This window comes from Diplotaxodon limnothrissa, linkage group LG23 (genome assembly GCF_057381915.1).
Source record: "Diplotaxodon limnothrissa isolate DT_005_m linkage group LG23, D_limnothrissa_male_GT1.1, whole genome shotgun sequence".
Taxonomy (NCBI): domain Eukaryota; kingdom Metazoa; phylum Chordata; class Actinopteri; order Cichliformes; family Cichlidae; genus Diplotaxodon; species Diplotaxodon limnothrissa.
Genome location: NC_140617.1, coordinates 40,390,185 through 40,461,617, shown reverse-complemented (window position 1 = coordinate 40,461,617; position 71,433 = coordinate 40,390,185). Strand labels below are relative to the sequence as shown.

Sequence of the window (71,433 nt, the reverse complement as noted above, 5' to 3'; positions counted from 1 at the left end):
ATAGAGGTTTGTTGGTTGGTTTTTCTCTTCCACAGGAGTTTAAATCTGTAGCCAAAGAGGACACTGGCCGATACAGTTGCCTGGCATCCAACGGAGTGGGACTACCCAAGATGTGCGAGGCCAAGCATATGACGATAGGTGTGTGTGTGTGTGTGCGTTTCCACACTAAATCCCGCCTCATCCCCCACACCTTTCAGCACCAGACAAAATCAAGGATGCAGTGGAGAGGAAAAGCCCACTAAGTTCATTCCACCCTGCTTCTAAAGTCTGGACACATTTATAGCCTAGCCTACAGTTTGAAGAGATCCTGTGGCCAGTGTGGGCCAAATTACAAAATATAAAACGACGCTGTTGATGAAAATAAGTGCTGGGCTTGTTAATAAATCATGTAATGTGCTCTACGTTAATGCACACTACCATTTAAGCACTTTAAGTAGACCTGTTATGCTCATTTTCAGCTCCATATTTTTTATTCTTGGACTGTGCAGGAGCAGCTGTGCTTGATTTTAAAAAGTAGTTTATTTTACACTGAGCCTGGTGCAGTCCATCTGTCTGAAACTAGCTCCTCCCACTTGCTTCCCATTGGCTCATTAATGTTTTAACAGCAGGTGGGTGGAGCTTTTGCAATCACAGATGGCCATATTAGGGGTTGCTGCTCTCAGTGACATCACACAGAGCCACGAGAGGAGAAGCCTGTCTAAAACAGAGCATTTACAGCAGTGTGTGACCTGAGCTTGTGGCTCACAGGCATTACTTGTTTAAGATGAGCGTTCATCATTGTAACTGTATATATATGACAAAAAGAAAAGCATATTAAGTGGACTTTATTAAATTATAGGAACGCTGCAGTACAGCTTCCCACTTTAGGAGATTACTTTGCTTTATTTGCTGCTTCCTGATTTATCTTGTGTCTCGCTGCTTCAATAAATTAGCGAGTAAACAGCTCATAATTCAGTCTTCATTCACACTTCCAGAGGACGTCAACATCACAGCGATAGTGGCAACAGTGTTGGGGGTCTTCCTGGCCGTGCTCATCTGTGGATGCGGCGGTTTCCTGTTACAGAGGAACGGCTTCTTCAGCCGTGAGTTTGTGTGGCTGTCTTGGCAGTCCGATAACCACTCCACAGTGCACCAATTAATATAGAAACTGTTTTCAATTCCCGCCAAAAAAAGAATGACATTGACTCTGTTTTCTCTTCCACGGTCCCGGCTCATTCATCAACAGGACACAGAGGAAGGTAAGAGCTTTGTGATTAAATTAACATTGATGTGAACAAACACAAGCTAATATCTTACACGCTGAAGTCGAGGGGAGGCGGTGGGGAGGGGTGGATTGTTGTTGCACTTAGCCGGCCTGTCTGCATCTGTGTGCTGAGTCAGGACTGTATGGAGTGACAGCTGTGGCTGTGTGTGAGTGTGTGTTTTCATTTGAGATGCAGCAGTGCCTGCTTTTCAACTCACTGGGTCATTTGATTGGCGGCAACAGATGCAAAACCCTGGGAAAAAGTTTTTTTGCTATTATTTTGATTGATTTTTTTTTTTTTTTAGAATTGATTTCCACTTCCAAGCAGATGTACTAATGTTGAATTCATGTCAAAATACAGCCAGACAGATGACCACTCCACCCGCCTCCTCCCTCCTCAAAACAGGGCTGTGGGGGAAACAATCAGTGCTACATAATTATGGAATAATTACAGGCTGTTAATCAGCAAGAAGGAAAATATTGGCAGTAGAAGGAATTATAGGCAATTAAACTGATTGGACGGGTAATTTGAAAAGGATTATTTGGATATTGAAGAATGAGAGTGTGGCATAGCTGAAGGCGCTTACACCCGTCTTACAGACACTGCCCTCCAAACACACCAGAGTGGGTGTAAAGAGGTTCCAGAAGACACAGAGACATAAATGCATGGCCTCGTATCCCAGGTCTGACTCGCCTGACTTTATGTTATTTGATTACTGGCTTGTTACTGCTTGGAGTTTGATGGGGAGTCAGCGTAGAGCTCTCCTTAAAGCTGATGCGAAAGCTCTTTGTCTGGGTTAAAGTCTGATGCTTATCCTGCTGAGCTAACTGGAGTTGTCAGTGTCAACTTCCTATTTATAGAACAGGCTTCTTCACAAAGAATCAAAGACAATGCGACATGATTTCTGATGCACCGATAGTGGGTACAAATTTACTGAGCGGCGATGCAGATCTAGATTGTGGCATCTAAGAGAAAAATGGTCCCTCGGGCACCTGGTTAGATGGATGAATGTTATTTCATGCTGAGGACTGACAGCGGATGTGTTTTCAGTCGTCGTAGATGAATGTTGGTTGAATGAAGCACAGTTCGGACTGTTCTGGCTTTTTTTTTTAGGATACTAAAAAGCGTAGCTGCGGTCACATTTAGTTGCTCACTTAAGATCCTGTTGGAAAATATTAGCCAAAGAAGAAGGAAACAGTTTACTTCTTTTATTTCAAATGAGGCACTAGTGATTTCACAGTGTATGGTGAATACTTGAAATGATCGGTTGTAGTTAGAGCTGGGCGATAGAACGATAACGATATGTATCGCGATATAACTTTTTCTCGATAGAAAAATTAAACTATTGCGATAGACCTCGCCGCTCTCATCCTCTTAAAAAAAAAAAAAAAAAAAGAACAGCCAATCCAAATTAAGTAGCGCAGAGCCGAACCAATCACAGCCGCAGCGTCACGTCACGTGACTTGTTACGTACAGCACAAGTGCCAAGCCGCACATGTGTATTTGTTTGGGAAGCAGCCAGCCACCGTACCGCCCGGGTAATGAAGGAAATGAGTGTGCCGACTAGAAAAATCAACCGAGCGTGACCGAAGGTTACCGAAGAGAAAACAGATGATGGTTCCAATGCCGGAGAGATTGTCGAACGGAAGAGCCATAGAAGTTCCGTAGTGTGAAGGTATTTCGGCTATTTCAAGTCTGACAAAAAACAGAGTTGCGCGCACTGTAAATTGTGCCGAAAGCAAGTCTGGAAATACAATAAACTGGTGCATGCTCAATACCCACACGTACCTGGGTATTTTTGAAAACGCAGATTTTTTCTATGTGTTTGCACCTTTCGTCCACACGTAAGCGGCGTTTTTGGTCACTGAAAACGAAGATTTTTAAAAACTCCGGCCAGGGTGGATATTTTTGAAAACTCCGTTTTTGCATTTACGTGTGGACTAGAAAAACGGAGAAAACGCAGCGTCAAAGATGTGCGCATTTTTTGACGTCACACTGTGCGCCACGTTATTGTTTCTGTGAAATGAATTTCTACAATACTGTTACTGTTAATTCTACTCTCTGCAGTGTTTAAATGCTTACATATACACACAGTTACTGTCCGTCCACACATACGACTCGGTTCTGCTTCTATGCCCCAGCTTTGTTTACTTTTTCCCACCGAGGCTTCTAGACTTCTGATTGGCCAACATTTCTGCACGGTTAGGAATCTAGCTCCACCTGCTGCTTTGGCATGTTCATAGCAGCGTTTTCCTTCATTTCTGCCTTTACGTGTGGACGGGATTATTTTTTAAAACGAAAACGGAAAATCTCCGTTTTCAAAAATACCCGTGTACGTGTGGACGTAGCCTCAGTCTCTGACTGGAAGCGCTAATTCGTCATTCGGCTTTTGTCAGACTAAAGTAACTGTTAAAACTGTTTGAAAAGCTAAGCTATACAACAAGGAGAGATTGAGAATTTCCTTTTAGTTCTCAGTTTATTTGATATTGACAAAAGTTAGTCAGTTTTGTCTGTTCTTCTGTAAAACAAACTAAGATTTATTTTTAGAATTAATATTTTGTTTCTAAGTGGAATTGACAATTTAGTAGTCTGTTTCGTTTGTTCTATTTTGAAACTTAAACGCTTTAGCGGCTGCCTTTTGTGTAGTTTGCAATATTTGCCTTTATTTATCTGAAAAAGTCTCATGTTCCTTAAGTACATCTACCCTGTTGAACTTATTATGGGAAATAAATATTTAAATAAAAACAAGCTGCTGATTATTTCACATTTTACTTGTGAGCAACGGCGCATTTAAATCTTACAAATATAGTTATTTGGCTTATATCGTGATATATATCGTTATCGCCTGAAATGGAAAAAAACATATCGTGATATGAAAAAATCTTATATTGCCCAGCTCTAGTTGTAGTAAGGAACTAGATATAGTACAGGTCTTTAAAGGTACAGTCAGCTGTACACATAAATATGCATTCTTTGGTGTTTAGTTTGTGGAGTTAAGGAGGTAAAGCAGGAACTGATTGGAAGGTTGGTGCTTCGATCCTAAATATCCTTGATACTGAACCCCAAGTTGCTCTCAGCTGCAGTCGTCAGTGTTTCAGTGTTTGATAGAAAGCATAGAGCACAGTTAGTGGAAGCCACCATGTTCTCCTCCATCCTAATTACAGTGGCTGAAATGGACATTGCCTGACCACGTGTAGTCCACTAATGATGGAGAAGAGAACTCATGGCATTCACATGCCGCAAGCTTTGCTTATGTTTTTGATTCCTTGTGTTTTTAGTTAGTCTACCATTCTAGCAAGACAAGCTTTTTTCTGCATTTAGCAGTAGTTTGTTATTAAATCAGTTCAATCCAAATTTAAACTTGATTTGAATTTTAATTCATGTGTACAACTTCAGACTTAAATATGAATGATCATACCTATGTTTAATCATCTGAGAAGAGGTCTCCCACACCAAAGAAGTGAAAACGTGAAGGAAAGAGTTAACGTGACTGGCACTTCATGAACAGGCTTATTTATTCCCGATATTGTCACAATTACTTACTCTCAGCTTATTAGATATTAGCTAATGTTAGGAGGGTAAGAAAACAGAAATCAATTGCCTGTAATCTGCAGTCTACTGACACCTAGTGGTGAGATTTTACACACTGTGCCTTTAAAGGGGCCTAAACTGGAGCCTTGGGTAACTCCAGCTATTAAATGCATTGCTCAAACAAAAGGCAGTCACACAGTTTGAGCTTTTTAATACTGCGGTGTTGGATTGCTGCATGTGATTGGCTGCATGCTTGCTGGTTTATGAAATGTCATTCATAAAGTGTGCTCAAATAAGCTTGAACATCTTGGTTTACTTCTCTATGTAATTTAAAAGTGGGCTTGAACATATTAGTTCTGCCTATTTTGATTCTTACTTTTTCATTTGGGTTTCCAACGTCTGTTGGAATTCAGGTCATTGATCAAATATTAGATGGACTATTAGGACTTCTACTACTAGTAATATTATTCCAAAGATGAGAGTTTAGAGGTCTGGCATTGCTAAAAACTACACACAAATGACCATAAAACACTGGTCAGGGTCATTTCTTTGCTTGTTTTGTTGCAGAATGACAGAATCCACTATGATTCAACATGCCTGACTAAACCTAAGCATATGAGTGAATGTCATTGTTGTCCAACCAGCAGTTCCAGAGACATAATTGGTTGGGCGCCTGTGCATGTTAATTGTGGTATCTTTTGGCTTTCCAGGTATAAATCTGAATGCACAATCCTGTGGGGTAAATTTAACAGAGAGCTAAATGCATGGAATAGAAATCAAATGTGGAGGTTGACAGATTTAGGTTACAAATGTTCCAGATTTCCAAACCAACAGTTAAGCTGCACATCTTTACGGATGACTTCACACTAATACTCACACTCCAAAGCATGGTGTGCAGTACGAGTCCACGAGGGCATGCTTCTTGTTAAAGCCCATGCCCTGACCCCCCGCAGGTCATTTTGGATCTCCCAGTGTCATGGTGCAGCCCACATCAGCAGCCAAACCCTGCACAGAGCTGAGGACATGTGAGTGTGGCACATTAGGAAATAAAATAAACAGACGTAACTGCTTCGCAGACAGCGAGACTTTGGAGGAACCGCAGAACCTGACCCACCATTAAAACCATATGTTGTTTTGGCTGTTTGTGTTTATTACCCAGGTACGTGTTAATTACTGAGCTTTAGAGGTGCCGGTAAGAAGATTTCTTTTGCTCACAGAGAGCCAAGCTACTTGTTTCCTGTCTTCATTTAAAGCTGAACATCTTTTTGGCTACAACTTTAAATTTACTGGCTAAGTTATGGGTTATTGATATTTTTATTTTTTCCCTGTGAAATAGTTTTAATTTCTTAGAAGAGGATCACTTCCAAAAGACTTATTTTTGGAGGTGATTTCGAGACTATAATTAAAGCCATAGAGGTTGATGTGCCAGACACTCAGCAAGCCAAATGCATTACACAACAGTTCACAGCTCCGCTAACGCGATCACTTAGACTTTTAACACCGCGTGCCGCTGCAACACAATACTGTTGCTGAACAAAAGGACCTTTGCACATCTCTGCAGATGCAAACAGTTCACGATGAATGATTCCAGTGTTCATAAATGGCGTTTTACAGCATCTCTGATCAATTCCACATTATTTACAGTTAAAGAAAATGAGTATGTCAAACGTACTTACAAGTCAAAGTTGACTATGTGAACTTTTTTGTTTTGAATGGTGAAAACACACCTACAGTTGGATGTATGCACTAAAAGTTCCCTCATCTGGAAAAACACAGGTTCTTCGGCTTTTAGTTTCAGATTGAACACATAATTGTTACATTTAAATCACATTAAACTACATTAAAGTCTTCTCTGATTCAAGATGTTCGCAGATTCTGGTCGAAAACTGATTTTCCTGTGAACAAAAATTTGGTTTTCATTTGCCAGTGAGTTTGTGTAATGAACCATTTAGGGGAGGAAATGAGGTCAAACATCATAAACGGAAGCAAGAAGTAAAAATTTCAACAGTTTTGATGAGGTCTCAAATTGGCACCAATTTATCTCCATTCACAACCCAAAGAAACGTAAATATAGATATTTTTAATTTTCAACCTGATTTTTTGAAGCTGCAACTTTCACTGAGCGTTGAACTCGTGGCAGACAAAAGGGCAGCGCTCTGACCATCATTCAGCCTTGATTGCTTAATCCTGTAACACCGAGTGTGTCATATTTGATACACGAGTTTTTAAGATCTCTACATCTCCGAGGTGAGGTAAATTGCCCGATAGAATTTTAAGCATTAAATGTCAATGAAGCCAATATAAGTAAAACTCATACATGCAAGTTGTTTATTGTTTTTAATTGTCAGACATCTGGATAATCACTCTGTTAAAGCTCCACAGGATTAATTTTCATACATATATTATATATTTTAAAAAAAACAATTAAATTGCAACTTTTCAATGTGCAAATCCCTCTTTTGCACTATTTAAAATGACTGTAAATGTGGAAGAAAGAAATTCAGGGAGCTGTTTTTTAACATCGAGCTTGTCATGTTGAAAGGAGATCAATAGCACTCTCATAGCTGTTTATTCAAACAGGAGACGTTAGCTTGGTGTAAAGATCGGAAATGAGAAAAGCATTACCCCGACTCTCTCCGAATCGTATCTGCTTACAGGCACATTTAAAGCTCTGATCATCACCACGGTTTTCATAATCCCGCCCCTGTATACCACAGCAGTCTATAGAAATGGCTGTAACTCCTAAATAATTAACAAATTATTGTTAGAGCAATTAAAGTCTGCACATCTTGATTGATTAAAAAAGGTCTCTCATTCTCCAAATGCACATACACAAGCCCTCCTGCGACAAACTGCAGCACTTTCCTTACACTTTGCTCTCCACTTTGTTCCAGTGCTGCCTAATGACGAGCTCGCTCTGACTGTTCTTCCTACCTGTGTTTGCCACGTGCATTATTAATACAGGCGAGATATAACTCAGGTTAGAGCTGTCAGGTGTTCTTACCATGTTTCTGTCTTCCAGGTCCAATGTCAACTACATCCCTCCACCCCAAGAAGTAAGTGTTTGTTTTCAGGTTTGCTTCTTTCCCTCTCACTTTGCCTAAATGTAGCAGTTCGCACTTACCGGATGTTTGATGTGTGTGTGTGTGTGTGCTTTTTAATTTAAATCATCAGTTTATTTAGCAAACATTAATACTTGTTTTGTGTCCCTCTTCTCAGCCCCAGGATTTTAAACACACACAGTCGTTCATGCTCTGAGAAGCTGGTCTTCTTCTCCAAAAGCAAAACAAAAAGAAAAAAAAGGTGATAAGGTGCCAACACTGGATTCTGATTTTGTTTCGGACTCAGAACGAGCTCTTGATCTTCCAATACGTGCTAATTTCAATCTTTATTCCTCCGCCAATCCTTCCGGATGGTTGATGTCAAGAAAATCTGCAAGGCTTCTTTACTCTGGCTTTGCTGTGTATTCGCCTCTTACATTGATGTCTCCTGCTATTATGGGATTAAGTACAGTTTCATGGTACTCTGCTTCCCCCTGGTGGTCAGATGTTGAATTTGCAATTGATCTTTTTTTTCTCAGTATAAATTTCTAAGGCTAACTGCTTTAATTACTCAATTTTTATTTTTTACCAAAGACTGATGTTTAATTTGATAGATTTCTTGTCTTTAAAAAATTGAATCATGACAGGGAATTCTCCTTAAAGCCATAAGGGAAGCATCTCAGTTGTTTTCAATAAAACTACAGCTTACCTCAGTCAGTATTTCGTCTTCGACACTGGGACCACTCGTGATCTTAGTAAGAACAAGAAGCCACTTAACAATAACGCTGAGGACAACCCCATTCCATCCTGATGTGCCTGCATGGTCTTTTTTATAAATATACATATATACTATATACCTTGTGCCTTTTTAATTTGTCTGTCTGTCATATTTATCTATGGATCACAGTTCTTTTTTTGTAAAAAAAAATTTGCCTTACTTTTTTCTTTATATGTCTTTATATTTCTGTGCCACTGATTATCAAATGGAGTGTCTGTTTTTAGGCTGTGTGAATGACTTCAGAGTTTTATTTGAATAGTGTATCAGTAATAAAGTTTTTTCTACTCAAGCCCATGTTTGTTATTACCGTGTTTCCAATGGTGGAAAGAATGCAACACGAGAAGTAGCTGCCTATACACTAGAGGTGGCATGTTTTTCAAAACCACAAATTACGTCAAGTTATATCACATGTTGGGGGGGTTGGCAACAAAATGAGATTTTCAAGCATAACACTGTCACTAAAACCTGCCTGTAAGGCAGTCTGCTATCAGTCTGAGATTGAATGGGGTGAAGTTTGCAATTACATACAATCTGTTTCTGATGGTACAGCAACTTCCTGTGATAAATCACTGGAAATTACACATCTGGTGCCGTCTACATGGACAGAAATTCACCTTTAACTTTCACATTTGTGCTCAGTACACTTTCCGATCTCCACACTTTGCAATCACAAGTGGGCATGAGTAAACAACAAAAGCCACTGAGTTTTTCTTCTTTTGTAGATGTAAGGAGGTTGCTGTCCTGGCTTTATTCCTGTGACTGAGCTGCTAGCTAGCTCAGGTAGCTTTGTCGAGCTAAGTGCATCCAGTGTTGGATGGTTTAGCAGTTTGCTCAGCTAATGTTATAACTTTACGGTGGTGCTGATTGACTTAATAAAAGACCAATATTTGGTGTTCCTTTACCGATACGATATCATCAGGCAAAATATTGTGATACTACGCTGTATTGATTTTCTGCGCTGCCTATAAAATCCTGTAAACAACCATTAACTTGCACTTCCAAAGCCAGTTACTGATGCAAACCCCATGTTTGTACACTGTAGTAACCAGCTACCTACTAAAGCATCATCTCAAAGTCCTTAAGCATTTGCTGCCACTTTTTATATCCATGTTTGATCAGAACCAAACGTCACTCGCTTTTTCACCATTTTTACATTAGCTTGTGTTTTTATCATCCCTGCCTGCCTTTACCAGCCGCAACACTCAGGTGTTACATTAATATAGATATGGATGTGTTTGAGTAGTTTTCAGAGTAACAGCACTTCTCCCACCGCTGCAGTCAGCACAAGCATCAACCTGACAAGAGGAATTATTCATGACTTCTACTTAAAGTGACAAGAACGTGTAAATCTAATTAAGTGGACTGCAGATTTATCAATGTGGAAAACTGGTAGTTGCATTATTGCTTTATTCGTCAAACTAACTGCATCATCTCTTATAATGCTCACAGTCTCTGCTGTATTCCCATAGATGGCTACAGTGAAGTGCAGCGGCCTCGGTCGGCAAGACTTTACATTAATCTTTCAAGTGATAATCTCCCAGCAGACCTGTTCCCTCCCAGACAGGTTAACTAAATATTTCCAGAGTTGCTTTTCTCCCCCTCTAACAGAATAAACAGCAACATTTTTAACCCACAGCCATGACTACATGCACTTCTATTTCTTTTCAGTGTGTTTAATGAAGTCGTGCACTGCTTGAAATCACAGCGGTAGATGTTGGTACATTTTCTGAGCGCAGCTTTAAAGGCTGGCTGCACAGTCTAAAAAATTTAGGCACCAGGTCAGACAGAAACTTGCCCTTTCTGATGCTATTTTGGGGTTTCAAAACATTCATCACGGAAAGGCTTAAATGCATCGCTGACCTTGTCATAACGGGGAACGCTCAAGAACGGTGCAGATTGACAGCCAGTTTGCATCTAGGTCAGCCAACATTTGGCTTGCTGCTTTTTGGATATCTACATACAAATTAAAAAATTAAATTAACTGTGCCTCACCATATGTTCTGGGAGTGTCACTGCAGCTGGATGTCTTTCAGTATTTCTAATCAAACCTTCGAGTTCTGAGCTTGTTTGCATTTGTCCAATCCGACAAACGGTTATTTGAGGGAAACTGCTATTAAACATTTTTCAGCTCCAAAGGAAAAAGTAAATAATGTTGACATCTTTTGTCTTTTAATAGTAGCCCGGGGACAGATTTATAGACATGCAGAAAATGTGCAGGCCTAGTTATACAAGTTCCTAAGCAGCCCTCATTTCCTGGCACAAATTCATGGTTTGAGGGCGAGTGTCTGGAAATTAGTCATTCAGATTTTTAGGTCGAGATTTTACTACACAGCCTCAATCACAACATATTTATAGAGTCACAAAGATCTCGTAGTTCAGTCCACTATCTTTTTTATTAAATACAACATATTTTGTGACAGGTAGGAGATACACAACATGCACATCATTCACTTGGCGCCCTCGTCAAACTTCGGCTCTGCAAAAAAATAGACAAGATGGAAAAAAATGTGAATCACTTCCTCCTGCACTGCAATATTAGTGATTATTCTGACATCTAAAACAAAAATAAAAATAAAGGTATAGAAATATACAAAAAGTGGCTACTATTAGCTTCATCAAAAACACATTGAAGTTAAAAAATAAAATCTTTCTGACCCAATTTCAAGCAAGTCATCTGGCTGTGTTTGATGACAACATCTACGCTATTTATAGACCCAAGACTCAAATCACAGACTGCCTCCTCTGTAGCAAAGGCATAAATATTTATGAAGGGAACAACTGTGGCATAATAAGCACATGCCATTGTCACTGTAGTCCTGCGCCTTCTCGATAATCAGTAACAAAAGGCACAGTTTTAACCATAAAATAACACGTTTTAGGCATTTGCTTAAATAACACAAAACAAGAACGACCGCATTATGTCAGTAACCCAAAGATTCATTTAAACTGGAAAGAAACAAATCAAAACATTTTTACAGGCTTAGTGCCTCCAGTGCTGTAGTGGTAAGCGAAAGGTCGCTGGTTCAACTCCAGAGACACAAATCCCCTTTGAAATGAAGTGCTGTGGGACCTACCCACTGTGGCGACCCCTTGTGGCAAGGAAACCTTTAGTGATAAATATTTTTACCTAAACTGTAACTACAGTATTAAAGACTATTCAGCAAACTGCACTTGCTGAGCCCATGAGCCCAAACAGACCTGTGAATTTGAATTCAGGGAACTTGTTGAGGTCTCCTCCTCCATATAGTCTCTGCAGTTTGATTACTTCTTCACCCAGATTCTTCTGATAAGCTGGACCTGCATCCACAATGCCACCAGCAGTCCTGGGAGAGCAAAGGCATCAAAAAAAATGTTCAACATTCTGAGCACGATTGCAGCAAGAGGAGGAGATGCTGTTTGAACAGATGTTAGTGAAGTGCATGCCAGAGCGCACCCAAAGGACATTTAAAGTTAATGTTTTGCCAACGGCTGACCTCTGAGCTGGAAGTCTGTTTGCTAAACTTTATTCAAACTTGTCTGTCAGTGGCTGGAGGTATCACCAACTCACTTGGCCTTGCTGTTGTAGTCACGGATCTTGTCCAGGAACAGTTTCTGGACGGGGTCGAGCTCCTTGGCCCGCTGGAAGAGGACAGCAGAGATGCCGATGTTCCTGCGCAGGGTCAGGCTCACGGCAGAGCGCAGCACGGAGGACAGCTGGAATAACCGGTGCAGAGCCATCTGAAGGAGCCAAAGCGTCGAGTTTGGGTGACATTTAAACTGATTTTGGACGAAATGTGCTGGTACAAAGTACTCTGAGGGCTTGAAATTACACCCCTCAATAAGTGATAAACGCATTTTTTTTTCTGCGTGTTAAAGTCTTTAATTCCGCTTTCACATGGACATGTTTGCTATCTTTTACTAATTCCCTATCAATCAGTACCACTAGCTGCCTTTAGCATTAGCTAGTTCACGTCAAAGGCAGAGCATAGCTAACTAGCACACTCAGTTTGCTACTAACCCAAACACCCAGTCTATAGAAACAGAGTTACTATAACTACAAGATGTTAGATCGGCTTTACTGAGTTGCTGCTTGCTGGTCAACACTTGACGTTTCCTTCATTCAAATGACAAAACAGCGGCTTATGCTAACATGCTAAGCTAGCTTTAGCTGACACTAGGGAGCGTTCGGACATTTTTATACGGTTTGATGTACCGCGGTGTGTTACACCACCGCTCTCACCAAACGCACCACCGTGCACGTATCTGTGTACGCAGAGCGTCGTGACAGAAGAGGTGAAGTTAAATGTTTGATAGCTTTTCTTTTTAAGACACCGTACTCACCTTGGATTTGACACCCAGAGCAACAGAGCCAAATGTGAAGGACCGCGGTGAATTGTGGGAGTTCGTTGTTGACAGGAGGCGTTCGCGAACGTCACGCATTAACTCTATATGCGCAGGACTGCGCACGCTCAGTTTGATCTCAAATTACAGTCGAAAGAGGTCAACGAAGTTTGACTTAAAATGACTAACAGAAGCATTTTTTCTTGCTAAATTAAAGTGACATGGTTGTAAATGACTCTTTCTATTGAAAATCTCTACTATGGCCTTCTAATTGGCCGTGGAAAGATGTTCATTTTATCACATTAATGCATTTCTCTTGTTAGTTCTTGCCGAATTCCACCTTCACTGTAACTTAGCTATTGTGTTTATGGAGGAGTCTTGAGCCACCCCTATCTGTCTTCAAATCTTGCTGTAAAAACTGGAAATAGTTATAATCAGTTTTATTCTTCATCACAGTCTGAGCTCTCTCTGGCATCTTTCTTCTCATGTCTTTAAGTAGGCTTCAGGGATAGTTCTCCAGGCTTCATGGAGGACATTCAAAGCTTTTTTTTGGATATTCCTGCACTTTGTTCTGTTCGTGGTCAAGATGATCCCACACTGCTTCAATAATGTTGAGCTCTGACCATGACTGATAGTGTTCATTGTGCGTCTTGTCTTTTTAGGTCTGTTTTTATTGCATTGGCATTGTGTTTGGGATCACTGTCATGCATGTCATGTAAAATGAAGCCGCTGTCAGTCATACACTTTTCACATGGTAACATAATGGATGAAAATCTGTTCTGTCAGTATTGACAAGCTCTCCAATGCACTAGTTGAATTCAGCACCAAACCATGACAAAGCCTCCATGGTGGTTGGACACACTGACCTCCACTGTACACACGGACAACAATTTGAACAAAAAATACACATTTTGGATTAGTCACCCCATCAGACTTGTTGCCACTGTCCAGTTCTTTACTAATTTAGCATACCTAAGCATTTTCTTAAGAATAGCTTCCTGGCAGCCACCGTCCCAGTGAAAAAAATTCTAATAAAGCTTCAGTGAACATTAGGTGGACCAAATGAAGGGCCAAATGCATCTCTCAGATATTTATTCCAATTTTGGATATGGCTCACCTGCTGTAGATAATTTATTGAGGCCTACTGCTTCTTCTTTTGTCTTCCACTTGTCCAGTTTCCTCAGATTTTTTTAAGGATACATTGCACACCATGCTGACATAGCCAACATTTCTGGTTAATTGCTCTTTGGGAATCACATTGTTGGTCAAAAAATATAATTTTATGCCTGTTAGGCTGTTATCATGGATTTAACCAAAGAAATGGGAACAGGTGATTTGCTTTTGTAAGAGGCTGCTGGCAAAGTGTCTCAAGATCCAATTTAAAATAGTATTTTTGCAAAGTTGTCTTTTATGTGTCAACACAAAATTGGTTCATACCTTGAGTTAAATGCCTTCTTTATGCTTGAATGTTTCATAGAAGGTCATCAAAACAACAAAACAAAAGAAAGGTTGGCTCATTGTTTTGCTTCCAAAGAAACGAGGGGTGGCTCAAGACTTTGTAGTCTAGTTGGCAAAAGTATTAAGGTAAAAAGGGTGGGGGTAAACAGTCAAAATTGTTAGCCATCTTGACGTGTTTAAGCTAACTGAAATTATGAACTAGAAGCGGAAAATGATAGTGTGGTTTTAATTTAAATGCTTTGCTCAAAGTACGCAGTAACATTTGAAATAGCTCAACAAAAGCATGAAAGTGAAAAGTGAGTGAAGAGTTGAATTGAATGTGTTCACTAAACAAAGCGGAAAAAAATGGTGAAAGTGGTCAGTAAACAGTGAATTACTTTTAAATGGAGGAGTTAAAATTAGAACGTCTGCCTCCTTGGAAGCAAAATATAAAGAAATGATGGATGACTCAAGACTTTGGCCCAGTACGGTCTATCACTCACTGTGACATCTTGGCTTGTCCCATGGCCAACTTGGCAATTTTATTTTAAAAACTTGTTTTCCCTGACTTTTTAGTGTTTAGTTTTGACTCCGCTCATTTACAGAGTTACATTTGCCAGAAAGTCACAAAGTAGCCAAAATAAAACTCATAGATATGCAGTTTAATTGTTGCCTTCTCACAGTGAGGATCAGGTCCTGTTCAAACACTGCCTGTGTTCCAGTTAACCTTTAACAAGATGACCTGGGTTCAGCTGCGTCTGGAAGTTAAGACCCACGCCGGAGCAACACTCTGAATCCCTGTCAGCTCCACTCTGCTGTTTTCTGTCTGAGAATGACCTTTGGCCTCCTTACCCAAGATAAGAAAAAATGTCCTTGTAGTGGGGCCACTCTTTTGATATTTAAAAACAGACAAATGTGAATTATTAGAATTAAACTGGATGCTTATGCCTGTTTTTGAGCATTAATAGTAGAAACATCACAGAGACACAGCACTTATATGTACATTCAAAACTTTATTATGGAATACAGTGTAGAAAGCATTTTCCCAGTCAATGCAAATGGCCTGCACAATATTACACAGTGGAAAACAAAACCAATAAGATAACCCCCAGGAAAAAAAAAAAAAAAAAAGTAAAAGAAAGATAATCCTGCTTCCTCTTCTACTCTACTGCCCTCTGTTGGGCTTCTAATGAGCACCCTCCGAAAAGCACACACACTCATCCCTCTGCAGCCCCCATATCTACATGTTCTACTCGCCATTTCCTCACGGATCTCAGCGAGAGGCCACAGTGCGTCTCCTTCCACACAGTGTTAACACGGTGACCACCCGTCAAGCATGAGCTGACCTGATAATGCTGAACAGGGGCTTCTTGCCTACCTCTGACCAACATTGGATCGCTGCTTTGCCCCCCCACCCCAAGCCCCCGGATTTGCCGTCAGCTCTTGATGGTAAATCCCATCATCATCATCATCATCATCATCAACGCTGCCTTTCAGGAGTCAAGTGTGAGATGATGGCAGAGAGGTGAGCAGCATGCCTGAAGGAAAGGGAAGTCGAAAGAGGAGGGAGGTGCCGGGGTGGGGGGGTGAAAATCCATTATATATACACACACACACAGACTGCCTGCCTGGCTATCCAACCGGAACTGCAAGTCATTTCCTCTCTACCTCCACCACCTCCTCTTCTCAGAACTCCACCTGTTCTATCCGCAGAAGAAAAAACAAAACCAAACAAAAGAGACTGCGTCGGCTTACAACTGGATGAACCACCAGACTAAAAATGAAAACACGTACACGCCGAGATGATCTTAACCTCCATAACAGACTCCTCACGTGTTTCCCCGCCTTCACCCCCACCCCCCGCCTTCCCCAAACAACATACACTCTAACTGACATACGATGCCCTTATTAAAAAAAACCTAGCATGAAATGATCAAGAAACCAAGAGGAGTGATTTCCGAAGCATTTAACACAATATACTTCAGTGAACGAGAATAATATACAGAGATGAAGCCGGCTCCCTCTCCTGCAGCTTCTGGAAAGTAGCAGGATTAAAAAAAAATATATATATATATGTATGAGGATCACACTTAAACGGCAAAAGAAGGAGGAGGAAAAAAAACAAACAAAAAACAAAAACATATCTTTTAAATGTGTTTTTTTTCTTTACATGATATCAAAGCAGAGCCCGTTCATCTAGATTTATATATATTTTTCATCATTGTTTTTAAAGTCACGTGATCACGAGAACATACTAAATGTACAATCTTGCTAGAATGACAATCTATAAGTGAGAAATGATCTCGAGAGAGAGCAGCTGTAAGATCTCCATGTGGTGGTGTTTTGTTTTTTCCCCCCTTTTTATTTTCTTGAAACTTCCAAATCCTGTTGTCATTGTTGTCATGCACTACATAGGAACAGCTAAGACTTCAGCATTACTTCTGTAACATTACACGTAATTTAAAAAAAGGACTTTACATCTTCTTTTTTTTTCCCTCCGTTTTCGGTCTTTTTTGAAAAACAAAACTGGAAAACGATAAAGAGAGAAAAAAAACAACTTTAAAATAAAAACAGCTCATTCAGAATACATGATTACTACCGTCGTCATAATCATCAACATATTCACCATCATCATCAGAATCAGCATCTTCAGATATCCTTAAGAGCCTTGTGTGACTTAACACAGCCCAGCTGTTGTATGAATGCACAAAACAAAAAAAACAAAAAAATTAAGGGAGAGGATGAAGGGAGGGAGGAAGGGAAGGATCCAAGGAGTAGGGAGGGAGAGGAGGCTCATTTATACTCCAGTGTAGACTGTAGAGAGTGTGCAGTAGTGGTGCAGTAGGCGAGGAAAACACTGGGCCTCGTAAAAATCATGGTGCTGCTATATTTCCAAAATCATATAATCATTACGAATACGCAAAAACAAAAACGATTCAGAGGAAACTGCTCGATTCTGATGATTCTGCATGCAACAATTTTTTAAATTATTTTAATAACAAAGGCCGTGGCCAGCATGCGTCTAAACACCCTACTGATCAGCGGTCGGATCTGCTTACAAAGTCCACACCTAAAAGCGACCCGAGCCTAAAAATAAACATAATAAACCCAACTACACACTGGCCCTGAATCAGTGTTGAGAGAGAGCGAACGTGTGCTCGTCTTCCTCAAGAGAACGGGTTTGTTTCCATGCACCGGGCAGGGGCTTTGCTTGTTTTAAGGTTTTTCTTTCCCCTCCATACATCAGCAGGCCCTGACGGAGCAACGTATAAAAACTCCTTCCTTTAATTAAAAAGGCGTCTTGCTCCAGTAAAGTGAACAAACTTGGTGCAGAGTGGCTTGGCCGCAGTGTAAGAAAAAAAGAGAGAGAGAAGAGAAAGAAAAAAAAAAAAGACCCATGCTACAGTCGCTCCTTGTGCTCGTAACTGACTATTTCAGTCACTTAAAGATCCGTCTTTTGGTTGAAGGGAGGGCTGGGGAAGGGAAGAGGAGGGAAGGTAAGGGGAGGTGACGATGTGTGGGATGAGAATGGTTTGTGTGCATTTGTTGTTGTTTTTTTGTGTGTGTTTACGTATGTGTACATGTGATATCCTCCTCAGTTCTGCATCTGCTCGAAGAACTTGTAGGTTGGGTTCTCGTAACCATTCTGCTGCATCTTTGACAGGTGGCGCTCCTCGGGGGTGACGGCAGCATCCACCTGGAGGAGAGCCAAGGGGTGGGGGAGACAGAAGGGGAGGGAGGTTACAAGCAAAATAGGTCCTGTGGCGTAATGTAAACACAATTTACATTTTAAGACCTTTTTACTGCTTCTGGGAAAACATTAAGAGTAACCAGGCTGCGCTGGCTATCGTATTTTTTTAATTAAACATCTAATGAAAGTTCTGAAATGATAAACACAGATAATTAAAAAAAGAAAAGCAGGAAATTAATCGGTAACAGGCTTTAATCCAATTATATTTACCAAGCAGATATAATTAAAACTAATTTTTTTGCACAGCTTAGCATTCGTGCAGCACATTTTAAAGCCTTTATCAGCGACACAAAAATCTGGATACTTTGTTTCTACGTGGTGCTGCACAAATGGCTTAAAAGCGCCAGTGCATGCACAGCATCCTCCTCACACGCCACACCGACGAACGCGCGGGTCAGCTGTTTCTCACCTCGATGACTCCGTGGTGGATGGAGGTGTACTGTTTCTTTCTCAGCATCACCAGGGTGATGACGATCACGGTTGCTATGACGACGCCTCCGACCATCAGGCCGATGATGGCGCCCTTGTTGGAGCCCACATCCTCTGCGAAGAAGACCTGTGGGTGCCGAGCGGTCAGGTGATCAGTCAGTGGCACAACACACAACAGATTGTGTGAATTTAAGCGATATTCTCGAGGTCAGCACTCGCTTCGTTTCCTCACATCTTTTGCTGTGCTTGCTGGGTTTAATTACATCTCCTACCTCTTCTTGTCATTTTTGTCATTACGGAGTCAAATTTAGCTTGAGAATAGCTGCTCGGGACCAAAGACAATACACACACACACACAAAAAAAAAAAAGTGAAGACGACTTGATGTGGGCAGCTTTTTTTGGATGGAAATATTTTCTTACTGCGGATGTCGAGTGATTTACAGAAAGAATAGCACAGCATAAAAAAAAAAAAAAAAAAAAAAAAAAAGCATCAATGCAATGACGCAGTACCAACAGAACACTTAAAAACACACACACACACACACACACACACACACACGAAAACTAACTTCTGTCAGAGTGTGACAAAGTGGCTAGGACAGAATTAATTTGCCATTTGTCACTTGCATATATTGTTATTTTGTGTTCTGTTATTTTTACAGTCAGCCATAATGCTTTAATTTAGACATTGCTGGTGTAACTTCTCTTAACACACACTATCCTGGGTTTTGTTTGTGGTAGCAGTAGTTACATTCTTTACATCCATGCATGTGTTTTAAAGCAAACACTACTAACCATCAGATCATCTGAATTTTCTTCTGTTTACAGGCACATGTCTGTTAAATTATGTTTCTTTGGTTATACTTACCATGGTGTCCATGTTGTGCATTCAGGTCCTATATGTGAGACAGGTGTATGGGAAGGGCCGCCCACTACTTCCTGTTTATATAGGGTCATGAGGTCAATGATTGCATCACTGGGTGTAACCAAATGGAGGGTTTTTCATTTTGTATAGTACTGTTTGTTTTCTTTAAAGTAGCCTTTTGAGTTATATTGTATGCAGTGTTTTACTTTAAAAACCATTTAGTTGAGTAAATGAGTTTGTCAGTTTCATGCATGACTTTATTCCTGTTCTTTGTTTAGAATTGTATTATTTGGTTTGACCTATTTTGTTTCAATGGTAGGGACTAACGAGGTCAGGTGTGGGCAAAGTCTTGCCAGTGGGATTTTTGTATGCCTGATTGATTGTTTTATGGTAAAAGGGAGATGCTAGCAATAAAGTATGCTTAAAAAGAACTTCAATTGTCTGCTAATGCTATTTACTTATCACCTTCCTTGCTGCTTAAGTTATGCTACATCACACAGAATTTGCAGATTTATGGATACATGCAATTCTTTGAATGGTCACTTGAGGCTGATTCCAAGAGTGAGTATATCACTGTAAACTACTGTGTTAAAATGATTGGTAGCGACAGAGCCAATCTATTATAGGACCAATGCTGATGCCTGGTGATTAAAAAATCTGATATACTGGTCGATATTTCTTTGCTTTAAGCCACAAAAAACATGATGTGTTGTGTGTAGTTATTTATGGTTTCTTACTGAGATAGCACGTCAGTCCATTTTAAATGTAATCTTATTCTACTGTCACAGCTGGTCATGGATTACTCATATGTAGTCTCCTTAGATTAGCTGGTTGTTGTCATTTTTGGCATTTCAAACGCATCATCACAGCGATCAAGAAATTTACAGAGTGCCCTACAGGGACAACTGGATTTTCCGTAACGCCAAGTCACCCATTATTAGAGGTGTGTCCACTTTGACAAGTAGCTGTAGCATAACTGCTTGCGAGTCACTGAACTGAACCTTCTGACCACATTTGTGGTGTTGGTGCCTTTTGGATTTATCACATAAATAATTTCTGTACAGTCACCTGAACTAACAGTCCCCTCATAGTTCTCCAGCACAAACTGCCATATATCTGTGCCTGTGTGATGGACCTGTGCAGTTTAAGGATGCAGATTTCTAACCAAACCTCTTATTAAAAACAGCGGGTAATTTTGCACCCTGGTCGCTCCAAAACAGGAATTCCCATCGTGTTACTTGTGCCGTCTTTTATAAGTCGTCTTTGGTTTAAGGTCATTAACTTCCAATTTGAGATTTTTAACACTCACATTACTTTGGTTGTTTATAAGCAAAGCAAGCAAATGGATAGAAAAGTAATAATGGGTTGAAAGCAGAGCACAGCACTGATGCACAATGACTCAGCTCCAACACAAAACTATTAAAAAAATAAATAACCAAACAAAATGAGAGCTTCAGCACATCTGTCACAGAATAACGGGTGCTCGGTGGGACTCATTTTTCACATTTTACAATGATAAATAGAACCTTCACTGAATGGGAAAGAAAAAAAGAAAATAAAAACACCTCCTGATATCTTCAGCAGGGATAACGGGACAGAAACCTCCTCAACCGGCACAAAATTTTGCTACTGTGAATATCAAATTAAGGAGACGAGTTAAAGAGGCAGCCTGACACACTGACTGCTCACTGTGAATGCCAAAAATGTGATATGTAATAAAATGTAGGGATTAAGGGATTTGAAGCCTTTAGGTGAGAGGAATAAGGTACGTGGATTTGGATTTGACTGAGGATGGATTGAGGGGGGTTTTTTTGTTCTGGGATTACAACACTGGATGAGATTAATGAGTGCGTGCAGAACTTAGCGATATTAACAGCATCAAACTTCCCCGATCAGAGGGCACAGGATTCATTTATTTATTTTTCAGAGAGGAGCACATCGAGTGTGACGCACGCATTATCACGGATGTCTCCATGGGCACCTGTCTCCATGGTGACAACCTTGGGAAGTTTACCAGGAGGACAAAGTGGAGCATATGTGTATGTGCGTGGAGGAGAAGGGGGCAGAGTGCAAAACCCGCATGTGTGAGTAATATGCATTTTTATGTGTGTGCGCATGCCTGCGTCTATTTCTGTGGGCTTATTAAGCAGCCTGAATATTCAGATCAGCGAATCCCAAACAAGTCTGCATATCTGCACGGCTCCGCCTTTGCTCACCAGTTTCTGGTGGCGAACTTCGTACTCCGTGCTCTGTCTGTCCTCAGTCTCCATCCGCATCTCAGGAATAGCTTCCATCTTCATTCCAGTCACTGGCGAGGGAAGAAAAAGTACAATCTATTATAGATGGTGACATTAAGCCACTCTCTCGTTCTCCTGCTGAAATAAAAAGCTCTGACTGAAGCACACTGGATAGCGGAGAGCCGACTGCACCAGCAGTACGAATAGAAAAGAGCACGGCATACGCAGGATGCATAGACCGCGTGCAGCTGCACCACCAATCTCTTAACAGCCACACCTGCGCCTCAATGGAGGTCAAGTGGAGCCGGCTGTGTGCAAATATTGACTCTGAGGAGAACATGCTGTGGTGCCTTTACTTCTACAGTGTACTTCAAAACAATCTCAGAATCTTGTATAACCTGAGCAAATATTTTCTGCTAGCCTCAAAACCACTTCAGCTCAGCACTCGCATGCACCAAATCACATGACCTAAAGCACTTTATGATTTATACCCGAGCTGGAAATGGCTTACAGGCCCGAGGGAATCATTATGTACTGAATAACATTAATATCAAACTACAGATGCTCACATCCCTTTCTAACACACACTGTAAATTAGTCACACCTAAAAATATTCACTAATGTTATCAAACGTTACCATTTTAGTTACAACACATCATTTAGAGCCGGGGCGTCAGCAGCTGTCTGCTGTGCAGCTAAATTCCTTCACACTGACAGAAAGAGGAATTTTGCTGGTCCGGCTCACTGAAGATCAAAGTGGGCTGCATGTGGTTCACGATGTAAAATGAGTTTGGCATCGCTGATTCAGAAAGTTAAAAAAGCATCAAAGTAGTTGAAATGATGAGCTACAAAGAGCCTGCATGAGTTATTATAAATTGGTAACATTACTAGTCCTCCATGGTCTTTAAAGACCATACTGCACATTTGTAATTGAATCAGCTGTTTACACCTTATGCTACCTTTACACTAGAGGGGACAGAGGATAGCTGGATTTTTCCTAACACACTGTTGACACGTTGCTGTCGGCTTCCACCTAAAATGACTCTTGATCTGTCATCTGAACACATCACTACTGGTCATTGTTAAACAAAAGCACCAACCTGGTCGTGTTGGAATGCCTCCGTCGAGATTGGGGCGGGAGTCTACTGGCTCAACTAAAAGGGGAAGGCACAGAGAGATTTCACTTTTCAGTCGTTGTCCAACCTAAAAAAAGGAGCTAGAATATCATTGTGATGCATTTTGGAGGCTAATTTGTTAGCTACTAGAGCTACCACTCGTTATGACAATGCGGTGCTTCAGAAAGTACCCTGGTTGTCGGTATTGGGCTGGTTGAAGCTCTCAGGGTGAATGAAGCCGACTCCAGCCAGTCCCAGAGTGTCTTCCTGCGGCAACAGGTCGGTCTGGCCATCTCCCAGCTCCTGGTCGGGCATCAGGGCGTCATTTCCATAGCTCACCCTTACGTCTGTCTGCAGGTTAGCCAGCTGCTGAGCCATCTCTGCCTGCTCCCTCTGCAGGAGCTCTGTGTGAACACAACCAGGAGGGAGGCAGGAAGACAGGAAGGAAGGAAGGAAGGAAGGAAGGAAGGAAGGATAGAGGTCAGGAGTCAAGAGGGGAGAGAAACAGGAGGTGGAAACAAGAAAGGAAGCAGCATCATTTATTCACTTGTCATGTGACTCTATTGTTGTTTCAACACAATATGGTGAGAATATTTCCGATGCCAGTTAGAATTAAAGAGGAGACTAATTTGTTTGCTAAATGATTCTTTAAATATGAAATCTCACACTGTCTACCTACGCAAATGTTTCTGTGTCAGAAGGGAGAGACCGCCTCAGAAGGAGAAATCTTCCTTTAACAGACCTGATGTTTAGCAAAGGCTGAGTGAGGGGTTTCTCTTCTGTGTGTTTGTTCCCGTTTTTTTGCCGGGCGGTACAGACTGTGACAGACTGTGTCTCCAAGATAGAGACACAGATGGCCACATGACGCACACAACTCCAATAAACCCAAAAACCCACAGAAACCTAGCAAATGGAGAGGAGGGGGAGGGGAGGGAGGGGGATTTATCTTCCCAGCGAACAGTTTCATTTGACTCCTAACAGAAGAATTAGGCCAAATGGCTCCAATGCCCTCATCAGAGAGAGGGGAAAAATAAAAAAATAAAAGCGTTTTGCAGGCTGGAATTTAGAGCATTCAATCTCTATTACATGTAATCAGACCAGTGCGTCTTCCCCTGCCTTTCTCCCACCCACGGGTCATCTCCACTGAGTCTCGGTTAAATGTACGTCAGCGTCACTCCCTGTAGTTCCATCACATTTGCCTGGTCTGCATTGTGTTTCCTTGTGCTGATTTTAAATGGCTGATAGTGGAAGTTCAGTGAGTCTTCAGTGGAGGAACTCACCGACTTGGTCCTGGATATCATCAGCCACACCGGGCACTTTGTAGAGGAGTCCGAGAGACTGGTTCATGCGCTCCTCAATAACGCGCAGGTGGGTCAGCACCTTTTAAACATATCAAATATGATGTTTTTTTATGTTTCCCAGAGAAAAAAACAAAAACAAAAAACATTCAACTGAAAGAGCAGGAAGCACAAAATCAACACTTTACACTAAAAACAATAAAGAAGTCCAATCATTTTTCAGCGTGTTTGATGCTACCTGAGGTCTAATCTGGGCGGCCTTCTTGGGATCCACCATGCGGACGTGCTCGAAGTGTTTGAGGGTGTGTTGCCTGTCCTTCTGCTCAGCGCGCACGTACTTCTTCAGCAGGCTGAAAACATGACGGGGCTGCAAGAGACAGCGGAAACAAGACAGCTGGTTAAGAGCAGAGGAAGCAGAAGGAAATCAGTCACTTCAAGCCTAGCCTTTTAAAAATTTCATTTTGATTCTGTTTTTAGAAATCTAATTTTGAAAGCCTCCATAAAAACTGGCAATGTGCAGTTGCACTGTAACAAAACACAGAGGTCTAGCAAAACAGAAAACATGCGGGGGGATTTATTTATGCAGCAGGTCAGATAAAAGGGAGCCGTACTTCAAAAGAAAACAGAACGAGAGATGCAGAGATGAAGAGCCGGGAGTGTTAAAAAGCAACCTGGAGATGGTTCATTTTTCCACAAGACACACAGTTTATTACAAAGTGGCTTTAATACGAGCAGGAGAGCACTGCTGAGCTGTGCGTGCAGCTTACCCGGGGTGGATCCTGCTGCAATGCAGTCAGGTAGCTCTCCAGAGCCAGGCGGCGGCGGTCGTTCAGCAGAGCCGCCACCCGGGCCATGTGAGTCTCCACCAGCTGCTGGCGCTCGCTGGCTGCCTCTTGCTCCAGTGCTTCTACCTTCTCTTGGAAACGCTATAAACACACAAAGGAAATTACCAAGTGTGCATCAGAGGAGGAGGAGGGGGGCGATGACACAGCACACAGGCAGAACATGCTCGCCTTACCTGAATCACGGCCTTCTTTTCAGCACGTGGAAGTGTCTTGGCTTCCCGCTCGGCCTCTTCCCACTCCTTCATCACCTGAAGGCAAACAAAGGAGGGAAAGATGAAATAAAATTAATAAAACAAACTGTCAATCTACTGTCATCTTTTTATCCTTCACATGCAAGTGAGGTTTTACTTCTCACAGGTGTCAAAGAAAGAAAAAAAAAAAAAAGTGCGATATCGGTGCTCAGAATATCAGCAGGAAGGAGTTTCCCCTGATAAAAATCACAGGGTGTGGATGCTTGCTTAAAGACCGGTGTGGTGAGGATGAAAAACAGTTTGTTTCCCCCTTTTTTGGTCAGTTACATCCCCTCCAGAACGATTATTGCAAATCCTACATCTGTTTTGCCCTCTCTGACTTATTTGGGGGATTATCCAATCCTATTCAGCCCTTTACCAACCAAAGTGTGAGCATATATGAAACGATGCCTCTCTCGTCTGGAACTCTGGAAGCTGTCGCATCGTGGCGGGCCATCTGGCTCTCCGCCGGTTGATTAAAGAAAACAATTAAAGTTGAAATGGCTCAGTCGGCTCACTCAGGAGGGATTAACAAACGCACCTACTTGTTTTATGTCTAATGTCTAATGAGGAAAATAAATAAATTCCAGTCTCAGAGTACCTGGGACATTCTCTCACGGTGCTTGGCCTCCAGACTCTCTTTGGCCTTCTGGAAGTGTGCATGTTCATTCTCGTCAGCGGGCGTCTCCAGGTAGTGGTCCACTGCATCGGAGGAGCTGGGCGTTGCTGTGGGAACTGCGTGGAATTTGAGATGAAGGAAAAAAAGACTTTAAGCGACGCTTCTCACTGCTGCTGCACACTTTCATTTGGCAGAGCTGTCTCAGCACACACAAACACTCAAGTTCAGAAAGGGTTAATAGGGTTAGTGAGAGCTCAAGAGAGAAAGAATATAAGATAGCAGCTGTAGCTGGAAGCAGCCCCCTTCGAAAGGGAAAGAGCGAGCCCCTCAGATGACCCGCAGTGCTTTCTAGAAGAGAAACAAAACCCCTCTCATTTATATAACTTCATTCAGAGCGTGATGGAGCTCTCCTGCCAAACCACAGATGCTGGAATTTATCCTGTGGGCTCAGAGGCGCGCACTAAATTGTGATAGTCTTACCAACAAGAAAATAAATTGGATCAGTTATTGCGTGAAACCTGGATTTAATCAGTGGAAAGTTGATTATCTCTCACAAACGCGCCATCGAGAGCGGTTGTTGGTTTGTGTGAGAATCTGAGTGCACGAGACTGTGTGATCGCGTGAAGGTCGCGCATCATGTGAAATTGGTTACGTCTGAGGCCAGCACATGACTGCGCAAGACACACACACACACACACACACACACGCGAGAAAAGACAACAGGGAGATGTTATTCAGTCTGACCCTGAGCAGAGCGTTTTCTTAGCCTCTGGTCTCGCAAATCCTTTAAAGGCCTCGTTCACCCAAATTACAAAAAGCACTTTTCTCTCTTGCCTTTAAAACAGACTAGAATCAAGTCCATTCAGCGAGAGTATAGCCAAGGTTATTTTTTATTACAGCTACAGATCTCCACTAAATGCATCACATACAAGCAAACGTGCCGCTCCGAACAGACGACAGCTCGGGAGTGAAGTCATTTGTCACATACCCTTGTACTTATCCGGCTGTATTTGTAAGAGCTTTGGAGCATCATACTGATGTAATGTTGTGAAGGTTTGCACTTTTTGACCAGATTTTAGCTTTTCTAAGACCTGTTTTAAGAATTAAATCTTGGTTTTAAGGCTGAATTTTGAATTAGAGTAGAGGTGAGGGTTTGTTATGATGGCCAAATGTCAGGATTAGAGGCTTGGAGACGTCCCTGTAAAGCAGTTCCCCACTGATTCAGTTCAAATCATCATTCTAATGTATTTGTGTGTGAATGCAGGATGAAATGTCCCTTTAATGTTCCTTGATGTTATTTAGGGTGGCGATCCAGTAATTCCCTCTTTAGATATAATCCACGTCTGCAGTGATTCTACAGCATTCTTTGTTTTTGCGGTAATCATAACAATGTGATCTTTTCCCTTTAATTAGTCTTCGTTTGCTCCACTTTATTGGTGTGGCCTTTTCCTGCGCTGTAAAGGCTACAGCGGGGTATAAATTAATAATAATAATAATAATAATGTTAATAATGGCATCGATTTACTGCTCATTATAAACTCAACAGCTAAGTCCTGATTTCTATCCTTGTTTTCCTTGCTAACTGATCTCATAGCTGCACAAAAATATGAAGTGCTTTCCAAATAAAGCCTCTTACAATAGCTAGTTTCCATTACCTGGACAAGTAATAAATCAATGCACTGCACTAAAGGGCTGATAAGAAGAAGAAGGAAAAAAAAAAAAAAAAAGGACGGGAAACTAACCAATTTCAATATGAGCCATTTCAAAAATACCCACTTCTCACTACACAATAGGCTCTTTTGTAGACAGGACTATAAGCATTGTTACCCAAGCATTGTAACAAAGGAGATGACTGAATAGAGCAAAGATGTCAGGAACATGCACGCTAGGATTTATATGTCTCGCTAAAAACTGATCTGTCAGTGCAGTAGCGTTGGTGTAATTGTTTTCCTGCAGTCCCCTGCAGAGAACTCACGATGTCAGCCTCACCGAGTCTGCATGTGAATGAATGAATTAAGAAAACATCCAAGTGGGGAGCCTGTGTATGTGTGTGACTTCAGGGCAAAGGTTACAGTGCATCATTTTCTTACCTAAACCATGCTCAGAGCAGAGCAGAAATCCTGAACTCACACACATGATCGATTATATTAGATCACAATACGGGGAGAAAGAGAGAATGCCGCAGGGCACACATGCACACAACCACCAACACACATATTGAGCAAGGTCATTGACCCTTACACAGTGAAAAAGCGAAATCAATGTCACGCTGTCACACACACAAACGCACACCTGTAAACAACAACAAGGGGGAAGTAATTTGGCAATCCAGGGCTGAGTTACCATTTGAAATCCAATCAGTTTGTGACTCAGTGATTGCGTCTAACCAAACACAGAGGCGCTGAAAAATACATAAATCAGAAAATAAATAATTTTCCTCCCCCAAGTTTCAAGTTTCCATTAAAAACCTCTGACGATTCAACGTATCATCAAGGTGGGAGCAAAATATAGAATAAATAATTGAGCAATCATCCCCATTTTCAGCGATACCACTGATAATCAATCATCACAATGTGGAGATGGGAGGCAGGTATGCTCTGTGAGCGTGTAATGTTGCATTGATGAGTTTTTCCCCTTACCTCTACCTGGGGAATGTGTCACATTCTGCAAAATTGCACAAGGGTAATTTGACATCTGATTTCGGTGAATTGACTGAATTAACTTTAACTTTTTTCCTCAGCGATGAGGACGAAATAATGTAAGCAAGCCCACACCACATCAGGGACGCGAGGGCGTAACAAGCAACGGAGTGAGGATTATTGCAAAATTTATTTGTGCCTGGATGATTTTATGCATCGTATTCATGCTGCAGTGTCATATATAAGATGATGGCCATGAAATAGCTGTAATTATAGAAATTATACTGGTTATCCTACAGGCTTCATAGGGGGAGAGCAGTGCAGCTCTTGCAATATAAAGCATGCCATTTAGTTCATGGAGCAAACTGTCCATGAAAATAAGCCCTGTGTATCTAACCAGTTACTGGAGCTTTTAGGCGTTGGCACCTCGCTCCAGCGCTGTCTGCTAAAATAAAAATAAAAAATAGGCATGTCCAGCTCTTAACAGCTTTCAAAACAAAACTACGTTCAACCTGTTCCAAAGTTAAATGTATTGGAAAATAGAAATGCTTTAAAGCACAGGTGCACCCACACAAAACGCTCGGCGTGACACGCCAGAAGGACCCAACCTGCTCACTGACATCGGTGGGTGTGAAAGTAAAGGCAAGAGTGAGTGTGCAGGCAGTCAGGCAGGTGTTTTTAATAGAAGTGCGGGAGAGGTAGAGTCAGTTTTTGGTGCAAACATATTTATTTACCTGACGGAAAAACACACACACACACACACACACACACACACGGAGAGTGTGAGGAAACGGTTAGGCAGGAGAGGCACAGCGAGCAAGAAACTTCGGAAACTTGTTTTGCGGCTAGTAGACAGCTGGGATAGACCGGGTGAGTAAAAAAAAGAGTGAGGAGTTGTGGACAAAACAACTGGCAATTGAGCCAGCGAGACGCTGCCTTAGGCTGGACTTACTGACACTGCTGCAGACAGACAGGCAGTACGCCTCTGACTCAAAGTTATTCCTGTTGCCTCCACAGCCGCCGTAGATAAACTGAACACAGCGGCCTTCCTCGCGGTCAAAGTACCAGCGGGGCAGCATCGCCCGGCATGGACCTGTCTCTGCACTGGCCCAGCACACATCTTGGAGGACACACACACACACACACACACGTACACACACTTATCAACCACAAATTCCCAGAAAACCTCTGTAGTTAATCATGCTGGAGTGTCATCGTTGATTGATGTCTTTGCAAAGAAAAAAAAAAAGATTTAAATTTAAGGACACAAAAATAAATACAGCATCTGGAAAAAAAAAGTTAAGTTTTGCGCATTATTGATGCTGCCTGGGTTTGAATCTTTAGACCAATTTAACGCTAATGTAGAAACATTGCTGTACAACCAATTCTGACTCTAGTGAAACGTGGCTAATGAAAGCTGTGAGATGACAAATGAACACGCTGAGAAAAATGACAGCAGGAAATTAATTGGTGAAGAACACGAGGTTCAATCGCGTTCAGCAAAGCATAAAAATTTTTTGCAGGGTAATAAAAACAGAAAAAAATCAAAACATGTTTAGCTTGTTGTGCGATTGTTCCACATTAATCTAAATGCAAAATCTCCAAGTCACCTGACGGCTCTATTAAGCACGTTTCACATATTCCAGCCTTTTATTTACCAGACTAACAAAAACACTTGATGATCCTCACCCCTGACAACTTCCTCCACAGACTCTGTGGTGGTGGTGGTGGTTGTCGTCATGGCAACGTTGGTAGTCGGCTCACCGTCGATGAGCGAGTCGAGGATGTCGTCATCATTGTCATTGTCTTCCTCTTCGTCCTCGTCGTCCACCAGCTCCTCATCTTCCTCTCCATCTCCATCCTGGTCATTGTCCAGCACGTCCTCTTCTTCATCCTCTTCCTCTTCTTCCACCTCTTCCTCCTCGTCCTCATCCTCGTCTACCACAGATGGCTTTGTTTCCTCTTGCTGCTCCACTGGCTCTGGCTCACGCACCATACTGGGAGAAAAGGAGAGAAGAAAAAGGGGAAATGGTGAAGCATGAGGGAGTCAAGAGACATATGGTGGAAAAAAAAGAAAGAAAAAAAAGTGGGATGGGGGAAAGGAGATAAAAAATGAAGGAGGAGGTAGATGAGAAGGATGAGGGAGGCAGAAGAACGGAGACTATGATATAACCATTTTGCAGCTTCCCTTCAAGAAGAGAAATTGTGCCCACGTGGCAAAGCTACAAATTAAATCGGCTTCGCCTCCGATCACCTAAACACTGACGCATCACTCTGCTCTTTGCTGCCTTGGCCTCATTTATTTGTGCGAGTGCGTACCTGTTGTCAGAGTAGTCGGTCTCCGCTCCGCCCCACCAGACATCAGAATCATCAGGATCCTGCTCAGCACTATCGGCGTCACGCTCCGCCTCAGCGGGGCAGCACACAAACTCCACTCCTCGGAAGCGGTCGATGCCGCACGGCAGCAGCATCCCATAGTCGTGGAGGTTCATGGTGCGGTCTCCGCAGGACTGAGACGAGACAAAGCGGATCAGTACATGCTCGTGTAAGTCATTAAAGGAGGGTGTGTTGTGTGTGCAAGTGTGTACACACCTCTTTGGCTACAGTGTGCCAGTGCAGGTGGCTCTCACACTGATCCATGCGCTCCTGGTGCAGGAACTTGCACTTATCAGGAACAAGCAGAGCATCGCTCACAAATTCTCCCACTGCGGCAAAAACCATACACACGTTTAGATTTAACACATAATCGGAATCTTGTGTCCGACTGGCTGCAGACAAATTTCAACAAACACTGATTCATCTCATAAAAAGCTCTTTTGAGTAAAATCAGAGCTTCATATAAACCGAGAGATTTTTGGCCTCTATAAGACAAGAGAGGACCAACATCAAACAAAAAGTGGGGAACTCTTCTGCCCATTAAAACCATTAAAGTGGGAGGTTCAAAGCTGGCCACTGCACCAGTCTTGTGAACAAAGACAGATCCTATTCACAATCTGACTGCTGCCATGACCAGCCAACAGGAAAGCAGAACTGACGTTACGTGGAAAAATATAAAAATCAAGATGATTTGTGGCAGCTGACTCCTGTCCTCATGTGTCTTGATCCCAATAATGTAGTCATCATTGCCATGCAATCTGCATGCATCAAACCATATATCCTACCCAAGGAAAACTGTGAGGATTACAGTGAATTTGGGTTTAGAAGTAACTAACCACACCTATGAGCGCTGCTTTGGGATTGTGCTCACACACCATGTTGCTTGTGTTAAGTAAATCTGGCAGATTGTGTGAAAACTGAGTGGACTCACCTAGGCAGCGGTAAGGCACCACGATGTGCATGTGACTGCGACACTGCTTGCGCCCCTTCTTGCACCAGTTCTGGATGCTGACTGGTTGATTGGCCTCCACCACGTTGGTAATCTGGAGTTCAGGGTAAACCTGTACACACAACATTAAGTCTTACAATGGGACACTATATCTACTGAGCAGGGACGTGTCACCTGCTTTCCTAACATTAGCTTGAATGACTTAATAGTCAGCTTGTCACACTTTTGGCCACAGTGAGCTCAAACTGATGATGCTGAGCTCATCTTTAGTCATGCCTTCTTAGCCACATAGTTACAGCCATTAAGCGTTTGCTAATCTATTTTAAAGATTATCAATCCTTCCCTTTTTAAATTGCCTTTAAAAAAGAAAGAAAGAAAAAAAAGAATCCACCACACCTTTCCTTTCAGAATAGTTTTGCTTTTTCTCCATCCCCCCCGAGATACAATCTTCACAGCTCTGGAGTGCTCCTCGATGCTGTTCCTGCCTACCAGGACTGCTGTGTTTACCTCTATATTCTCAGCCATGCGTGACATCTGCCTCTACACAATATTCTGAGTTGGCATGTCATCCCTCTCCCTTCGTTCTTTTTCATGACACCTCCTCTTCTATTTTCTCTGCCTTCACGCCTCTCACAAAAGCGATGGGGGAAAAAAAAAAAAAAAAAAGAAGTCTTTCCATAACCTTCTTGGTTCCTTGTCACCGTAGACAAGTCGTATTTTTTCCTCTGTTCAGCTTATAAGAGGAAGGTTCTCAATCTTTTCCCTTTTTTGTCTTTAATATCAGCAGTTCAAACTGCATAAAAAGCTGGGACTTGGCAAGCATTTGTTTCTTATCACAAGATTTGTTATCAGTGTAAACAATGGGAGGGTAAATTTATTTTCCTTTGCTGTAATTTTTCCCCCCCCCCCAGAGACTGCTCACCTCCTTTTATCAGGTGAATTGCTTTTATCGTAGATTATTTACACACTGATAAGTGAGACTGCTGTAATTATCCAGATGAAAAGCTCCTGTTTTGTGTTTGCAGAAAAGTCACAGTGAAATGTAACAGCCACAGCAACGGCAACGAAAAAGAGCTCACCGTCTCACGTTAAACTTTTGGTTAGTTCACTTTCAAGCTGCCTAATTACAAGCCAAGTCACATGGACTTAAGCAGCTTTTTACTGAGCAGAGTTTTGGCATCATGTCATCCTGCCAAACTGGGGATTTTGGTGACTAAAAACAAATCTGCTTGCCGACTGTGTAGCCCACTCGTGACAGACTTCTCTGTTCACTATTCACTTCTCTATTACACTTCTACAGCATCAATCCAGTTAAACTTGTGGGATATTGATCAGGTCAGTTAAGTAGCAGAAGGGGTCTGTTCATCAGTTTCATCTTTGGTGTTAACGAAACTAACACCTAGACAAGGCAACAATGAGACAACCACTAAAACAGGAATGGTTTTACTGGTGCAGGCTGCTAACATGTTCTCCCTCCTCATCTTTTCTGACTGTTTGTTCACTAGTTTTGCATTTGGCTGGGGTCACTGTCACTACTGGTAGCATGAGGTGATATCTGGACCCTACAGAGGTTACACACAGTGCTCTCAGAGGGTCAATCTAATGGTTAAAATCTACTAAAAATCGCCCACGTCACCACATCCCAAGATCATCATCTAGACTCATTCCCCACTCAAAACAAAATAACCACATAGCCGTTGACGTTTTCCCCTCTATCACACTATCCTGACATTCACAGTGTGTATCCCCCTGTCTTTAGTATCCCCCTTTGGGCCTTTTTATTACAATTAAAACAATAAAGATTTATATCAGTTGATTAATAGGAAACCTCCGCCCCACAAAAACACACACTTTACCTCCTGGCAGTATTGCAGGATGCCCTCCTTGGTACCGATGCAGCTCTTTGAGCCCGAGGGGTCCGGCTCCCACTTGCCAGTCTGGACGTTGATGTGCATGTTGAGTTTACCACAAAACATGGCCACCTGGGGCTCTGCCAACAGGCCCATCGAAACATCTGTAGGCACCTGCGGGTGGGCGGGGCAGGGGTGAAGGGGGAAAACAGAGAGCGAGAGATTTAATGAGATATACAACTCACGTAAAGCTCCTTGAGCACTCGTGCTGAAAAATGCAAGACGGATGCAATTAAATTTTATTACTCAGATAGAGGAGGGTCGGGAGAGGAGAAGAGATTAGTGCGTTAGATGAAAAGTAAGATGAGACGAGCTGGTTTAAGATGAGAAGTGGGAAATGAGGGGAAGATGAGGAAAGCCGAAGATAAGATGTTCGTGAAGGGAGCGCTGGAGCAAGTTTTTTCTGTACCCCCGTCAGATTTCATCAAAAATGTAGGTTTATGGCCATAAAACCCTTAACAGTGCAATCAAACACTTATTGCTGCAGTATTGCTCACTGTTCAGAAAGATCCTGCTGAACAGAAACGATGAAAATAACAGATCTAAATAAGTGAAACAGAAGTGATGGACTTGGTGGTGGGAAAAATAAAAATCAATATCTTTACAAGAATAAATTACCTCAGACAACAGGCCTGGGGCAATCTAATACACCCTCTGCTGTCTATGATGCTCAGCCACATGCGCACATACACCCACTCAACTGCCCTGTGCTATACCCTATTCACGGGTATATCTCTGCTCATGTTTTTGCCTTTTTTTCCAGGACAGTATAGTGTTTATATAACCCTCTGTTGATTTGTTTTTGGCTCATTTCTCTGGGAACAAGCTGGCTGCAGGCACGGGGAGTGTGTGTCCGTGCGTGTTCGTGTATGGAAGAGAGAAAGTCTGCCTTTGGCATGACTGTATTAATTTTTGTATTAATTTACGCTCCTGGGTGTTTGTCGATTCGTGCCTCTCCTCTGCGTGTGCCACTGCTGACTTGCCCGCATAAGGAGGTTTTGTGCTGGAGCTCCCCTAGGAGAGGAGGTGCAGACAAACCTCTGAATGTCTGCATTGTACTGGCAAATGAGCTAGAACAAAATGGGAGGGAATACAGGAGGGTGGGGAAGGAGACAGAGAGAGAGAGAGGAGAGAGGGGGCTGTTGCCATTGTGTGCTCCCCTAATCTTGTTAATGGTTTTGAAGGGACTGGCAGGCAAACAAATGTTGTTTTGTGAGATGGATAGCATATTTTTTCCCCCCTCCAGACTTGATTCTCTCCAAGCAGCCAGGGGCATAAAGTTCTCTTCCAATATGAGAATGGCTGGTGGGGGCCATCAATTTGGATTCAATTTAAAGCTGAAAACTCAAACCTTTGGATCAATTTAGCGAGTATCTGGTTTATCGGCACAGAGATGAACTATATCAGCTTTCATTATGTCCCATTTACACACATATTGTATTTACACACTTGGCAGGAGGAGAAGATGGCAGCCCTCTCTGGACCCGTTACTTCATTTTCTATTCTCACCTGATGGCGCTCAGAAAAGCCAAGTAAAGCAGAAAAGAAAGCTTGCCAGGTACACAAACGCAATAAAAATCTACCTGTAAGCTGTAATGCAGCTGAGGACTACTGCTGTGAAGCTGGGAAATGAACATCTGAAACATATCGAGCTGAAATGTATTCAATTGGCTCTTTAAAAAAGCAAAACAAAAACTTGTACCGTTAAAAGAAAACTGTTATATACATAGGTGCTAGCAGTAGTAAATCCATCTGTCAAATAGTATAAACAGAGTGTTTTGCTTTACACTAATCAGATTCTTATGAAGGCGATCACATATCTTGGTAGTTCTCAATTATAGACTTGAAACCATTAAAGGGCCATTCAAAGAGCGCATTCATTGCGAAAAACTAATTAGATTTTACCCCTATTTATCTGCAGCCCTTTTATTTCAGTAAATACAATTACTGTGAAAACAAAAAGCAGGATTAAGTAGAAATTTATAATCTTGATCAAAAATGATGAAGCATTTCTGCAAGATCGCACTTACACATTGTAATTAATGATAAACAATCTTAAATTCTGAGCGTTTATAAGTTACTATTTGCTGCTTACAAACATGTGAGATGAGGCTAACCAATGTATTTTATCATTAGCATCCTGTTCTTGTCAACTGTTTTACACATAAAACATAGAAAAATACAAGGGCATGCAAAGAGAGCAACTCCACCCGAGGTGCAAGGGCTTTCCTAAAATTTAATGGTTTTCAAATAGGCGTCTATTGGACCGCAAGTCTTTTTGCAACCACAACTATCGCCATCTGGTGGCCTTCAGACAGAATGCAGCTTTAACGCACTTCTAGATTGGCTTAATCCATGTTTTATACTGTCTACAGTCCAAATATGGCGTCTTATGGCTGTCAAATGCACTGAAGCTTTAGCATTTTAGACCAATGGGCTAATGTCCAATGTCGTTTGTTTTGAGGCATTTAACTTAACAGTAACATCATTTTATCATCACAATGAAAAAGAAACCAAATTAATAAAAACAGTGTAATAATGTGTTTGAAATGAAACCACAGCACGCACGCACACGCACACACGCTCTCTCTTTTCAGGTTACACTGACATGGGTCAAATATGCACACCTTTAAAAGTTCACATCCCCCACTCATCAACATAAGTGGCAGCATGTAGTAGCGCCAAAGTCAGTAAATCCCCATCTCCACACACGGAGTAGGGTGTAAAGTCCCCCATTAGCCGCAGCCCTCCTCATCTCCCACAAATGACGCTTAACACTGGTGGCCATTGGTCTTGACACTAAGCCATCTGCACCACCCAGGGTTATTTAAGGGTCTGCTGCTCGATTCCCACACTGCCATCTGTGAGCCATCAGACACAGATCACAGTCCGCCCTGTTCACTAATAGTAAAATCCCAGGGCAAAGTAAGAATGGAAACTTTTCTTTAAAAAGTAGTTCATATACACTATCTTTTAATTAAAACTCTGGGTGCCCAATTCAATTCTGACCGTATCTCTCCACCCTCTGGCCTTACTCTACCGCGTACTAGAAAAGGGGAGAAGAAAGAAAAAAAAAAAAAAAAAAAAAAAAAAAAAAAGCCCGACTTCCTCTCTGCTTTGGGGCATAGGTAGGGAAATTACTGCCGACCGCTTGCTGGCATTTAAATTCTGTGTGTAGAACTGTTTTGGTTGGCAAATCGTACCCCAGCTAATCATGCTCTCTTCCTTCTCATTCGCCGCTGCTATATCTCGACCGCTCCGTCTTCTGTTGATGGAGGAGGAGGGGAAGTGGGTTGTCGGCCAAGGCTTCGCAGCAAGCTTATAAATCAGAATCACTGGATGATCGAGAGAGAAGCAAGTGCGAGAAAGAACAATAACCACAATACCGAGAGACAGAGAGAAATGGGAGGGCAGATGAATTGGACAATAAGCCTTCAGGCTCGAGCAGGTCAGGCTCTTAGTAAAACTGAAAGGATGCGAGAATGAAGGGCCAGAGACAGATGATAAGATGTGAAGCTTTGGTGTCAGGAAAAGCTTAGAAGCTGAAAAGAATTTTGTAGTCGATTACATCAGTTCTTTAGAAAGAACCACTGAATTTCTCATGCTGAATCTTCTAGTAGCTACATAAATAATGACTTGCACACATTTTCCAGTTTACAAATCCTCTCTAAATGAAAGATGGGCTGAATAAAAAAGGCCATTCTTTTTTATTTTGTTGTTGTCTTCTGGTTTCAGAGACAACCTTGTGAGCTAGAATCTACCCCGAGCAGGCAACAGATGGACTCAATAAAAGGCAGTCACAATAAAATGGTGACACACGTCAGCAACAAAGTGTTGCACATTATACGAGGAGACACCAGGCTTCCCTCATCTCCTTCATTCGCTCTGTCTTTATCCTATCACGTCTCCAGTTCACAGTCCTTCCAGTCTGCCAGCCGGTCAGACTGGCACAGAGGGGAGGGAGCAGTAATCTGGGCACTGAGGATTAGAACGCCAGCACGGCCAGGAGAAATATCCCCCTTTGGTCTCAATCTGGCATGATAGGCATCACGGCAAAAACAGGGAATAAGCTAGGGGAAAGGAGGGTGATGGTATATGAGATTGACCCTGTGAAGATAGTTCAATTAAAGTCAGCAGAAAATCCAGTCACATACTGCTTGGTATGCTATTTCTCCCTGAAAAGTGATGCAACTAAAGCAGTGATCCATCAAAAAAAAAAAAAAAAAAAAAAAAGCAGCTTTCAGCTTCAGGCTGCTTTTATTAATCAGATTAACTGATGAAAGGAGCCTATTGTATGATCAAAATGAGAGCAAGAAATTCGAGAGCTCCAGTTTAAGAGGTCAAACAAATACCAGAAAAAAGAAGACGAAATCTTCTCATGTGCCCTTTCTCAGCAGAAAACTGCAAAATTACTGCAACTGAGTAGAGAAAATATAAAGCTGAGCTACCGGGCGCGGTCGCAGCAACATTAAGTTGTGTGTAGTCTTTTGTTCAGGTTGTTACAGCTCGTTATCAAGCCCTAAAAAGCACATCACCATGATAATCTAAGTATAAAAAGGACATTGTTAACCCTCCAGTAAAAAGAAATGCACAAAAAAAAAAAACAAGCTAAAAAAAAAAATCCAATAATGTAATGCAATAACATACAAGTTTATATTAGTTTTGCAATTAAAGTGAGATTATTTCCTGCTGCAATTTTCTAGAGTGGTGTGCTACCCCACAGAGGGTTCTGATGAGAGTGACAAGATCAGTGCGGCGCTTCACCTCAACCGGCCCACATTTCTGTCACGCTATTATGTAAAAATCACACATGGATGCATTTCCATCACATCTGACAAATCTTAGACTCATGCAACGTGATCTTTGCTTCATCATCATCGTCCTCCTCATCGTGTGACTGTCAAATGTTCTGCTTTAAGGGATAATTGATTTGGTCGTGGTCTTTTTTTTTGGTTCACCCACTTTTGATTTAAAGATCAGTAGTTAGATTAGTGCTAAAACTAATTACTGATGAACCATTTTATAAATCAACAGAAAACCTGCTACTTTTTAATTTTAAATTTTTTTGTTTTAACTGATTGAGCCTTCCCCCCCCCAACAAAAATAGACATTAAAGTTACAGGTTCTCAGTTGGGAAGACTTGCTTATTTCTCCTAATTTATTACAGAAATTCAAAGTAGCATGCACAGTTTAGAAAAAGAGAATTAAAAAAGCAGAATTAAAACTTTATATAAACCTTTATAGACTAAAAACAAATGAGAACCTTGCCACAAGACTGTCATGCTTACATAGGTCTATTGCAAATGTATGTCTATACTAGAGGTGGGAATCGCCATACATCCCACGATACGATATTATCACAATACTTAGCGTACGATACGATATTATTGCAATTTTTTAAATATTTTGCAATATTCAGATTCTGTACATAAAGGTAAACTTTATCAATATTCATTTTATCTAATATCAAAGTCTCACACTCAGTCTTTCTCTCATTTCAGTCAGTTTTATTGTTGACAAACTTGAACGGTTTGCATTACAGTCTAGTCCAACTTAACTGAATGCAACCATCTGGTACAATTATAGCTATTCTGAACTATGCAATTTATGAAAACTATGCAGCCCATTCAGCAACTGAAGAACTTGAAAGTAAATTAAAATAAAATATAATTTTACATTAAATAAAAAAGTTTTAAACTTAATTAAAATAAAACATGTCTTAAATTAAAATAAGTAAACTGTCATGTTTATTGCTGCCAAAAAACAAGTTAAACACATTTGGACAGTGAAGGAATGTCAGGATTCTTGCTCAGAAAAAGGATCAACATGCTCTGAAGTCAGAGTTCCAGTCCACAAAAACTTTTTTTGTAACAAAGTATCGATTTCTGCTGTCCCTGTATCGATACATTATTAGCAAACAAAATATCACGATACTACACAGTATCGATTTTTTCCCCCACCCCTAGTCTATACTGACCACTACAATAGGTGCAGCTGTTCAACTACTCATTAACACAAATATCTAAATAGCCAATCACATGACAGCAACTCAGTGCCTTTAGGTATGTAGACATGGTTAAGATGACTCGCTCAAGTTCAAACTGAGCATTAGAATGGGGAAGGAAGGTGATTTAACTCATTTTGAATGTGCCTTGGTTGTCTGAGTACTTCATACAATGCTGATCTGCTGAGATTTTCATGCAGAACTATCTCTAAGGTTTACAGAGAATGACCCTAAAAGAGAGAAAATATCCAAGACCTCTTCACCCACAGAAAGTGAAGAATGGCTGGACAGGTGTCGATGGGAAGGTAACAGTTACAACCAAGGTCTGCAGGAGAGCATCTCTAAAGCCCCTTTTCCACTAGTACCTACTCGGATTGACTCGCCACAACTTGACTCGAATGGTTTTCCATTACAATCTAGTACGACCAGGATATTCGTGGTTGTCATCACCGCAATGCTACCGAGCGTCCCGTTGCGTAATTAGCATGCAACATGAACGCTGCAACAAAGGTGGACATAGAGGAAACAATATACCTGCTGGGACCAAGACGTTGTTTTTTGTAGCCATTTCCCTCGTTGTTGGGTAGGGCTGCCACGATTAGCCGACTAGTCACGATTACGTCGACTATCAAAATAATCGTTTGTGGCAGCCCTATTGTCGGGTTACAAAAATGGCAGTTTTGCTTTTCCTCAACGAGATGCTCACATGACTCATCCAGTGACGCCAGTGATCAGCCAATCGGTGGCATGCAGTCCGACAATGTCAGTTTAGTATCTGATCAGATCGTTTGGAACCCCGGCCGGGCAGGTACTATTTTAGTACCTGGTACTGCGACCTAATGGAAAACCCTCAAAACCGTGCCAAGTTGATCTGAGTAGGTACTAATGGAAAGGGGGCTTAAATGCACAATATGTACTTTAAAAGCTTTTTGAATTATTTTTATCTAATTGTTGTATCCTTGTAAAAAAAAATTAAAAAAAATGCTGTAAATATCTGCATCATAACCCTGTCTTATTCCAGCATTTTCCTTCCTCATTCTGTCTGAAATGATCAATATATGATGATTTATTGTAACATAAAATAATATAGTTGGATGATGAGTGTAAAACATCTGAATTTTAAAAAGATCCAGTGTTAAACTTTATTTGAAAATAACGATACTTCCCTACAAAATGCAGTTTTTAAATTATGTGATAGACATCTGGGTAAAAGCCCCTGGTTATTTATTGGATTTTTATTCATTAAAGCATAGCAGACATTTTTAATTAACAGGGAAATGCTGACATCTGTAAAATAAGAAAAACACACACACTTATGCTTTATTGTATAAGTAATATATAAGTGTATTCACTTCCCAATGGGCTAATCAGAGTCTATTTTTTTAAACATTAAAAAAAATAAATAGAAAATGGTAATAAGGCTACTTTAAAACACCATACAGTCTTAAAAATGTCCCAAAATCTTGTTTTGTTTTTAAATCTCCTTTAAAAGAAAAATTATTTTTGAAATAATTAGTTCAACCTTGAAAAAACAAATTCGGTGTAAACTCTACTATCTGCTCCTCGACTCTCAGAGGACCAAACATGCCCAGCGATCTATACCACTGCACGCCACTCCACACGTGGGAGTCATAAAGACATAACTTCTTAAATAAATTCTTCCGCTTTATGGTAAACTGCCTAACCGTTCCCGTCTCAGAGCCGCCTGTGACTGCTGCATTCACTGATGTGATTATCTGCATTAATAGCAGAGAAAAGCAGGGACAAGTTTATTACCCCTTTGGTGTCAGAGAAAGAAATATTACATCGCATGTATACGAAATGCAAATAAATCCATTTTCTCACGCACGCGGCTCACTCACAGAGAAGCACGGAAATAGTTTAATGTATTCCAGCGCACCAAAAGACACACACAAACGCAATCTTTGAAGTGTCCCCCATGGGCACTGGTCCTGAAGCGCTATTAATTGTGCAGTCTTATCTGTGTGGCCCAGGCCTGCCACGGGGAGTTGGGTGAAGGTGGTGGGGCTGGTGGAAGGAGGAGGGGGGGGAATAAGAGGGAGGGTGTCTTAGATCAGCTCTCCCTCCAGGGGGAGACTCCCTGGAGTGCACAATGTGTTGCAGGAGCCCCACACACATTCTGGGACGCATCTTTTACAGGCATCTTTGGTTTTATATGTCCAGGCTAGCAGCAAACAAAACAAGGCATTATTGTCCAAGCTGGTACATAATGTTCCACAGACAAATGATAACGTCAACCGAGTGGTGAGTGTTTAGAAATGCCTAACAATTACTTAGATACACGAGAAATGGCAGCTTAACAATGCAAATAATGACTTTGCTGCATTAACCTCAGAAGCTTTCAGCATTTGAGATTCAGATTAGATGCCGTGTGATGCACTGCAAACTTAGATGGCTTTCCTTCCAGTCATTAATCAATCAGCTGCGGTGGAATCGAGCAGAAGCCCGGCTGTCTGTGGCTTGCTTACAAGATGCATCACTGAATTAAATAAGACCGGCGAGGTAATGGAAGTGCTGCAGTATGTGCGAGTCTGCATCGGCACGACAAGCTGGCCTTGATGTTACCCAAACCCCCAGATCACCTCTGACCTGCCCTAAAGTGTGTGTAGAATGGCATCCCATCATACTGGTGTGTATATAACATTACCAGTACCTGATGTTTGGGAAGCACATCTAGTGGATAGTGTTTCACCAATTACAGGGCAGTCAGGCCTGCTTCCCCTCCCCTCACCCTCCCTGTCGACCAGAAATTCAATTACAGAGTAGATCTAAAAAACTAAATAAACATTGTCATCAAATATTTTTAGGTTATTCAGGACAGAAGCTCTGATCTAAATATATAACAGGGAAAAAAAAATCTGGGAGCAGGATGATTGCTTAGCTCATCCTCCAATAGCTTCAGGTGGGGCATATGGAGCTAAATCAGGTTTTAATGAAACCCGAGCACCTCAACAACAGTGCATCATGTCCATTCAGGGATTGCTTAAAAAAAACAAAACAACAAAAAAAACAAAAATATCGATAGATGTGCATCAGTATGGGATAAATATAGATTTCCTTACTGATTTCTGCTTAAAGAATAAACTGACACAATCAAATGTTTCCTCGGATCAAGACTGACGGCTAATTCCTTTTAAGCGCGTCTGTCTGTGTCGATGACCTTCACAACGACACCCTAACTGGTGTTCTTGATATGTTCTCTTCATGTGCATGCCATCTATTTTTTTCCTTACTCGCGGCTTATCCCACAGTCCTCATCTTAAAAAGTTTGCAAACAGTCTGAGAGGAGAATTTAAGTTTGTTTGAAGAATTATCTTCATTCATATTCAGTGCGATTAAGCTTTGTCTCGGGGGGTTCCCCTGGAATTAGCATCTCAGACAAATCTGTTTAAAATCTGATTAAGAAGTGTGTAAGAAACACACATCTAACTTCTGCCCATTTAATTTGTCTAGAGGTGATGGAAGGACTTTTGGTTTCCTTAGTTATAATCACCATGGACACAGAGGCTGGTCTCAACCCCGGGGAACAGCTTGTTATAACCTCCCTCTGGCTGCGGCAACACCATTATCCAAGTCGCCAGGGAGCAGGAATTTCATCATCTGGTTACTTAGCTTTGAAAGGAAGTGGGTTGGTTGATCTGTAACTTGCACATCACTGCGTGTGCATGCGTTTGTGTGTGTTAAACGTTAAGCCATTGTACCGGCCTGGTAAACTGGCCCTGACCTCAACACCACTCAGGCAGGAGTCACTTTGCAGTGACATGCCAACATAAACAGATGGACCTCTGATCGCTGATGCCCACAGACACACAAATACGGTGACTAATTTATAAACTTAGATCAGAGATTACCAAAACCGCTTTTGCTTCAACAGAAATATGCACAAATACACTAAATATTTCTGTCAAACGCTTCTTTGCAGGACTGCGGTGGGAATTTATTTTTTATTTTTTTACAGCTTCTTGTAATTAAAATGTTTAATTATGTGGGCAAACATTTCTGAATGTTATTGACTTTTATCACCATGTCAGCTTTTTTGTCAGTGGCCAGAGTTACAAAACCAACCAACCCACAACAAGTTAAAGCCTTGTGGTCACAAATGGACCAAAGGAAAAACAGAATTTCCAATTATAACTGATGGGCATGGAAATAGACGGGCATTGCTGGGGTTTGTTTAGTCTCAAAGAATATTACACTAAAACTTGTGCACTTTTAACCAAAAAGAGTCAATATACACACTTTCAGGACTTGAACTACCTACAGCCAATTTAGATTTATGGATCAACTTAACATGCATGTCTTTGGACTGTGGGAGGACGCTGGTAGCACTTAGAGGACAAGCAAACACCACATAGAAATGAAAGGCCAGGGTAGAGCCAGGATTTGAACCAGGACCTTCCTGCTGTGAGACGACAATGCAGACAAAACCGCTACCACTGTGCCACCCATTGAAAAAAACATTTCGTAATGTATTCATTAGCATCAATTTTAGAGGACACTGCTTAAAATAATTCAGCTGGCTGCTGTCGATACTCATTTAGTATTTGATTATTTGATTGTCCTTCTGCTTTGGGTTTTTTTTTTTTTTTTTAAAAACAAAAAAACACCCCGATTTGTACCTGGGGAAACAGAAATTATCTGTCTCTTTTAGCTCTTAACATTATGTTTGCATATTTAGCTGGCACAAAATTGATGGGAGACAAAAAAAAAAAAAAAAAAAAAAAAAAAAAAAAAAATCACAGCTAAAAAGAAATGTCTTATTTGTTCTAGTGAGGAGCCTGGGGTCTTGGTGATCTCTAGACAGGAGGTAAATGAAGGGGGGGGACAAACATGCTAAAGCACCACACCAGTATTTGCAATGTAGATTTTAGTATTATACAGTGTTCTTATTTTCCTGCTTTAACCTTAACTGCATTACATGCAGAGGACAACAAACTGACCAGCTTAGCAAGGTGGGCAAATTCTGTTTCTAAAATCTCAAACGGATATGAAAGCAGCTCAGGGTTTGTCATTGTCATTTCAAACAATTGGGATTTTTTAATGAGTGGTTTCCCACCATCCACGCAAAAACACAAACACACATGGCTTGTTCTGCATCGGTCCGGTTTACTGCACAAATGCAGGAAGCCCGCTTCTATCATGGAGTCCAAACAGGAAAGGGATCCAGAAATAGCACAATGCCGTCAAGAATTCCCGTTCGCTCTTTGGTGCAAATCTCCACTGTGCTTGCACACAGCACAAATCATGCTCTCACACACACACACACACACACACACACACGCACACACACAGCATTTGAAACAAGTGTTCCAATTTCACAGTTGGACTCCGAGAGCACTTGTCATCTACAATTGATGGCGTGCCGCCTGACATGAAGAGGTACTAGATTCATAAACCCTCTGATCTGTGCATCTCCATCCCATTCCATGTACAAGCACACCAGTAACACATGGAAAGCACGGGTTTTTCAGAATAAAAGAAAAAGTGACAAATTCTTGTGATGAAAATCTAGACACAGGTAAGAAGAACAGCGGGAATAACATGGAAAAGCCTAATTATACCAGGCACTTGGGAGAAGGCTGTACTGCTATGGCAACCATGAACACCCAAGACGACGAAGGGGGAAGCGAGACAGGAGAGGATGAGATCATTTCTGTAAGTGATGAAATATAAGCTTTAAAAACAAGGACCCTTGTGGCTTTTTATGCATCGACAGAGATGGTGAAACCAAAAACAAAAACAGAACAACCCCCCCCCATTCCTTAGGAAGGAACTTTCCCTAGAAGATTCACCCATCTTAGAAAAAGCCCACAACCTCTGCAGTAATCAGACACATACTGAGGCAAAGCACTTTCTTAGTCTACATTCATTTAATGAAAAGAAAGAAAAAAAAAAAAGCTGCATACGAGAATGATGGAAACTCCATCTCCAGCCGCACTGTGGCTCTGGGAAACATTTGAACGGTTACTTTTAAAGATTCAGCCTCTGCTGTTCATTAGTTTGCTTGTGTATACCTTGTCAGGAGCTGAAATAAGATGCATGCATATTTAATTATGATTTAAAATTCAGTTCATAGGCCAAAAATCAAATCTTTAATCCACAATTATCAAAGGACATATTTAATCACTGCAACCTGAATTTTTGATTGTTAATTTGTGCGTTCGAAAGGTTTCTGACCTTTTTTGTCAACAGCATCAGCAAGGAGAAAACTATTAGCACCACAAGCATAATGCCATTTCTGGACTGTGCCCTGCAAGTTCATGATTAAAGAACATTTACTTTTTAAGTTGAAATGTAATCGTGATGCGTCAGATTTGTGATGGTGCAGCATGTTTTTGGATGGTCGGCAAATAAGAAAACAGGAGAGCAAGCAGAGAGGCAGCGAGAACCTTACAAAGACTTTCTTGCAAATCAAACCTGGTCCTAGCAAAGCAAGTCTCTCTTCTCAGCAGGCTTCTTACCAAGGCCTCCAGGCACATAACTGAACAGTTTTTTGAAGCATTGTCTAAATTAACTTTAATTTTAAATCGTCACCAAGACCACAAAAAGGTTTTATTCCACCACCTACCTTCCTTTTGCAGAATTGTCTCTTTTAAAATGTCTCTGGCGACAGATGTTTTCTACCCCACCATCCTTCATAGTGGGGTAGAAAAGACAAGTACCATTAAACTGGCACTCTAGTTTAATGAACCTGAGTTTATAGAGCTGCAGTATATATGTCAAGACCCCTTAGCAAATGTCAAACCTCGCCAGCACAAAAATGGGAGCTGGACCTCCGAGTATTGAGGTTAGCTTAGAAGATCCTCTCTGGTTCATTACAAACCTCCAAGCAAGGCAGCCTGTCAAACACATTGAGTCCTGTCTGAGTCATGATAGTTGTGATGATGATGATGATGATAATGAAGGACTTCATATATAGTAACATAATGACTGCAGCACCATGTGTTACACCACTGTGAAACTATACACTTAGTTATCATGCAGAGTCATCCATCCTGCTCTGATAGGGCTGCATTTGTGCGGTAAAAAAAAAGAAAAGAAAAACATGATTGTCATTGGTCAGATCATCACACTGCAGGTCATATCTAAGTGGAAAGCCAGTTCCATACAACAAATCACAGCCAAACCGATGCTGCACTCGTGATGGAGCTTTGACGCATTGAAATGGCAGGGATGCACTTTCAGATGTGGCATGACTACTGTGCTGGATGTACTCTGCGCAGCTGCTGAATGATTGTGCAGGTCAGGGCGACTTGTTTCTCAGCTTATTATTCAGATTTTGTACCAAACAGCTGCTTACTCAGCAGCAGAGAAATGAAGAGTTTGTCTTCATGGCGCGTTGATATTTACAGATGGAAATAACAGTGGAATAGTGATGAATGGTGCTGCCGTGTAGTGGGAAAAAAAAGGGAGGAGGAAGAATGTTCCCTGAAGACAACCTGAGAATAAAGTACATGTTGACCTATTAGAGCTAATTATAAGCCAGACACAAAGAGGCGGAGGAAGAAGAGGCGAAGGCTTTTTCTGGAGGACTGACTTGCAGAATCGCATTAGCGAGACACAATGTCTTGAAAATGAAGGCGCCGTGGTGTGACAGAGTCATCAAAAACTGTCAGGTTAACACAACCGCACATTAACCAAAAAGAAAACCAACAAAAGCTCCCCTATACAACTTGGCAATTTATGCCTCGTACTACTCTTCATTACAGTCAGTGTAGCAGGTTCTTGACTCAATCCTAAACTTAAAACTAGATGGAAAAACCCTGAGACTACTAGTACTAATGCACCTGCAGAGATATACTTTGCAGACTTCAAAGGAAGTCCAACCATCAGATACTTGATGGATTTATTCGAACCTTCTTGTGGTTGTCCACAATATTTCATTCAGAGAGCAGGCTGAAGTACACAATGCAAGCCTTTGACCTCGCTACTGGCCTCTGCACTACCGGATTCCTACCATGCTTTGAAAAGGAGGGAGCCTAGAGAGGAAAACGCTAGAATAAGGTTGAGGCAGACCATTTCTAAACAGACCCTCCTATACTTAAACTTACAGTTTCACAGTGTCTCACAGTGTCTTCTTTATTAGAAGCAAAACTGATCACAGTAAGAGACTTCTCTTTAAGTATTAGGTACGTCACAGCACCACAAGCCACCTGATAGCATGCGTGTCTAACTTTCAGTTTTGAGTCAACTCATCTAAAGGTTTATTGTGCTGGTGTGTTTTGGGCATGTTTGACTTTCCTTTCACATCTTAATTTACTAAAATCTGGGCTTCTTTGTCTACATTCAGCTGTAATTGCCTTGGCCATTTAGCTCTATTCACTTATATTCAATGAGGACCATTTTTTGACAGAGTGACTGGTGAACTGCACCCATTTCTGATACAATGGGAAATGAACACTGTTTGCTGTTTTGGACAGCGCATTACTTGGAAAGAAAAACCCCTATGAGCTGTCTCAGGTTTCGTTAGGTGGAGACAGACACAAAGCTACAAAAGACAACAAGCAGATAGGTGTCATCCCAGTTTACCACAACAGAAACAAAAGGTCAGGAATTCTTTTCTCTTGGTCAGACGGGGAGGGGAGAGGCATTAACTGGGAGTGCTGCGGTATCAACGTCGTCATTGTTGACACAACCAGGATGGACAATGTGCTGTTTGCACCAGTATTTTTCATAACCAAATATTATCACAGCTGGTAGGGGAGGCGGGATTAAAGCCAGATAAAAGAAGGGCATATGACAATATCCAGGAAAAAAAGTTACAGCCTGACAGCCTAGCACTAGTTTCAATTGCTTGGCAGTTCACTTAAATAATTCTTGATGATTAAAAAGAACTGAAAAATCTAAACTGATTATTTTGGTCACTACACTTAGCAATGAGCCAATGTATCACTTAAGAGCTCAAGTATTTGTTTCCAAAAACATCCAAACCACTGATTTGAGTGCACATCTGTACTGAGTAATTAATTTGAAGGGTTATTCATGAAATCGAGTAATCCCGGTTCGTATACAAATAACAGCTTTATGAGAAATCAATACGATTCATTGTAAAACAGGCTGTAAACAGAGGATTTTAATTAATTACGAGTAGTTGATGCTTTCCATGGAATGACTGATCAATTAATGGACTAATTGTCTAAGCTCTAGATTAACATACAAAGGAAAAAAAAAAGGAAAAAAAAAAAAAACTACAGCAGGTTTTTCGGTGTCAGTCCCAGACCAATTTGACAGTCGACAATCACGCACATTTCTCAGAGTTAAAACTCACTCACTTGCAATTGCTTTTCAGTCTACAAATATGCTGGAGACACCGGGTTAAACACAAAACGACCCCCTCCTTCTGTGAGGGCTGCCAAAAAGGCCTTCTGCAAAATATCAACTTCAAACTGGAACAGAAGTGGATGCCATGCAGGTGAAATTGAGCTCAAGAAAGCGGAAAATAAGAAAATGGAAAATGAGAGAGGACACATTAGTGTCAAGTGGATTTCTCCTTCAAAGACCTCAAACTGCAGTGTGAGCAGCGGAGAGCATGCCAGAGAGCGAAGCACTGGCACTGCCAACAGGCATAATGGCATTAAGGTTTGCTAATAAAGGGAGAGGGCTGGTCCACCCCCAGGCTGAAACACTGCAGTGTGCACACAAACAGGCTACCAGCACCCATCCAAGAGCCATTTCCCAAGGATTTGGAAATAGACAAAGACTGGCATCTAACTCCCACGCTCCACACTGCGGCCAGCGTGTACAGGGCGGGTCTGTCAGGAAAAGCTGCTTCCTCGGGCTAAGTGTTTAGAAGCGTTTGTATGTGCCAGTCATCAAGGGCCGAGAAAAAGCAAGCCATAACAAGATCAAAAACTTATAACATCTCGTTTTCAAGTCTTATCTCGTTTATCTCATCTTGGGTAAATTCGCTCTATTCATGCTTGTGTCTTTGATGTAAACACAGGACTCAAAGGCCAGGGATTGTCTGGACTGACCTCAGCTTTGGATAATCAACAAAGCCAAGGGTTTGCTTAAAAAGAAGTCCAAACTCCCCATTTCAAGTCCACTGATTGCAGCGTATGCTTACAGGAAACAACAAAGATCAGCTGCCTAATTTCACCTCAAACACTGATCCTCAATACAAAGAAGGACCCAGGCTAACAGGTTGCTGGCACCATTAGTCGATTTATCATGTTTAAGAGCTCCCAATCCCCCTTTTCCACAATTGGACATTCAATGTGGCTAGGGGAATGTGTCATTTCTCTCACAACAAAGCCACAGCGCAAATCATAAAAAGCAAGATTTTAATACATTCTTATTCTCATGAAAATTACCGATTAAAATAACAGAAAATTTCATCGTTAGGGAGGGGATTGTGATTTATTTATTTGAGACAAGGAAATGAGTAATTCTGTCATGACAGAGCCACAATAGACAATAATGACGACAATGATGATTTTTTTTTTTTGTAACGCGTAGGCCACTGAACATGTCTGAAATCAGACAGGCATCAGCACAGGATTGAGTAGATGGCGTGTAAAAATAGGCATTTTCGCAGTGGACAGTCACAAAGCGCTGTTCCTGGCAAAGACCCTGTTTAAAAAAAAATCCATAAACAGAGATTATGTAGAGCTCCGTGATAATACATAACCAGTGTTACTGCTCGCATGTTAAACTCTCCTATATGGCTTAAAAAGAAAGAGCAATGAAAGGCAACAATGCCAGTCAAAGCTCCTGTTGGCTTCCCAGTTTCCCCTCGATAAATGCTGCAGTGCACCGCCGCCATCTTACTTCTCTATTCTCGCCCATCTAATACGTGGAGGGCGTTTGTGGCGTTTTGTTTTCCCGCAGAAACTCGCATATTCGCTATTTTATTTTTACATTTTTATTGTATTTAAAGCCCCGTCATCCCAAGCTTTTATTATTATCAACGTGAGAGAACTACGTTTTTACTTACACTTACAAAACAAACAAAAAACACGCCCACTGCCAATAAATTAGCCCCGGGGATATAGAAAATGAGACAATACGCTTTTACGTTTATTCACCGTGATTAGTATAACGAGATTGAATTAGCGCAGATGACCACTGGACAGGAACAGATTCCGTAACCATCTGCGCAGTGTCACTGGCTGGAAATGGTTCGCTGGCAAACCTGACCGGTTTGTAACGTTTTAAAATCACAGCAAAACGAGCAGTTTCTCAGTTTTAACGCAAAGTGAGGGGGGGGAAAGGGAAACACATAGGCTACAGGTTTAAGTCAAAGGTTTCGGCGCTTGTCTCCTTTGTCACAAAGACTCAGTAAATGAAATTAAATTACACTTAAAGCGAGGGTATTTAAATTAAACTACGTGAATACATCATTTGTTTCAAATTGTACTTGTTAACAACAGACAGTGAAGCATTGTAACGAAATAGCCCAGTGGATACGCGAAATTGTACTAAATATTAACGTCGCCTTTATTTAGGAATCCAAAAGAATTCATGTTTAGCATTCAAGTTAGCTTGATTGTTTTACATTACACTTCCGGTTACAGCCTTCAACACAAAACAAACTGCGCATTTATATTCAAACACACCGTGTTAGGAGCAGTTTTATAGGACAGAAATAACAACTTGTTGTTGATGGATCGGTAGACACAATACATTTACCTACAAAGATTCAATTCCTTCTTTTTTTTAAAAAAACAATTAAACAAATCTAGTCTAAGCTTTACATTTGAAGGAACAACAGTTCAACTTCCGGTCTCCTTTTAGCTACCTCTAGCTCGCTTGACTCAGCCGACATCAACAATATGGTGGAGGGGGTTAAATGCTACAAATTCTCACACATAGGGAAAAAAATGAAGCTTTTCTCTTACCTCGACAGCCAGAGCCGAAGCCGCTAAAACCAGCAGCAGTAAAGCTACTCGGTCCCCCATGCCTTTTCGCTAAAACAACGCTCCTACAGGCTAGCGTTATACCGCACCGTTTTCTAAAGCTTTGCGTCAGGCGAGAAAACGAGTCTGCTCAGCGCCGGTGTCTCCCGTTGTCTGATGGTGAGCGATACCGAGGCTGTACAGCTGCTCAGCGCCGGATCACCTGACCACGGCAGAGTGGGATTAACACACACACACACTCACGCGCTATCTTCCCGGCGCGCACGTTGAGTTTACTCACACGCGTACATAGCCTACTTGCGCGCGCATGTTCCCTTTTTTATTTTAGAGCAAAAAACAAAAAAAAAGTCCAAGCATTACGTTTAACTGAGAAAAATAAATCTCCCAGTATTAGTCATGATTAGTATTATTCTGTTTATTTTAATGTTAGCCTTGTTTCTAGCTTACTTCACTATATTGAGTAACTAATGCTGCTATTATGAGTCACTGGATTATATTGTGAATATTTGTATTCCTGTTATGAGTTTTTGTTATTAGGAAAACATATTAAACAGAAAAACCCCAATAAAACAAGTTGTATTATTAATCATAGTGTAAAGGAATACTGGAGTTAACACTTTAAACACATTTTATTTACAACAGTTATTGGAAACAGTAACAAAGCACTTTATTTACCTCACTATATTTATTACATGGTTTAAATCCTTTCCATCATTCACAGTCAGCCTGGCAAAGCGACCTCATTGTGCTATGGCTGAAGTCACTCTAGATTAAAATCTTTAAATCAGCCTTCAGCTGTAATTCCACCATGAATCCGTTACTGTGTCAGTTCAACAGTTTCATAAAACATAACAGAAAGACATGTTTCTGTTTCAGTGTGACCACAGTTCATAACATGTTTTTTCAAGTAAGACAATATAAAAGCAAAAAAGCAAAAAAAAACAAAACAAACCAAAACAGTTCATTAATCCTTACAAGCCATCCAGGCCATTAAGACGGGCATTATTATGAATTATATTCAAGTCTTTATGTGACAGGTCCAGACCTGCATTTAAAAACAGCCTTAATTATCAATGTACACTTCAGACGCTGACATAACTCAAGATTTAAAACAAACAAGAAAAACCCATGAGGGCTTGATAACTTTCTGTAAGTCTACACTGTGTCCAGGAAAGACTCTTTGCCTCAAGTGATACGAGCTTTCTCCCCTCTGTGCTGACAAAATGATCATTTGAATGCTTTTAATGTGCACAGGTGTGGGGGACGGATAAGGGATATCGGTTATTAGTGGGCAAAAAAGTACCAGCTGCAGGCCAGCAGGGCTGCTAACTGTTAAGTCTATCATCAGATGAGTTGAGGCTCTTTGGCCAGCTTGACCCACATTTGTCAAATGATTACTTCCCCGCCATGTCCTCAACTACAGAGCAGCAGAAATACAGGAAAGCTGAACCGAGTGCTCTGGCCTGCCAGTTAGGTTTGTGTTTCAGTGTGGAAATTTTTGGTGGTCACACCCAAATTGCAACACCAGCTCGCTGCTTCGGAGTTCGGATTTGCACAGCCGTCTCTGTGTTTGCGAATCTGGGCCGTGGCAGCATGTTTAGTGCAGCGGGGATTCACTTTCGGGTGTATCCAGGGTAAGGAGGCGGCGGGGAGTAGTTAGCTGACCTAGGCTGTGTTGGGGTGTAGGGCGGGGGATGAAGGGATGGAGGGTACATCTCACAGTCGTAGGTGTATGGAGGCGGTGGACCTGTGTGTGAGAACAAAATTGACAGTAAGCAGGCTGGTCAAAAAACAACTGTTATTCTGTAATAATTGCAGGCTTCACATTTCTTCCATATTCAATATGAATGAGGCCCACTGAAGCTCAGGATGCCTGCCCCAATTTTACTGCAGGTTTCACATGACAGTTGCACCCTCTAGTGGCTACATAGAGAAACCACATACTTTGGTGCCCATGCTGAATGAAGGAAGAAATGGAAATACTGTAAAAAGGCACTTTAGTTGACCCCGTCTATCAATTTCACTGAGGGAACTTGCATTATTCACAAGAACAACAAAGCTGCAGATATAACAGAAAAGGGGTTAAGAGGTTAGAGCTTGCAAACAGTCACATAGTGGTGAGTAAGGACTTTATTTTAAAATGACTAGTGCTGATAGGGAAAATAAATAAAAAAATGAATATCAATCGAAAGTGACTCACTTATGGGATTGGAGTAAGCAAGTAATAGCAGCAAATACTCCTCACACCCAATGGAGAAACAAGCGTACGTTCATTATACAGTACATGCACTGACATTGCACTGTGCTGTATTCATGAAACATGATCAGAGCTGCAGGGCAGCGCGGCGAGCTCTCGGCCAGTGTACCATCAAGGTGATACGCAGAGAAGAATGAAACATGATAAATAAATAATGAGCCCCAGAAGGAAAAAAACAAAACAAAAACAAAACAAAGTAGCATTCCTTAGGCTGGAGAGTATCATAGAACACAGACTATGATGCGCAGACAATGTACCTTGTGAGAACAAGGTGGAAACATTGTTGCCATTTTCTCCCTCTTAAGCAGGAACAGAGTATCAGATGTGGAGCGCTGAGAGCAGGGAGAAAAAACAAGCATAGAATCTAGCAGATAATGAAAGCTATTTAAAGAAAAGTACTTATTTGTCTATAATGATTAAATAGTGGCCATGGTAAATCTGTTTGTGGTCCCGGTGGAGCTTGTAACATAATATGCCCCTTCATTTTTCTTTTTCAATTTTATTTTCAGGTGTCGCCTGAGGCCAGTAGATAAGGTTTCACCATACCGAAATCAGTGTAGCAGCCTCATTTGTGCGTAAGTCATCATGTAGACCCAAATGAATTACTTAGACTGCTTCCTGATAAACTATAGTATAAATAAACTTCTAATACTAATAATATATTCATATATGAAAGATTTGTTACAAACAATTGAGCAGCATTAACTAATAAATATCCTTAAAATGTTTGATTAACTTGGTTGTACCGCTTTTATTATTGTTCAGTATTGCCCTTTAATAGTTATAACACTAAAAGTGCACATGTGCTTCTGTATATAGTATTGTTCCGGTGCCCAATCTAGAACCGGCAGATGCAGCCCACAAGATGCGTCCTAATGTTGTTCTTATGGGAAATATCCCAATTCTGGGTGCAAATGCTGCGTGCTAATCACGCTGAAAAGCAGACCAGCTCTGATATGGAGCAAACTCAGAACGGGACTAGGGATACCATTTTGGTGTAAAAAAGGCAATAGTTTGCCCAGAAGAAATGCTCCAACTCCAATATGCTTTCAGCACTGCCTACAGCACATGTAGTATAATAGGATCACAACTAACTAGCTTGAAACCCCAAACCCATCATTAACATTAATTAATGATTTTAGTTTAAAAAAAAAAAATAGTTACAGCTATCAGTGTTCAACAATAGTAGAGCCTGATCGATATAGGATTTTTAAGACCGATACCAATATTTAATGATTTAATGCTGACGTGTGTAAAATCTCACCACTAGATGTCAGTAGACTGTAGTCAACTAAGCTCTGTTTTCTTACCGCTACCAATACAGGCAGATAATACTAGTTATGGTGGCCGCTATACTACAAACACATTAACTTTAGATCCCCATAATGGCCACAGACAGCCAGCATGTTTCTAATACTGTTTGTACAAACTATATAATAACATATTTAAATAATACCAACACTTAGCAATGACTTCAAAACAGATTCGATCAATTAAATATTTTGCAGTACTTTACGTTTTTACCCCAGAGTCACCTCGAAAAGTCTGAACACTGTTCATCTGTATTGGGTGTACTAAGACAACAAAACCGCAGTGGCACAACACCGGCTCGTGGTCAGCTGTCCAGAGAAGGGAGGGGTCACATGTCTAATCTGCTGACAGTAAGTAATTGTGACAATATCTGTAATACATAAGCATGTTTATGCACATGATTTCAGTTCTGGAGATGCGGCTTTAGGCGAGAAGGAAGAAGATGACATTTTAATAACATGTCCCTTTCCTTTACGTTTTCACTTTGATAAAACAATATTATGATCCTTCATATCAAGTCTGAAGGTGCAGACACAAATTGACATTTACCTAAGCAAATGCCTGTTTGTTTTCCCGGTATACACAAACATTGCCCTCTGGTGGAGAGCACGCCTGAGAGCAACACTTGTGACATAGTTGAAAGGTGTTTCTCCTCTCTGCTTTACTTTCTACCATTTGATGAAAATGATGATAGATGACAATATTGACCTATTGATAAATCTTTCTGTCTTAAAGAGTAAATATCTAATTCTCTTGCCCCTTGTATGCAGTTAAAATCCAATTAACTTCATGTATTTTAAAATATATATAACATAGACATGGTATAGGACACATCAAGTTGTGTGGTTGTGTATATTGTCCCACCTGGATAGCCCTGGGTCACAGTGCTGATGTTATAGGAGGTGCTGAACACGCCAACCCGTGCACCACGCCCGTTCTTCATGCACATGCACACGCACAGGAATAAGGCTGCCACGGCCCCCATCAAAAACACCACACCAAAAACAATACCAGAGATGGCAGTGCCCCTGGAAAAAACACACACACACACACACACACACACACACACACACACACGTGAGAAAGGAGGCAGCTGTCTCCAACAGACATGCTACCCAATATTTCTAAGGTGCTGCCATGGAGATAAACTGCAGCATCTGATGTAACTCAGCTGTGTGTGATATGCGTGTGCCTGTGACCATGTGACTGCAGAAGATCTTGTGAACTGGCACTGGAAAATAGAAAAAGGACTCATCGCTGACAGGTTTGTTACATCTTCGTGGTCAGCATGAGTCAACATGTCAGCCAAGGCTGCTTTGCAAATTCTGAATATAATCAAGCCTTAAAAGGTTATCAGATAGAATTGGTACAAATATACACATAAGATGGAGGAAAAAAAAAAAAAGAAAAAAAAAAAAGAAGGATACAGTTACTTTTTTACAATTACCATGAATTCAATTTCAATTCAGTTTTATTTATATAGCACCAAATAAGAACAACAGTTGCCTCAAGGCGCTTTATCTTGGAAGATAAAAAAACAAAACAAAACAAAAAAAAAACTAGAAAAACCACAAAAATCAGATGACCCCCTATGTGCAAGCACTTGGTGACAGCAGGAAAGAAAAAACTCAATTTTAACAGGAACCTGCAACAAGCTAGGCTCAGGGATGGACAGCCATCTGTCGTGATGAGTTGGAGGTGAGGGGAGAAAGACCGGACAAAAGGCATGCTAAGACTTTAAAGGTCTGAAAGATATGTTAAAGGAGACCTACATCCATCCTCCATTGTCTTAAGGGTTGTCGGGGGGCTGGAGCCTAATGAGAGCTTGGATGCAGCCTGAGCAGGCCACCAGTCTATTGCAGAGCTAAAGGGGACATGTTAAACCCTCACTTTAAGCCAATGTACTTCTGATCGGCTGCCCCTCATTAACAAAAGATCTGAACTGGGCTGACCATATTAGGGATATCTGCTCTCACTGACATCACATGGAGCCAAATATTTTTTTAAAACTGCCAATTATTATTATTTTTTGTCTGAAGCCCGCCCTTCACTTGCGGGGACTATTTGCACATGCAGTGACATGATTTAAAACTGGCCATAAAAATATAGGAAAAGCCCTCAGGTCCCCTTGTATGCGCTAAAGCAGCTGTGCTGTGCAGATCAACTGAATGTCTTCTGAATAGCTCTGACCTGAATGAATTCTCTCTCCTTTAAATAACCTCCACACTCCACAGATTCCAGTCAGAGATTCAAATACTGAGGGCTTTCTTAGCCAGCATTTACTGACTCTGAGCAGATTAAATCATTGACCTCCTTTTTACGCTTTTAGCACCAAACTACCTAAGCACGTCAAGCTCTTCCTTCCACTCTTAGTTTTATGGTGACAGCAAAAGAAAAGAAAAACTAAAACAACAAAACAGTAAACACAGACATCGGATAATGCGTTCTCTTATTTCCAGTAGGATCCGACACAATACATGTAATGTGACCGTGAACTGATGGGATATAATTGCGGCTTCCCGGCAACCAAGGCTGTTAAAGGCTGGACAGCTACACCGGGACCTCGGGTCAGTCCTTCATTTATGATGAAAGTGTCTGACAAACAGATTTGCCAGCGGCTACACCTGCATTTTGTTATCAGCTATATTTAGACACAAAAAGGGAAAGGATGATGGCAGTCTTAACACCACTGCTAGATATTTTTGCCTTTACAGAAATCAGGACCTTAAAACTTGAGGAAACTCCAACAAAAACACTGTCTTTGATATCTCTGGATTGCTTCCTGTGTATGTGGGGTGACGTGATACTGTAAATTGTGGTATCGATCCGATATCAAGTAAATACAAAGTATCGATCCTGCTGGGCTAGTATCGATCCAGTACCAATACCATTAGTATCGATATTTGGATTAATCCCCCACCTCTACTTACGAGAGGACGTCTCCCACATAGGCGTAGTAGGAACAGCAGAAAGGCGGCGACCCATCGCAGCAGTACTCTACGCAGCCCTCACACTGGGCCTCGCTGCCACCTGTAACACACACAAAAGCAACCACACACTGGTTACAGACTGCTAATGCAGGATGTCATAGGTTTGTGGAGCCAAAGAAGTGCGAGTGGACAAAAAGGTGAAGCCTGAGAGATAGTTCCTTCGATGAAATAGTGGAAATAAAAAGTCACAGAGCATTGTCAAGGTGTTAAGCTGCCAGTGTACACTTCAAAAACTTCTTCATTCAGATCTTGCCAACACTTTTTGATCCTTTCCCATCACGAAAAAGAAAAAAAAAAAAAAAAAAAAAAACTTCAACACTATAATGAAACCTCTTATGAACTAACCCCTAAGTACACAACCTCCAACTGGCAGCTTCTATTTATATTTCAAGACTGATTTAAAGGCACTGCCTGCGTTAAATGCACCTGCGGAGCATTCAGGGGAAAAAGAAAAAGAGAAACACACACATTAGGGTTTTATTTCAGTGCACTCAGCCAGCCCTGCTTGCCTCCATCACGTTTCTTAATAACAGCCAGCGGGGACAAAAAACATTTTAATTCAGTCTTCAATTACAAAGAAAAATGTCACAATGGCCTATGAAAGAAGAACCTCCTGATGGCATAAAACAGCAAGGCCACGTGCCGTTCAGGGTTTCACCGTTGAAAACTACATGTGCACGGTTTATTTTCCCACACGCAGGCTGGACCGAGGTGGCAAAACAGCCCACGTGTCCCACCGGCTGAATCAAACACTGTAGGCTGATGTAGGATGACAGACAAATCTGTGACACAGCAAAAAAACATAACACTTTTCATGTGATGACGTACCAGTAATATTAAATTTAGATCGTGTTAGGATACCAGAACCTTCCTTGTCTTAAGGTTAAGGTTTTTAAAGCTTATTCCATGGGCTTGAATATAACCCAGCCACTGGTTAATAAACTATATGTAAAATAAAGAAATGACCTATTTTGTAAGTGTTTTTATGACGCTGCGTTACTGTACCTACATTAAAATCAATTCAGTGGTTTCTGCAGCTTCTACCTGATGACAAGAATCTTTTGATTAGCTTAAAATGACTTGATATCCTTCATGACATCTATGTTTGACATATTATAAGACAACAAGTCATTTACAACGGTTTAAATACAGGCAATCCCTTTTGGTACTTCACCAGTCCCAAGCCTGGATAAATGGGAAGAGCTGCGTCATGGAGAGTATCTGGCATTAAATCTTGGTGAGGCATTTGGACACGGTGGACACCATCGACTCTTCTCCACTGACTCTGGGTGTAGTCTGGTGCCTAATCTGGAACCGGCACCACCACAAAGTTGTTGTCCCAAAACTGTGTGAGGCAATATTTTTGTATTAATCACCTATATTGTGCAGCATTAAAAAAAGAAAGAAAGATGAAACCGCTGTTGTGGTTTTCTGTTTGAGAGCTCACAGCTGATTTCACAGATCCATATTCAGTCCACTCTCGGTTTCTTCCCACCAAAATTACACAAACTTCTTCCAATGCTGCGTTCCATTGTGTAGCCTGTGTACAGGTATGCAACACCCAGGCAATGCGGCACTAGGCAACCACTAAGGGACACAAGGCTCAGTTCTCAGAAGTGATCAAATGAGGGATGGTTTTTAAAAGGAACTGAAGCAGAACTGGCTCTGCACTTGAACAAGAGATTTGAGAATAAGCACCAAACAATGCAGTTTATCAGTAATAATAGCACGCCCCTAGCTTAGCAGCTCTTTCTGTCGAGGCTGCCATGACTTCGACCGGATAGAAGTAGATCTTTTACACACTTAAGCCACTTGCAAACCTTTTTTCCCCACCTCAGCTGTTTTTCCACTGTATTCAAGCTCCGGGAGATAAAACCGAGCCTTTACCAAAACTGATAAAAAAATCAAGAAGAAAACTGAAATCTCTGTGGACCATCAGGCTCTGACTCAGAGACTGCAAATTGCTAGAAAAATGCATTTAGTACAAATGAAGCATAAAGATTGGTCTTATTATAGGCAGCCTAGACTCCAGTGTTTTGGGGAGTTCACCGAAGATGTCTCAACCTCTAAAATTAGTTTTTTAGCTATTACCTTAAGTACCTATTTCCTACGAGCCCCTCAGCTTTGAGAAAAGCCACATTGCTGGAGTTCAGGCAAACTTTAAGAGTCCTCAAGAACTGTTTAGGCTCTCAGTCGTCACGCTCATGGCAGTCTTGTGATGTGATGATCAATAGTGGGTGTCCAAAGGGGACAACCTCCACTAGGGTTTAAATACGCAGGTCTCTCCACCTTTTTTGTTTTTAGAACTGAGGAAGCCTCTCGGATGGGAGGTCCAGTCACCCTTTTTTTTCCCTCCCCAAGCTCTTAAACTCATGACTGTGGCTCTCAAATTAGCACACGCTCGTGAGCCTCAGCAACCCACCAGCTGAATTAATTACCCTTTGAGTGGGAGACCATTAGAATAAGATACAGTACAAGTGTTTGTGTATGCGTGATGGATCAAATTAAGATGGTTTCAGTGCTTTTCTCCTTCTGCGCCGACGCAATTCATGATCCACAACGAGAATTTAACACCCATTTGAGTGAGTGACACTGGCAGGATCTCTTTTAGTGTGTGTGTTTGACTAATGTGCTTTATTAACCCCCCCTCCCAGGGCTCAGCTAAAAAGCATTGTGCACACAGCTGTGCCTCTCTGTATACTCGTCTCAACCTGCTGCCACGACACCAGCCCTTTTCGTCCCGAAGGCTCTCTGCGATATTTGCAGCTTTTTCGCGCAGAAGGTCGGGAGCCTTTCACAACCAAGAGCGCGCCGGGGACGTGATTCAGATGAAGGACAATGCAGAAAAAAAAAGGAAAAGAAAGGAAGAAAAAACAAGCATGTGTGTACACCCGGCTCTGCTTTCTCTCAGCAGTCACTCACACTCAGACTGTGTTTGCCCAAGGGGAATATACACACATATTTCCACACATGGGTTCAAACGGAGGCAAAGAAAGTAGATGAGAGAGGGGTGGCTTTACATTACTACAGATGGAGGTATGTCATAAAAACGTAATATGAAAATTGGGCAGGGTGGGGTGGCAGGGGCGTGTGCAGTGAAAGTGTGGATTTCCAAATCAGTTAAGCCTTTATTTATTTATTTATCTTAGTTTAATAGATGCTGTCTCTGCAGTGGTGACACATCCTTTTAATTACACACTACCTCCCTGAATCAAATACTTCCATGTCAAATCAATAGGAGGTCCCATTTTTGGTTTTTTTTGCAGACCTCTGGTGTGCTCAATCTGGGTGGTCCCTCTTGAGGTCCTGGCTCCTGTCTCTCCACACGCTGGGAGACAATGGGACCATGTCCTTCACCCCCACCTCTTTTCTTTTTTGCTCTCAAATACATACACCAACCCCTCCAGCCAGTCCTCTCCCCTGCCCCCAACCACAGCAGCCTTGTAAGGCACACTTTAACTCAAGATGAGAAGTTTTAGCAGTTTTCAAGTCCTGACTGTTCTCGGATTTTGAAAATCTCTACAAAAAACAAACAAACAACCATCCCCCCAAATGTGCTTATATATTAAACACGTTTCCTTCCTTTCCAAACGTTTCATTGCGCTTGTCCAGTGGCTTATTTGTACGGCTGGAAGAGCCACTACAGCCACCTTAAAGGTGACTGGGAGATGAAAGTGTTTTAAACGATTAAAGCAGAAACTCACCGGTGAATAAACAGAGCAGCAGCGAGTTCCACTTCCATCTCACCGCCTGCGTCCTCCTCCTCCAGAGGGTTTCCATAATCTTCACTCACCGGGTGCCCACTTTCCTCCCTCTCTGCTCTTACTTTCTCAATCACAAAATATAACAAAAAGCGCTCATTTACACTGCCTGGTCTCCTCACCTATACGGCTCTCCCAGTAGCATTGCCTTATCCCTTCATTCCCCCCGAAACAGACAGCAGTTAGTTGGGTAGGCTACTTGTTTAAGCGCTCGGTTTGTTCCTCCACGTGTGAGCGTCTTTTCCTGTCCTGCTGGGTCTCGTTCTCACACCTCCGACTGATCGCCAAGGTTGTTTTTTTTTTTTTTTATTGTCCTGCCCTCCCTCCTGCCGTCCCCCCTTTTCTCAAATTACAGAGGGATACGGGCTATATATAAAAGCTTCTGGCCGAGACTTTCAAAATAAAATTAATGGATGGTTTTTATTTTTATTTGTTTATTTATTTAGATTTTTCTTCACCCGAAGTATATATATAAAAAATCAAGCTAAAACCATAAGCCCAAGTGGAAGACACCCTTTTATCTCACTTCTGCCAGACAACAGAAAGTGGTTGTTAATATTAAAATACGATTTTTATCATTTAAAAACGTTTCACGCGAAAGTATTAATTAGCTCGAGAGGTCTTAAGAAAAATACATTTCAAAAAGAAATATATCTTATTTTTTCCATATGCATTGAGTGTACTATCATATAAAAAATTAAAGATTTCAGAATAAAGGCATAAAGCCTTTGAGTTTTGTTGTTGTTTTTGAGTGAAACAACATTATTAGGCCTATTTTCTGTCTTCATGATACAAGCTTTTTTCTAGCTCTATAATTAGTTACCAGTTCAATACAAGGCCCGTATTCCAGATATCAATACCGATACCCATAGTTTTAACTTATAAAGGCAGCTTAAGCAGGGGAGAGCAGTGTGTCATGATTTATGAGATGATTATTTTCCATGATAATTAGTTACAACAATAAAACACAACTTTCAGCTTTTTTTGTATTTTGAAAGAGCTGGAATTAAAATGCGCTTGTCCCTGAAGCACTTTGGGTCCGCTCTGTTATTTAAATGTGCTATAGGCTATAAATAAAAGATGGATGTTGCAACAAAAAATAACTATTTTAACACAATTCAGTGCGCTTCATACTGAACTGAGAGGATAGAAACAAAGTATCGATCCTATCGCGATAGTATCGATCCAATACTAGTACCAGCATTGGTATCAATACTATCAATGTTTGGATCATTTCACATGCCTCTAATAATTACTTTCATTTTCAGTTAATTCTGACTCCTGTCTAAGGCTAGCATCACCAAACCAGGAATAGCCATGCATTTTATTGAAAATATTGCCATAATTAACAACATTTTCTGCAATTTTCACTTTGAAAGATGACCTGCTGAAGCTCAAACTGAGAAAGGTGACTTTGAACATGACAGGGTTGTTGGTATTTGCATGCTTTGTATGATATTCTAAAAAACTGCTGATCTGGTGGGATTTTCCCATGCAACCCTCTATAGGGTTTACAGAGAATGGCCTAAAGAGAGCAATGAGTTCACTGCACTCACTGACCCCCGCAGTCACCAAGTATCAACTCAATCGGGCACATTAGGGATTTGGAGACTGGAGATTTGATTCATGAACAATTAAGGCAGTTCTAAAGACAAAACATGGTCCAACCCTGTGCTAGTCATGTGCCACTAATAGAATGTAGACCTATACTGTCAACCTACGCACTTTAAGACTTGTTTTGACTCTATAGCACGTATCCATACAAATCATCACTACTGAATTTTAGTAGTTTATGGTTCAAATGTCTGGTAACTATAGCAACTCAGGTGTTCACGCTGTGGTAAGAGTTGAGTAGGAATGAGATGTAGTTAAAATATTGGTATACAATGAATTTTACAGCCACTGGTGCTTTTACTTTGAAGGCACTGTCTGGGCTCCTGTTTTATCTTCGTTGTGACCGTCAGCCTGGCGCGGAGAGAGAAAGGTGCACGTGTTTCGACGTGCTCGCGCACACGCTTGTCCTCCACTCATCTCAGGCCGCAGCTTCTCGTGCTGCCGTCACATCGCGACCTCTATTGAGATAAAAGAGGATAATGACCCACGGCGGCACGATACACCGCTTCACACCTGCCTGACAACACTCAGGGGATTTTTTTTTACAGCAAGCCAAACAACACGAATCACACACGCTTAGACCAGTGTCAGGGACAGGGGAACACAAAAAGTTGCACAGCCCCTCAAACTCAGGGGTAGGGGGCGCATTATAGGTACAGAGAGCCATTAATTTTAAAACTGTATATACTGGATATTCTGTGTATATCTCACTCTTATTGCCTGTTCTTATTATCCTTGTCTTCTATCTACCTCTATTGTATGTTAATTGCCCCCTGGGGATAAATAAAGTCTTTCTGATTCTGATTCTGATTAAATCTGGTCTGTGTTTCAAGGCCTCTGCCTCCTGAGTATTGTGTGCAGGAAAAATTATGGCCATGACAGCAGAAAAGATTATTTATTATTTATTTAAGGGATTATATATATCTGATCACATGGCAGAGTAAAGGCAGTATATATAGGGGAGGGACATTATTGCACCTTTAGCCAAAAGGGTAAGTCCACCACCCCCATGCACCCCCCACTGTGCTAGGAAATTTGGTCAGACACAACAGTTGTCCTTTTCTGCTGACTTCACCACAGAGAAAGAAGTGCAACATCAACTGCACGTCTCAGCTTTCTAATGAAATCCTGAACTCACCTTGATGTACTATGAATGGCCACTGGGGAGGCCTTTATCAGTAGAAAAAAAAAGAAGAAGTCCCAAATCAAGTTTTCAAGAGCTCCTCAGTGGGCCAGATTGGAGTGCTGGGCCAAATCTTGCATTTGACACCCCTGATCTAAAATGTGTACCAGTTTGAGGTGATGGTCTACCGTGCCGCCCTACACTTGAATACAATGGAGCTAAATGGCACTGGTCGTATGTGTTAAAAATACATATGGAAACCTCAGATCCAGTTTTCCTTTCCACCAAACTACGCACCATCCACATCACTCTGCAGCAGTGCGAAGAGACATGTGGCCAGATGCTAGCAGTGGCATGACAGGATGTGAACACTAATATACCCCCAACCTCAAGCATGCTTTTTTTTGGTTAGTGGATGTAGAGAGCAGAAATAAAATAGTTTCATATTATATATTCAAGACACTCCAGACATTTTTATAGCTGATATATTAAGTCACAAAAAAAAGGCGTGGATGGAAACATATCACTACATGCCAAAGAAAAAATGTGCAAACTCCAGTCCTGATTTCAGAAGTAATCTGTAACAATTTGACTTAAACTGTAGAGTTTATTGCATGAATTTATCTAGAGGACTATGAACATTTTCATATCTGTGCTTGCACACATATTGCACTTACTGCACGGGCCTACTGAAGTCCTCTTTTGGCCATAATGGGTTTAGATCCTCAAAATATGAATGCAGTTTCCTCTGCAGTTGGGAAAACTGGATCAAATTTGCCATAATTTAAACAAACTTTTACAAGCAACCAAGGGTGGCAAGAGGATGAAGGTAATTTAGTTCTCGGAAATGCCACCCACATCGAGCAGCGATGATTCATAATGCCTTCCAGATGTTTCTTTTAAGCTGTAATGATGTGACGGCAAGACATGTAAAAACAAGCAGGTAAAAAAAGAAGAAGAAGAAGAGGAAGAAAGTAGGCATCGCTTTCATTTTAGACATTCACACTGAAGGTGACATCTCCCCCATAACTGTGTGATTTTCTATTAGCTGTAATTTGAGAGGGGGGAAAAAAAGTCAAAACATCACTGTGACCAGTTGTTTGGGCTGGTGACACATTATGCTATTATCAAGATTACAGAGACAGACAATTTTCTTCTCAACCATCTATAATTAGGGGATAATCATTTCCTTTGTGCTGCACTGAAGCCGACAGGGTGGGAAATCATCTTCCTCGGGGCCAAACAGGAAGTGCCACATGTGCTCCAGCTTCTAGTTCAGGAGAGACGAGGTGGCAATCAAACTTTTCATTGAGGCAAAAAAGACGTCAGTGGCTTCCTAAAAGTTATTTCCTGTCATACCGGACCGTACAGTAAGGACAGTGTATTTTCCACTTCCTGCACTGTAGCTCGACATGACAATGACTGCTTTTAAGCCGGATCTGAAGTAGCGCCTCACTTTGATTAGACCAATTTTAGAGGAGGAAGGTAGGTGCTCGGCTTATTCAGAGTGACGTCAATGTACTCAGCACAACATTTGTTATATTACATCTAAGTATGAAATTGAACAGATATATATGGGAATAATAACAGAATAATGTCAGACCCATCCTTACCTTACTCACAAACAAGGAGTTCTTTTCACTCGTGTACTGCAACTTACTTTTCCAATTTAGATAATTCACCTACTGGTGTGTGTGTGTGTGTGTGTGTGTGTGTGTGTGTGTGTGTGTGTGTGTGTGTGTGTGTGTGTGTGTGTGCGCACTGTACAGCATACACCACATTGTTAAGTCTGTGTTTTGGCGTTTTGTCTTTCGGGTGAACCAGTTTTTGTCTGAGCGTGACAATGATTGTCATCCCCTATGTAGCCGGTGTATCAGAAAAACTCAGGAGAGTTTTCTCCAAGCATGACATCCCAGTGCATTTCAGACCCAGCAACACGCTCAGACAGAAACTGGTTCACCTGAAAGACAAAACGCCAAAACACAAACTTAACAATGTGGTGTATACTGTACAGTGCAGCGAGGAATGTTCAGACCTCTACATTGGAGAGACCAAACAGCCACTTCACAAGCGCATGGCACAACACAGAAGAGCCACCTCCACAGGACAAGACTCAGCAGTCCATCTGCATCTTAAGGATAAAGGACACTCTTTCGAGGATGCCAATGTTCACATTTTGGACAGAGAGGACAGATGGTTTGAAAGAGGAGTGAAAGAAGCCATCTATGTCCACTGTGAGCGACCATCTTTGAACAGAGGCGGTGGTTTACGACACCAACTCTCTGCCATCTATAATCCAGTTTTGAGATCCCTTCCCAGACGCCTTAACGCCCACTCACATCCTGGGCCATCTGACCTCAGGAATTCGCATGATAAGGTGGGGCCAGGTTTCACAATGAACACACCCGAAACTCTGGCTGATTGGGACCCACACCCAGTTTCACACCTTGGCTCAGGCGATTAGAGGATCATCAGGGGGTCCTTTTGTCCCTCTGTGGGGGGTTACTCCCACTAGGTTTATATCTGGGACTCTCCACCATTTGACCTTAGAACTGAAGAAGCTTCTCGGATGAGAGGTGAAACGTCTTCAAGTAACTTAAAGAAGTCCAGACGCTTTTCTTTGCAAGCTCCTTTGACTTCAAGACAGATACCAATACCAATATTTCCTGATTTTTAAAATCCAATATATTAACCGGTATTTTTTCTTTCTGACACATGAAACATAAAACAATTTCCCTAATGTTTGTTAAGTCTAGATACATGCGAGTCCTTACTAAGATAATATGGAAATGCAGTTTTAAATATAATCAGGTTGTGGATTACTCACTTGGATCAACTGGCTGGGAAGTTGCCAACACAATAGATGATGGATGAATTATCCAACATCAATACTCACAACATGGTTGAAGGGTATTTCTGCTGCTTCTCCTTTGCTTCTTAAACTTTCTTTTCATAATAAATGGCAGTTCTGTTATATTGGCAAATAGCTAACATTGACTGATATAAGCTGGGCTCTACTAATAATGGATAACTCTGAGTCTTTAGCAACCCCCTGTACAACTGTCATTTAGATGTGATGGTTACAGTTAGAAGCCACTGATTGTTTAGGTCACTAAGGGTCAAATAGATATAAAACACAGCAAAAATACTCTTTGTGTTCCACTTCCTTCTTTGACTTTAATAACAAAATGTATAAATAACATTTTATTAAGTCAAATAATTATACAGGCTGTCCAAAATAAATAAAGTTTGGATATGGTTTAACTGGTTTAATTAATTTGAAATTAAGAGGTTGTCATGGCTGGAATGGCTGGTGTGTTTGAGGAGGGGACCCAAAAGCAGAACACACGGGAGACAAAACTAAAGAAGCGTTTCTTTAGGCTGATAACTACCACAAAACAAAAACACAGGCGAACAGAGATGAGAAATGAAACAATAACCTGAACTGGCAGGTTAATGGCAATGCCGGAGAATACACCCCACCCACTCCATGACATAGTGGCCAGTCCCAGGAGCACGTACGGCGATAGACTGAGATTACCCAAATACACCGCTGAATGACACAGGAAATCACTCCTGCCTGTGGATATCTCGCTGTACAACTTCTCCATCTAAAGCACAAGTGCACAATATTTAATAGTTACAATAGGTGCAATAGTTACACCCTCAATCCTAAAGCCCTATTTTTCACCTTTTTCGCCAAGGACTTATGGCGGTTTTGCTGCAGTTTAAAAAAAAAATGGAATCATTGGCAGGATTTGTGCTGTGTTTTGGTGGTGATACGAGCTTCATTTTCCCATCACTACTGTTACATATGTTGTGTTTTGGGGAGGTCCTTTCTCAAGGCGCAAAAGGAGGGAGGAGGATATTTCATATAAGCACGCAAATTGTTTTACTAACATTTGATGACGTAGGTATGGATGCATGTGTAATTTGGAAACTGAAGTATAGTGGAGTGTAATAGGTAGATAGATAATCAACCAATTATCCCCCCAAAACGGGGAAAACTACCTGAGCAAATAAACTTTGATGACCAGTAAATTACTTCCTTGTGATATTACAGATTGAGTGGAAGACATTAGTAGATGGCAAAATATCCAGTGGGCAGATATATACACGTATTTGGTGGAGCAACCCAGTGTATACACCAGAGAGAAATTTCAGGCACACAAGTCACTCAGTGCATACAACCATGTTGTCTGTGGTCATGTACAGAACGCCAACATAGATTGAGTTTTGTGTCTTCAAGGTAGAAGTACGTCCAAGTCAAAGACAAGCTAGACAGCTACACTGTAAAAAAGAATTCCATAGAAAAACAAAAAAAATGTCCTGGTAATTTTCTGCCAGTACAATTTCAGTTTTTTATTATGGAAGTTGAAGGACTTTTCCGTAAATGATAAAACGGAAAATTCTGTAGATTAACAGTATATTCTCTGTACTATTTACAGGCATTTCCTTCAGCTATAAAACGTAAAATTAAATTTCTTCACTGTATAAACTTTCAAATTTGAGCATTTTTATTTCCTTGAAATTTTCCGTCATGTAAATGTGTTTATATACATTCATTCAAGTGGCTCCTATGTGTTTTCTTCAAAAAGGACACCTGACAAACAAAAAATATAACATTTAATAATCGAAACGCTGTTTACATGTGGACGAAAGGTCCAAACGCATAGAAAAAAAGCTGCATTTTCGAAAATACCCATGTAGGTAGGGACGTGGCGTAAGAGTAAGTAGTTTATTTTATTGCTGCCTGTAATTTATTGCAGTTTACTTTTATTAGTTTCATTGTTTACTAAATGTTTAAGGTGTGAAATAAACTGGATGGGAGTTTAAAGCAAAATATGACTGTGTGTGGTTGGAGGGGGTGGGGCGCGAAGATTTTTTTGTAAAACAAAGGCGGGGCCTAGCGAAAAAAGTTTGGGAACCACTGCTCTAGCAGATCGTTACATAGAGAAACCTTTTGAATACAAGCGTGCTCATCCACACAGGTGTGCACACTGGTGTACACACGGGTGTTCACTGTCCATAGACACAAACCACACCTTTCTTGGCTGCTACCTCAAAGCACACTGTGCGCTGTTGGCCCTGCATGCTGCACAACAACATTCAATATTAGTATTTACTGTTATTTACACTTGGCTAGATAAATGCGATGGTGTTGTGTTTATTGCGCTGCTCTCTTTTTGTGCTTGTTTTCTCTTTTTTTTCTCTCTCAACAGGTGATCCGGGAGATTTCTTTTTTCTTTTTAAGTGCCCTTTCTCACTCTCCCCCTTCCCCTCTTTTCCTTCATTTTTCTTTCTCCCTTTCCTATCCCCCAACCATGTCTGTCCCGTCTGTAACAACTGAAAATAAAATTAAATATATAATAATAACAACAAAGGTCGATCAAATGGACCGTTGGGTATCTTTGTTGGCCTTCAGACAACAATTCTGACAACTAAAGAACCAAACGGTACAGGTGCAAAAAATAGAGCGGTGAGAATTCGCCGCACTGTTTGAATTTGTTTCTCCCAGACCCCACCTTTATGTGAAGCAGCTGGGCTGATAAAAATCCACTTTATACCTTTTGGTTGTAGGACTCTTTCTATTTTGTCATTATCCAGTCGTTGAATGGCTTCCCTCAACTCCCTTTCAGCTGCCACAAAGTTTGTGACATTATCTGACCTCATTATGGTGACTTGACCTCTTCTGCAAATGAAACGTCGAATCGCATTGATACAGGAATCTGTGTCCATCTTCTGCTCACCAACCTTTCCAGAAATCCTACGGCAAGTTTGACATTTGTTGATTATCTTTCTAACTGCCAAATTGGCTTGTGGAAACCAATATCTGCATCGCAGCTGCGCCAGCACGTAATTGTGACCGCAGTGACCAGTTCTTTGATGGATGTCTGTCAAGATGAGTTCAGAGATTTTGTTGGTTGCTTAGCATTTTCTGGCAAGCCCGATGTATTGAGTCTGCCACCAACTCTCAGCATCCCATCACGAAGATCTGGGTCTAATTTGAACAACTGACTGCCACAACTAAGATGTCCTCCTGTCTGTAGGGTGAAGCGAACAATTTCTGATTTGGCAGCCTCAAGATCCTCCAAAGCAAGTGCCTTTCTTTCCATTGCAGATTTAAATTTCTCCATGTGCACCTGCAACCTAAATTTTTGCTTTTCAGGATCATTTTCATTTTTCTGGATTATTTTTGAGAAATGTTCACTTTCTTCTTTTAACATCCACAGCCCCTCCCTTAGCTTCATCATCCAGGCCACTGATCTTTTCAGTTTATTCCAGTCTGAATAGTAGTCAATCACACGGTTCATTGGTTCCATGCCTTCTTCAACTTTAAGTGTATATTAACACTTGCTGAAGTCTTGACTTCTGGATCATTTTGAAGGTTTTCCTTCTTTCTCACTGGCTGTTCTGGACATTCATTTTCATCTAGAAGATAGTTTGGCCTGTGAATTCATGAACCTCCTTCCAACAGATCCTTTGCCATTAAGCCTCTGCTTGCTTGATCTGCAGGATTTTCTGCCGATGTCACATACTTCCATTGCGATGGTTTGGTTGCTTCTCAAATCAGCGAAACTCTATTTGGAACAAAGGTTTTGAAGCGAGATGTTTCACTGGCAACGTATCTAAGCACAGTTGTACTGTCTGTCCAGAAGACTGACTGTTGCAGAGGAACATGAAGCTCTTGTCGCAGTAATCTGTCCATCCTCACTGAAATCACTGCTGCAGTCAGCTCAAGCATGGGGATTGTGATTTTCTTGAGTGGAGAAACTCTTGATTTCCCAATGAGTAAAGCGCAATGTCTCTTGCCTCGTCTGTTTTCCATCAACAGGTTGATGGAGACAGTTCCATGCATAATCTGAAGCATCGGAAAAA

General features: G+C 41.3%; 4 protein-coding genes across 7 annotated transcripts in view; 1 reads left to right on the top strand and 3 right to left on the bottom strand.

Annotated features, from left to right (window-relative positions):
- jam2a (junctional adhesion molecule 2a) overlaps nucleotides 1-8,849 on the top strand; it is a 21,194-nt gene extending 12,345 nt beyond the window's left edge. Inside the window, exons 6-11 of one of the 3 annotated variants that reach the window (XM_085347927.1) lie at nucleotides 36-138; nucleotides 975-1,082; nucleotides 1,223-1,238; nucleotides 5,729-5,800; nucleotides 7,798-7,831; nucleotides 7,995-8,849. In XM_085347927.1, the coding sequence (XP_085204053.1) occupies nucleotides 36-138; nucleotides 975-1,082; nucleotides 1,223-1,238; nucleotides 5,729-5,800; nucleotides 7,798-7,831; nucleotides 7,995-8,033 (372 nt within the window). In that variant the 3' untranslated portion in view covers nucleotides 8,034-8,849. Of the gene's footprint in view, nucleotides 1-35; nucleotides 139-974; nucleotides 1,083-1,222; nucleotides 1,239-5,728; nucleotides 5,801-7,769; nucleotides 7,832-7,994 lie in introns of all 3 variants that reach the window. The other 2 variants (XM_085347926.1, XM_085347928.1) reach the window with 2 other exon arrangements.
- Nucleotides 8,850-10,759: 1,910 nt separating this feature from the next.
- atp5pf (ATP synthase peripheral stalk subunit F6) lies at nucleotides 10,760-13,013 on the bottom strand. Its single transcript, XM_085348137.1, has 4 exons — nucleotides 12,915-13,013; nucleotides 12,142-12,311; nucleotides 11,793-11,917; nucleotides 10,760-11,070 (listed from the first exon to the last, which is right to left on the bottom strand). The coding sequence occupies exons 1-4, from the start codon at nucleotides 13,011-13,013 to the stop codon at nucleotides 11,042-11,044; spliced, it is 423 nt and encodes a 140-aa protein (XP_085204263.1). The 3' UTR covers nucleotides 10,760-11,041.
- Nucleotides 13,014-15,467: 2,454 nt separating this feature from the next.
- On the bottom strand, nucleotides 15,468-51,681 carry appa (amyloid beta (A4) precursor protein a). Of its 2 annotated transcripts, XM_085348979.1 has the most exons (17): nucleotides 51,481-51,681; nucleotides 33,562-33,729; nucleotides 31,688-31,817; nucleotides 30,973-31,085; nucleotides 30,700-30,890; nucleotides 30,070-30,377; nucleotides 29,333-29,500; nucleotides 25,724-25,857; nucleotides 25,066-25,140; nucleotides 24,815-24,973; nucleotides 24,286-24,414; nucleotides 24,030-24,129; nucleotides 22,941-23,153; nucleotides 22,735-22,788; nucleotides 21,614-21,705; nucleotides 18,512-18,658; nucleotides 15,468-18,048 (listed from the first exon to the last, which is right to left on the bottom strand). In XM_085348979.1, the coding sequence occupies exons 1-17, from the start codon at nucleotides 51,538-51,540 to the stop codon at nucleotides 17,947-17,949; spliced, it is 2,343 nt and encodes a 780-aa protein (XP_085205105.1). In that variant the 5' UTR covers nucleotides 51,541-51,681; the 3' UTR covers nucleotides 15,468-17,946. The 2 variants fall into 2 exon arrangements, with proteins under 2 accessions (XP_085205105.1, XP_085205106.1); XM_085348980.1 differs by lacking the exon at nucleotides 29,333-29,500.
- Nucleotides 51,682-52,967: 1,286 nt separating this feature from the next.
- cyyr1 (cysteine/tyrosine-rich 1) lies at nucleotides 52,968-61,836 on the bottom strand. Its single transcript, XM_085348620.1, has 4 exons — nucleotides 61,761-61,836; nucleotides 57,997-58,096; nucleotides 55,931-56,094; nucleotides 52,968-53,245 (listed from the first exon to the last, which is right to left on the bottom strand). The coding sequence occupies exons 1-4, from the start codon at nucleotides 61,834-61,836 to the stop codon at nucleotides 53,112-53,114; spliced, it is 474 nt and encodes a 157-aa protein (XP_085204746.1). The 3' UTR covers nucleotides 52,968-53,111.
- Nucleotides 61,837-71,433: the final 9,597 nt, after the last annotated feature.

Coding starts and splice junctions, on each gene's coding strand:
- atp5pf (XM_085348137.1), bottom strand. CDS start 13,013: ATGCGTGACGTTCGCGAACGCCTCCTGTCAACAACGAACTCCCACAAT. Junction 12,312..12,914: donor CTCTGGGTGTCAAATCCAAG/GTGAGTACGGTG, acceptor TGGCTCCTTCAG/ATGGCTCTGCACCGGTTATT. Junction 11,918..12,141: donor GACTACAACAGCAAGGCCAA/GTGAGTTGGTGA, acceptor TTGCTCTCCCAG/GACTGCTGGTGGCATTGTGG.
- appa (XM_085348979.1), bottom strand. CDS start 51,540: ATGGGGGACCGAGTAGCTTTACTGCTGCTGGTTTTAGCGGCTTCGGCT. Junction 31,818..33,561: donor TCCTGCAATACTGCCAGGAG/GTAAAGTGTGTG, acceptor TTGTGTGTACAG/GTTTACCCTGAACTCCAGAT. Junction 18,049..18,511: donor TCCACCACGGAGTCATCGAG/GTGAGAAACAGC, acceptor GCTCTCCTCCAG/GTGGATGCTGCCGTCACCCC.
- cyyr1 (XM_085348620.1), bottom strand. CDS start 61,836: ATGGAAACCCTCTGGAGGAGGAGGACGCAGGCGGTGAGATGGAAGTGG. Junction 58,097..61,760: donor GCTGCTCTGTTTATTCACCG/GTGAGTTTCTGC, acceptor TGTGTGTTACAG/GTGGCAGCGAGGCCCAGTGT. Junction 53,246..55,930: donor TGTGACCCAGGGCTATCCAG/GTGGGACAATAT, acceptor TCTCACACACAG/GTCCACCGCCTCCATACACC.